Below are 72,089 nucleotides of genomic sequence, written 5' to 3' on the forward strand. Positions count from 1 at the left end.
ACGTAAGAACGATCCCAACTTACACGGGATCACCCGAAAAATAAACATATTATTGTTTTTATTTTTTTATTTGACAATTGTAGTCTGCATGACTTTACGGGCTATTTAACGTGATGCATACTGTAAATATGAGTTAGAAGTTAATGATAAGAAAGCAGATAGCTGCTAAACTGCCGAGAAGCCGTATTCAGCAAGCCGATTGCCCTATTAATGGGTAAATTCTAACTTGCATTTGTACGGCTTCTGGGTATATATAACTGTGCATGAGATTTCGTTCTAGTATAATTATTGGGAACATACAAACTGATCTCTTTCAACAATATTTTGATTTTGTCCAAATTTTTGTAGACAAGAACTGGATTCAACTCCCTGGGGAGTTGTTTATATTAACAGATTACAACAGAGATGAAGAGCTTTTTAGAGAAGGCAATATAAAAGGGCATGTACAGGGCTTAAGACTTGTCTTTGGCTGGTTTAAGTGGCCACTTTATACACTGTGTAACATTTACCATTCTGCCCATATTTGAAAATCTAAATTCCTTCGATTCTTTCATCTTTTGATGTTTGTGAAGTTGTATAAGTTGATAAATTCACCTGGTCCATGAAGAAGTATAGAAATTGAAAAAATAAAAATTTCAGGCTTTGCCTAGTATGTAGGTGAAATAATTCAATTATATGAATTTCACTCGCATAAATAAAGGTTTCAGCTCTTTAACAAAAAAAAATCAAATATGGGCAGAATGGTGAATGTTACACAGTGTGTAAAGTGGCCACTCAAACCAGCCAATGACAGGTCATAAGCCCTGTAGATGCCTAGACTTATATATTACCTTCTTTAAAATGTTCTTCATCTCTGTTGTAATATGTGAGTATTTGCTTGTTTTGGTGTTTTGATGCGGGTGCATTTGAAAATAGTAGGATTTATTTAACTAACATGATATTGCAGTACGTTCGAGAGTATTCAGTCAGTATACTCAGTCCGCGTTTTCCGCTAATGCATTTGACCAACGCTGCCGACAATTTGGTGTAATTTGTAGCTATTTTGGTCCAGCGCACGTCGAGAGTCGAGAGCGCGAGTGCCGAGTAGTAGCTATGTTTTCCGGTGCAAGCACGTACTCACGCTCCGCAATGCTGCAATAACAAAGTCCCACATGCAGATATGCTTTATCTAAGTCTGTCCGCGCTTTGTTCCCGACACGAGCCGATGTACACATTAAGTGCAGCGCTAAATCTCGCCTCGTATAAAGCGGTCGGAATGCCTCGCGTCTTCTCAGTCCACTTTCCTCCACTTCTGGGATACGCGATAGACGCTATCGACGCCGACGGGTGACAGGGAAACGCCGCACTGAGGTTGACTGTTCATTCCACAGCCACTGCGGATGTAATACAGAGCCAGTTCGCGCCGATTTGATCGATCCAATTTGAATATCGCGACCGCTTTATCGGCGAGTTTCCATTCGAGTCAGTTCGTCAGGAGGCGAGGTGCTTTGTGCTGCGAGATCAGACTCCGCAGCGCCGATGTTTCTATACATTTCCTCGAGTGATGAGTGCGTGTGCTGTACAAATACATGCCAGTGTCGTCTGAAGATCTCCGTTGCGTGTAAGCAAGACGCAGCGTCCTCACGCAATTCGGTCCTGTCACGATCTGCTGAGAAGGATTAAGGCGAAGCGGAAGTCTGGTGACCGAGGAAACCGACTGCCACCCGTCGACAGGGACCCGCTGGGAGGAATACAAAGTGTCAGTGGTCCACGGAGGTATGCTGCTAAGCTTACTAGTTTCATTGTGTGTCGACTTAACTGAATGTTTAGTTAAAAGGTCACGTATTGCGTATTGTTTATATTATTCTTTGCCGTGTGTAAGTAAAGAATTGTCGCTTCCCGTTCGGCTGAAATCGACTTTGTGATTGTTTTATTACAACAGGCAAAACATTGACGACGATATCGCTTCCGGATTTTTTGTGATTCGCGTATTCTTGCATACTAATTGTTTTTCTTATCGCGAAATACCAGTTCGAATGTTTATTGTGTTAGCTCGCTCATACAATTACCAAACTCACAATGAGCACTCGGGTAATATCTAGAGAGTAAAATGTTTTTCTCGCGATATCGAAAACTTAATAATGTTATTAGTATTGAAGGAACAAAGGAATAACTTTCTTGAAACAGCATTGTTTCGATTCTAGGTCGCTATTACTGTATGAGCTAAAATACGTACAACTGTATGCAGAGACAATGTATGTGGCGTGTACAATAACAAGTAGACTTTATGTTTTCACGTACTTGTAAGAATAACATAACGCTCTCAATAGACGATAAAACTTGTATTTTACATTACACGTTCCACGTGTAGTGTAGTCAAGCTCTGCTGTGGTAGTTAACACGTAATCGCCATAAAGATTAGTATATCTATCTTGTCCCATCTAATTAGCCGACCACGATAAGAACTCTGAAATCTTATGAACACAATTATTATTGTTGATATCAATAAAGGTCACACGAGGGAGCAGTGACCCTCTTCTGATACACCAAATAATAAATATTTATAAATCTTTCGGTAGAAGACCCGGGCTCCGATTATAATGAGAAGTGAATACGTACAGTTATTTTCATTTGTCTTTAAAGTTAAATCCAATTTTCTGAATATCGGGTTTTCAAAAAAATAAGGTTACTGACGAAGATACTTCTACTTCGAAGACTTTTCTGTTAATCGTTCGGGAAAATTCAATTAAATTTTTTAGGCGATTGAAGATAATTCTGTTAACTACGAAAATGATGTATTTTTTTACTACATATATTAAACTTCAAGTAAGCATAAAAGATGATTCAAATTTTCAAACAAATATTCACATTTTCACAGTATTCAAATCCCTTTCTGAAATGGCTCCAAGATACTTATCGGACCTATGTATTAGGGAAAAAACATGTCAACGAAAATCTACTTTCAGGTCAGCATTCGATTCAAGCAGAGGGAAACTTGTCAGAGTCCTGCTCAAACATTAGGTTCGGAGATCGTACTTTTGCCGTTGTCGGCCCCTCTGCCTGGAACCAATAAGGAACTTCAGAGTTTTTTTATTATTTGTTAATAGACTTTAAAAATAACCAAAAAAAATAGTTTTGAAATTTGTATGTATCGTGTTATCAGTGCTACGATTTCTTAAAGAGTGACGTCTAATGTTCTCTTCCGCGTCTTCTCGGATAGTTTTGCCAATTCCGAGTCCGTTCAACTACCGTAAACCGGTAATCTTACACAACACTCTTATCATTGGTTGATTAATATGAACTAGTAACGTCGGTCAAAGAAGTTAGTTTTTATTAAAATCATTTTTATGATTTTCACCATATGTTTTCAAAAAACTTTGGCGTACAATTAAATACGGCAAAGTTTCACAATTACAATTAAATAAATTTTTGTATCCAATTTCCCGTAGGGCTGAAGTTCCTCATTGCCTTCACACTTGCGAATTATTGACAGTCCCAGTCAATTCAGATCTGAACTGAAATCTCACTTCATTCGATTATCATACCCTAAATTTTATAATCAGAAAATATAATATGTAAGCCTATGTTTTTTTTATTTTTCTTGGTTTAAAATTGTAAAGCGCCTGTTAGGAAATTTTTACAAAAATAGCTAAACATTATTATTATTTTTATTATGACTTCCCATTGAAACGGGCTCATGATACCCATAGCACAATTAAAAGGTTATCTTCGTAATACTCGTATTATCGTTGTATACAATGAATGATTGGTTCAAGGTAAATTTGTAGTGTGTTTATTGTAGTTTAATGTTTTATATTTGAGTTTTATATTATTATTGTACCTACTGCCAACTTAAAGGCGAATGTAATCAAGAGGTAATGAGGTTAGCAAAGAAACTAATCAATGTAGGCCATGAAAACACTATATTTTTAGTATTAAAAATTATTTTGATAAAAGCAGATACAAAATATGCTTACGAATTTATTATCAAATTTATGTAAATTGCAATAACTGTGTTTTTGGAGCAGACAAAAAACGAAAATTCTTACTTACATATTTACAGTACTCAATACATACGTTTTGATTGATAAAAACCACAAACGTGATGTAATTATTTAAATCTTCGATCGATTTTTAGATATTGTTTAACTTATATCTACTTATCGGCCGATTGAACCCTTAATTGCATGGTGTATCTAATTTGATACATAACACAAAAATGACCTAAAATATATCTAAATTTGTTGCAACAGAGAAGGAACACATTTTTGAGAGGGAATATGGAAGTCTAGGCATTTACGGGGCCTTATGAGCAGTCATTGGATGGTTTAAGTAGGCACTTTACACACTGTAAAACATTAAAAATTTTGCTTTATCTCAACTCTTCCATCCGTTAACTTTTGCAGAATAAAAGAGCTAAAACCTATATCATTCACGCCTGAACACAATTTTTCCATTTTTACGATTCTTCCTATGTATACTAGTTTAATCAACAATGTTTTAAGCATGTCCAAATGTTTCTAGATAGGCTGGATTTCCCCCCTGCGGAGTCATTGAGACCTAAATTTCTTGCAACAGAGAGGGGAAATATTTTGACCAACGATGATTTTTCCATTCATTTTGAAATATTATTTTTATTTTAATAAAACACCAAAAATGAGATCGATAAAAACCACACGGCACTACAAAATCACAAAGAGCGGAATGATATTATTGTTTGTATTATATATATATATATATTTATTTAACGGCAGGCCAACGCACTAATGAATTAACCTGCACTCAATAATCCTTTGCGGGATTTTCACCTGAGAGTAGCCACTAAATATATAAAAAATAATATAATCAATAACAATCCACCCTAATTTTACCGTGTCGTGTGGATTTGAACGGTACGTATTAAATTGGGCGTTTTTCTCATTGATTGGAACAAGTACTGTTTTAAATAATGAGGTTAATATTTTTTAGGGAGAAGTCGTAATGAAACTTCATTGTAGTTAGATTTTGAACTAATATTTTTAATACATCCAAAATTTAAAACCATAAAGATAATATTTACTAATACAATAAAATCAATCTGCATCTTAAAACTCATAAATGAAACCATTATTATCGTGAATTATCATAAACTTTATTCAATAAAAAATACTGTCTTAAGTTTAAAAAATTATAAATTAAATAATTTGTAAAATATTCGTAGTTTCGTGTAGGCAAGGGAAATTAAAAATACTGAAATGAATACACCAGGAAATACTTTTTTATGTAAATATTTTAAGTAGACTTTATCGGGAATTCAACTTGGTAACACAAAGCCAGCTATTACACAAGGAAGCGGACAATATTATAATATTTTTCAATGTAATATTTTAACAAGTACAAGTTTTTTTTGAGAACTCTTAAATACCGTCTGCCACATTCCAAAGAATCATTTACAGTGATCAGTCAAAAAAAATTGAAAAAAAAATCTTTATCGTCCTCATAAATATACGTAAATTGTACATACATATTATATGTTCTTCATAGGTCCAAATAGAGCGGCCGCGCAAAAAAAAATTCGGGGAAAACAAAATACCACGTTTCGCAAAAAATGCAAAAAGTAAGGAATATTTGAGTGGTGTAATAAATGTTCTGTGTTCATGAAAGGACTCTTTGCGGAGCGGTTCGTGTGTCACATGGTTTGGTCGCCCGGTGAACCGGTCTGAATAAGAATCTTCAGCCGAGTTCAATAAAACTTCTTGAGCTAGGTACGACAAGGTGATCGGAGTTCGTTATTCGATTGATATTACGCGGGAGTCTGCGTCGAATGGCGGGAAATGTCATGTACATAATATATATGGTTTATCCCTACCTCAGTATGATTTTTCTAAGACGGTCGCCGGGTCGCCCGATAGTATGTTCTATGTAGGGATGTGCCGACTCTCATATTGAAATCGAGAAACATCGATTTTAGTTTCGTAAATCGGCTTTCCACCATAGAACTAAATGTACTAGTTATTTAAATCTATACGTTTAAAGGAAAAATATTGTAAGGTTTGTATTAATGCGCTCCTGTCGATATGATACCGATTCGAATAGTGGATTTAAAAAAAGGTGTAAACTGTGCACCAAAATGTGTTGCATATAAAAATATACATTCTGTCCATTTTGACAAAAACGCAACAGTAAATAATTTTCAATATTTTGAGTTTATCTGAATGTTTGTAGACAAAAGATTGGATTTCACCCCCAAGGGAGTTATTAAGATTAACAAATTACAGCCTAGACTTTTAAATTCCCGCCTCTAAAATGTTCTCCATCTCTGTTGTATATTTTTAATGAATTATTTATTTACGGTTCAATAACCTCTTGAGAAAATTATAAAAACAGCAGTTCAAATTACTACTACAAAGACCATCATATTTTTTTCAAAATAAACTAAAAAGTCTACATTAGTAGATAAAAAAAAAATCTGTAGCAAATATAAACATTTGCTTATATGATAAAAAGGCAAATAAAAAATCTAAGTTTTACTATTATAACCGCTATGAAAAAAATAAATAAGTTTGAAAATTCACATAAAATTAAAAATAATAAGACAATAAGGCAAAAATATTAAAATTATAACTAAGTTTGAACTTATAATAAAATAAATAGAACAACATTGTTTTTAACAACTAATTTTTATTTTTCACCGACCGGTTTCAAAGCAAACAAGCTTCTTTGTCAATGAACATGATAGAAATAAAATAAAAAGGAATCAATTCATTAGTTACGTAAACCTTGACAAAGAAGCTTGTTTGCTTTGAAACCGGTCGGTGAAAAATAAAAATTAGTGGTTACAAACAAAGTTGTTTTATTTATTTTATTATAATGAATAACCACAAAGTTAGTGCTTCAAATATAAACTTTATAAGTTTGAACTTATTTATTTATTTAAATCAAAAACATTTTTCGCTTTGTTGTACGAAATTTAACTCTGTTTGTTTATAAATCTGTATAAACCAGTTTTTTAGTTATACGTCAAATTTTAACTTACCGTGTTTTAACATAACCTTTTTGGTGCAATTGGCGCATGAAGGATAAATGGAAAGATAATTTAATTTATTTTTTAAAAATTTAATACAATTTTTCTTTTAGAGGTAAAAAAATACAATTAAAATGAATGAACTAAATAAGGTTTTATAAAGCGCAGAATCCAAAACGCACCGGTTTATCGGCAAATAAAATATCGAAAATACTAAAATATCGTATACGTATTAGATGCATCCCTAGAGATCAACTAGTTGAGGATGACCATATTAGATATTAATGTTCGAATAAAAAAAAATAAAAAGATTAATAAGTAATTCTAATGCTCTTGCACGTTATCTGTAAGTATATATTTATGTTATTAATTACATTTATATCAGTTACACAGAATAATTACGTCGTAGTAATAAATAATAACAGCAGTGGAATATAATGACTTTTTATCGTAATAAGTCACCACGCGCATTTGTTCTCACTGTTTTTTAACGACGCACACAGGACGTTTTTAAAGAAAACATGGCGTTGAGTAGTTACATTTATTTCTTCAATCAGAAATTATCAAACGCAGTTTCAAGTTCCAACATGTAATTTTGATCATAAAACGTTAAAATATATTTAGATGTAGTTGGATAAAAAATAAATTTATAAAAAACTTACAATTTTATGTGAATTAAATGTGAATAAACAACAATTAAAATGTGAATAAACAAAAAAAAAATTGAGAATTCAAAATGTTAACACTTCGTTTCCCGGAGCCGTGTAAACACGTGATTATATTACCACGCGTTGTGTCCCGGTCCCATGTTTTCACGTGGTTTACCAGCTGTCTAAAAAAGTGCATTTTATTGACACCTAGTGACTTTTATTAGTACTTTTTCGCTGCTGGTAAACCACGTGAAAACACGGAACCAAGACACAACGCGTGGTTATTATGTTCACGTGTTTACACGGCTTCGGGATACAAAGCACAAAAAAAGGAGTGCGGCCCTATATATGTGCAAACATTGCAATGCGCAATGTCGCTCTTCATAAAGGCCAATGTTGGCAAAACTATCATACAAAATTACTTATTTATTTATTTTAAATATATCTGAGAAGTTTCAATTGATTAAACTTAGTATTTTCATAATTATGACACTTTTCAGAAACCCTTCACAAAGCATAAAATTTCACGAAAATGGGCCGGGCACAGGGTGAATTCTATGTGTATTCGGCCGGTGCTCAGTGTTTACAAAAAAAGGTTTTTTTTAATAAATATTATTTATATATCTAACTTGTTTCCGAGGGTTCCTCAGAGTCACTTCATGTGTTCTTATATTCTGATGGAGATCCACCTAATTAGGTGGAATTCAGAATTACGGGGCTGCAACAAATTTAATACCTCACGACTCTCACGAGGCAATGATTTTAATTTTATTTTTGGAAGTTCTCAAATGCTACATATAATTGGGTCGGATGATACACGTAGCACTTTAAAAAAATCTTCTAATCTGTGTTTTCTCGAAATCTTTCAGTTTCAAGCTTCCTGTTCCTCTTCTGACAACTGCCCAATCGATAATAAAGCTGAAGATATCATTTTCGGGCCGTGAATCAATATTCTATGAACAGTAATTGTTGATGGCATGTTGTACAAAGGATATTTATTCGCAGATAACCTGGCTGATTCTAAGCAACACACTCGAATTTTTTTTACGTTATTGTATCAACTTAAAATGGTTTTGAGGATTGCAGCAAATTTTTTTATTCGCATTACTGTATGATTTAAAATACTTCCGCTCTTTTTTGGGTCAATCTGATAAAATCTCATTCAATATAACACACATTTTTTTACCTTCTGAATTATTTCATAAGTTTAAAATATTGCTTGTTTTCTGACAACATTGTATTTGTGCTGTGTCATTTTTACTCCTTATAATCAAGGATAATGCATTATAACCTGTTTTTTTTTTGTTCTTTTACAGTTTTTCTGTATTTTGAAGCCCGTGTAGGAGTAAAAAAGAATATCTTTTACCACCCTTTATGCCTCTAAGTTTCCATCTGCCAATGACAATCCATTTTTTTCCATTCTGATTCTGTACTCGTTTTTGAGCGTTATTTATTTATTTATGTCTGTGTCTTCCTACTTTTTGTTCCCTTACAGCTTTAACCGAAGCCAACAAAAGGGCGACCTATATGTTTAGTAGACATACATAAGAAATGATAGTGTTGTTTTCAACTACACGTTATTATTTAAGAAAAATGTTTTTTTTACTGTATGCAGGTTTCCACTTCACTTTAAACTTGTTTATAAATAGTAAGAATAGTCTTTATTGCACTACATGATTTTTCGTTCAGGCACTTGGTAAAGTTCATAATATATTTATTTTTTGTCGTATTTCCTTATAAGCGTTGATGTTATAAAATTGAATAAACGTCTTCTAGTTACATGCTCATAATATTTTTTTGATCCGCAAAAAAGGTAGGCAATAACAAGTCCTAGTTTTTAAAAAAAAATACTATTTTGTCAGCATAAAGATTGTTAGTTTTTTTGATTTCCGCACCCATAAATATTTTTTTTGTTACCAGGATCGGATGAGTTCGGAAAAGTTTTTAATGAGATTTAGTAAAAAATATTTTATTCTAAAATATGTAGTAGTTTATTAAGGGGAATTCAATACTTTAAGTCTATTTAAAAAAAAAGTTAAACTGTTTCTAGGTGTAACTATATTTAAAAAAATAACACTAAAACTTCTATTAAAAAATATATGAAAACTAAACACAACTTCAGCAATCAATTTGATCTATTTGTTTTTCTTTTTAACTTCTTATAAAATTGTTAACTAAATAAAGTAATACACGTAAAATTCAGAGATATTTTCAACTAAGCGTACATTGTGAAGAGAAAGGTCGAATTCAAACTGTTGCTAGGGAGTGGGTAGTTGTGTGTATTCTGAAAAAAACTTATTATTGGATTTCACGTTCGGGACTTATGGCCGAAAAATAGGCTAAAAAAATCCGTAGTGCGACGCGACGCGACAATCCGTTGAACTCTGAAGATAAAAACATTTTTTCTCACAACGCGTATTTATTCAGCATTAACATACTTTTGTCATCTTAGATTGCTTCCTTGGTTTACACAATTACTTTATTTTTTAAGGCATTTTAATCCTGGTTTTTTATTGACATTTTGTTTTGTACGCAATATTAGCAGTCACAGTGGGGTCCTGGTCTTTTTCTTTTTTCTGTAGATCTTGCGATTTGTTCAGACAGAATATCAATCTCGCCCCTGAGTTGTCCAATTATCTCTTCATCTCTTCGGTGGTCGTTCCGGTGGTCAATGACCCTCTGGAGTCTCGTGCATCGGGAATCCTCGCTGAACCCATCCTCACAACGAAGTTTCTTCAGAATCGTCTTTCTGCACACTCCATCTTACAATATCTTCTATATTGCAGGTTCTGCAAATCTATTCGTTAGGTTCAAATCTCTTAGGGTCTACCAACGAAAGGTCGCAATGTTTTCATATCTGATGTTTAAAGGAGATGTTTCGTTGGAACAGTGTCTGCTCATGCTTCGATTTCGTAATTCATTATGGGTCTGATGAATCTTTTATATATTCTGTTTTCGCTTTCCTCTAGCAAATGCTTATTGTCCCAAACAGTGTCCCTCGGGATCCGGAGATAAGTGCTGTTTTATTCTGTCTGTTCTCTGACTTTATTATTCAGATCGCTGCAACCAAAAATCTCCCCACCTGGATACTTAAACATTTTGACCTGTTCTATGAACGATTAAGGGGTCTCGGTATAGACCCAAATGTATGAAATTATAAAAACAAAGATGAATTAGGCTTCATTCTGTCGATATACGATCTCTGACTAGCGTGTGGTAAAAATTTCTACGATGGTACACAAATGTCAAGATTCGTGCATAATGTAATGCTAAAACCAGCATTATCGACAAGATCAGGAAAAAGGACCCCACGTTAGTTTGGACTTGTTGAACGAATGGACAGTGAAAGAATGGCTAAAAATATTAATGATGCGAATGTTAATGGATGTTGACAACGAGGAAGACCAAGAAAGGCATGGCATGACCAAATGCAACAAATACTTAAAAATAACTTGAAATTCTCTCCGACTACCTCAAAGGTTAACGGCGTGATGGTTTGTTTATTTTACATGATGTGATTTAATTTATTTTTTTACTTCAATTTGGGTAGTAGGTTGACTAATGAATACTTTTAAGTACCAAAGTAAATAACAGTTGATAACTTTTAAAACTGTTTCATTGTTGCCCTTTTTTAATCTTTTTTACCACGCCCAATTTTCCCTTGTTCTTTATTAGACCATTTCAGACATGTCGTACAAATGCATATTGCACGATAAAATTACACAGGGTGGATTGATTTTCATTGCATTATTGTACATATTTATTTCATGGCAGGCAAACACACTAACTAGTACACCATGACGCCGATTAATCTTTACTCATCCTTTGGTCAGATTTTTACACGAAAAAAAAATATCCGCGTATTTTTATCCGACTTTTGAATGATATAGGTTAAGATAAAAATGTTTTACCATCAATTCATGATTGAGATGAGGTTTGCAAGTCTAGGCAATACAGTGACTGTTTAAACCAGTCAATAATAAGTAACAGGTCATTAGGCTTGAAAATACCTAGGCTTCCATAATCTCTTCTTTAAAAGTTTTTCAATCTCTATCTAATATAAGTCAATAAGTAAATGCACTACACCACGTGGCGAACAAGACATAATTGGAAATAATAATAGTTACCATATTCAAAATAATCAAAACATAATGGTTTATTTGTACCTGGGTTCGGTATATGGGTTTTCAGGCTTTGTGAAGATATTCCTGGTACTGACATAATGCAAATAGTAAAATTATCACATTGCCAAATACTTCCTCGAAAACTATTGTGTTTATTTGTCAAAAACTTCTTAGAATTTTATCAAGTTAAAACAAATTTAAAAAATAACGGTTGCTTTATTTTTCCGTGATAGAACTTGCAATTGATAATACTGTCACTTGTCACCATCTACCCCAAATCGAGACTCATCATTATCTATGTATAAGGCAGTAGAAATGATCATTTAAAGAATAACGTTTAATGAGGAAGTTCAGCATTACGGAAAATTGAATATCAAAAAAGCGTTGAACGCGCGGTAAATATAAGAGCATTTAAAAAAATATATGTGTTTCAATATACAAAAATGTACAAAACATAATTGTATTCCCATGAGTTAGCAAACTCATTCTAGATACAATTAAAGATTATTAGATAAAAAAAAATAGTTAGTTGAACATAATCAAAGCAAAAATGGTTAAATTTCGGAAACCTTTTTAAAAACAAATTATTAAACATATATTTTATTTTTTCATTTATTTATTTTTTCCATATTTATTTCAGCAATTTACAAGTAATTCTTTATACAACAAATCAATTAAGTAGTAAAAGTAAACATATATATTTTTTATTTTTGCTGTTGGTTCATCTAAACTGCCTAACTAGGGATAGCTTCCCCGTTCTAAGGCAGTAAATTATGTATTTTATAATAATATTAAAAATTAATTACAGTTTTATCATTATGTGTGCTTAATCAGTCTTAAAAGTAAACAATAAATATCAAGAGAAAACATAAATAATACCAAAATCTCTATATCGTAAGGCATTACTAGTAAAACAAGACACCAGCTTACGTCCTTCTATATCGGACAACAATTTCTCTGACTCCCTCCGACCAAAATGGATTAAAAAAGCAGTCAACACCTTCCTCAGCCTGGCAATCCCACCACATTTCCACGAATCTGGGATAAGGTTATATATTCTCGGACCTATTTAGTATTGCTGCCTTTGAGCCAAAAAAGTATTAACTCCTCTCTGTAGAATCACATCCTTATTGGAGTGTCTAGTATTATGAACATGACAAACCCTTGCGTATTTTTCCCTGTTGAGATGTGTGACCGCTACTGACCTCAATATATATTATTTAACATTAACTTACATTGGTCAAGGGTTATTGAGAAATAATTTAAGGAAATATTTTTTTTGTGAAGTTTGATTTCCATTCGTAGACTGGTAAGAAATTGATTTAAGGTGAATAGGCAGGAGATTGTATTGAGTAGATGCAATGAAGAAGAGTGACCTCAATCCGAATTTAGAGGACTGTACAGGCGTAAATGTTGATTGTTATGAGATGGTTAATTGTACGACGAAGTATCTCAGAAATGCATGAAAAAAATTATCAAATAATTTTAATAAAAAGAACTACTTTAAACGACGTCACTCATCATTATTCCCTTTCCGCACCTAAAGGTCCACAGGCCACTGAATTGGCACACCAATCGAAGGTGAGATATCAGTCTTACGCTTCAGGTGCCAGTCGAGGGACTCTGAAATATTCCAGTTTGAAAACAACCTTTTAAATATTCACACATTATAATATTCACTCACAACACTAGATCTGAGAAAAACTAAAGGATCCCTGTCTGTTCCCCGAATTACAAATTACTTCGGAGAGCGAACATTAAATTGCGTTGTTCTAAGATTGTTCAATGATCTCCCACAAACCATCATTAACATGAAAAATCTTCAAATGAAAAAAAAAGAACTGAAGAAATATCTTCTAGATACTTTATAGTGCCTGTTTATAAATAAATTTGTAAAATACAAATAAAATAAATGTAATATAAACCTGTCATAAAAATAAAAGAAAATGTGTCCCACCGAAAAGTCTTTAGACTTTAGTGGGTAACAAATTCTCATATGTATTTTTTAAATCATAAAATAAACGCTGCTCTGCAGCACTGAAACTGAAATATATATTTCATATCAACCATGTCAGGAATCGAACCCGTGACCTCTTGCGTGGTAGGCAAACGCGCTAACCATTACACCACGAGGCCGACATGAAGGCCGAATGACGTCACCAGTTCTTCTAAATCATCCCATAATAAGCGCTGTGATAGATTTCCTGTTTCCGGAAAGCCAACTGACCAAAGAACTGGAAGCTAAGAACTTAATACGTCACAGCCGGAGTAGTTTCTGGCTAAAAAATCATAGCGCTGATAAAGCGGTATGTTAAAATAAAGTCTTTTTTTGGCTGATTTTGATAGCCTATTGACAATAAAAAAACAGCACTGAAATTCATAATATTTTCACTATATAACGTCTTTTTTGTTAATGCCTAGACATCCATGTTTCCTTCTTAATTCTTATCTGCCTCTGTTGGAATATGTTAATCTTAATAACTCTCTAGAAGGTTAAATTCGGTCTTTTTTTATTTTTTTTAAATAAATATTTGTGTTCTTATGATTTGCATAAATATTTAATTTTGAGGGCCATTTTTAACGAGTTGTAAATAACTCCCTATTAGAAAATGGGAATCAAGTTGAGGTAGAGTAGGATTCGAACCACGGACCTTTGGTCCGTGAGTCCGAGACACTAGCCACAGGACCACAATCCTATTCACATTCCTTGTTTACAAAAATTTGAAAAAGAAAAAAAGTCTTACGAATGTTGAAAGGGAGCAAGACAGTATAAAATAAAACAAAACAAATAACAGATAAATCACATAAAACCTTACAAACAACTAAAGTATATATACCACTGTACCACTTTCGGACAAAGGGATTTTGGGTATTACTCAAATAAAATCTATAACCTACTTCCGCTATCTTTTAAAACAATTAGTAACGAGAAAATGTTTAAAAAGGCTATGAAAAAATGGATAGTGGAGCTAGGTGGAAGTAAAATAGATTGTCTCATTCGCCCAAACAAATATTGAATCAACTGCTTCACAAGTGTATAGCTTATTTTAAGTTTTTGTCATTTTCATTGTGCGTTTTGTAATATAAATAATATATAGGTAGATGTACCTATATACCTAGTTTTTAAAACTCTCTGAATATTTTGTCAATTATCTCTGTTTATTAAGTTAGTCTTCTTTGTTTATTCTCAAATGTAAAAACATTTCAAAAAAGTATATTGTTAAGTGTCGTCGGCACGGGTAACCCTAGTGAGGTCATATTATTTTTATTATTGATCATAGTTTAAAAGAGTAAAGTGTGAATAAATAAATAAATTAATTAATATAAAACTAAAAGAGATACGCGGTGCTAGACATTTGATGAATAAGTATTTGAACATTGTTTTTCTGTCTCTCTCTCGCAAATGCCTTCCCGATACTGTGCAAAAACTGCATGTCGGACTGATTATGCCTAGCGAAAATCGACAAAATCGACGTTTTATTGTCCCGTTTTTTGCACCCCAAAACTGAACCGGTTTTTATTTTAGTATCAGGGCCCTGATTACAATGGGAAGATAACAGAGATATTTTTTTTTTTGCACCACAACAGGCCAGGAGGCCCAATTACAGTGGTGAATTACATCACAGAACACCCAGGCTTGAGAAAAATCACATTTAATTTTTGTGTTCTCACCGGGAATCGAACCCGGAACCTTCCGTCTGTGAGTCGAGCGTCTTGACCACTACACCACGGAGGCCGCCTTCTTCGACTGTCTATGAAGACAACCCGATCCGATGTTTACGTACGAAAATGAGTATATTTGCATGAACATTTAAAGTATCTTCGTCGGTTACTTATAATTGAACATTCTTAGAAGATAAAATTGTATGCATATTCTGCTTTTCATATAGAAAACTTAATTTTACTTTGCTGATAAAATTGAAAATAAAAGTTAACTTCCCATTGTAATCGGGGCCCCGGGGCCTTATGCTGGACTCATTCGTTTTAAAAATGGCATGCGACTTATGAAAATTGACGAGCTACAGTATTCTGGAACCACTCACGCGAATGAAATCGATCAAAAACCAGTCGAATTTATTTTGAGTGCCCCAATGCATTCGACAATGAGAATTGAATGCGACATCGTACTTAAAGCTGTCAAACTTTATTCGTATAAAACGCTCGCCATTCATCTTTGAATGACAAGAATTTCAATTTCATTTTAACTTATATAATTTAAAATTAACGGCAGTGCTGAATGTTTTGATGTTGGCGTATCGAAAAATGTGCGAATAATATATATATATATATATACTTATTTCTAATCGCTTCTGAAACGAAGCATGATTATTGAATTGATTTGATTAAACTGTTTTATCCTTCTTCGATCTCAAAATAGATATTGAAGATACTATAATGCGTATAAAATGAATAATAAGCTTCTAAAATCCATTAAACGAATTGGTATTGCATATTTCGTATTACATGTCGATGTACTTGTATGTTATTTCGAGTTAGATGTTGCTGTGTCTCAGTAAAACATTATATTTTTTTTATATAAAAGTATAACATACACAAAATACTCAAAGGAGCAAATATGACTGTTAAAAAAATATTAGAAACAATATATTGGATTAAAATTTAAGTTTAAAAGTGACACAAAAGCTATGGATAAATACGTAGGTATTTGTAAGTATATTATTTATTGTTTCAGCATTTACTTTTTGGAAAAACCTTTTGAATTTATTTAAAATAAAACACTTTGTAAATTTACCACACAAGAGTTAAATACTTTTAAACACGACTAGTCTCGGGTAATCAGTACAGTATAGGTTTTCTGAATTCGCAAATCATATTATGGATACAAACCATTCTTTTCATTAGCACAAAATTAAACTTTTGCATACGGTCATAAATAAAAGAATCATAATGAACAATTTAAAAAATATTGAAATACTAAAAAAAATAAATTCAGAGAAAACTTTAATTAATAATATTATATTTCAAAATGCATCACCCCTGCTATCAATATTCCCCAAAATGGGGAACCCCCCCCCCTCCACCACACATTGCCTTCCCCCTACCGCCGACCCTATCAGTACCTAAGTATCAATCTGTGTATGTATTTTAGTTTAGTTTATATTTACACCTGAGGATGGGTAATACTGATTACCCGAAACTAGTCATGTTTAAATGTATTAAACTCTTGTGTGGTAAATTTACAAATTGTTTTATTTTAAATAAATTCAGGTATTTGTAAGGGTTGCCACTTTTCCATTAGCTTTATAATTAAATTGTATAAAGTTTTTTAAGAATACTAATTAGACAAAGTAATCGCAATGACCACTCGACTATTGACGAGTTGGTGACAATAGGCCATAAGACATTTAAAGGCCCCAGGTTTCGTTTGTCCACTCTCTGTTATCACGGTGAGTCAGTCTCCCTTTGTTCAAATTATTATCAATGCACTTTTCACTGCGCAGTGTGTGCAACGCAAATTAAAATGCCTTATTGTTCGTGCTATATTTTTATACCACCCACCATTTTGTTCTGTATTGATGATTAAATCGTTGATCGACCAGGTGATCAGCTTAAGAAGTCATAAAGAGCTTATGACTAATGTCGATGTTTTGTTTACTTATAAATAATGACGTGTTCGCTTGTACTCATATATTTTTATTAATGTATACAATTAAGTTTTTGTCCACATTTCTGAGCACGAAAAATGTATGTTTATTTTTTAACATGACTCAATCGCTAATCGGTCAAGCGTCGTCCATAGGTTTAGTGTTGCCGAACAGCGTATATTTTAGTAACATATTATAATCAATTACCCACTTATTTTTTTATTTATTATTTGCATACAATATTAAATTTTTATTATTTTTGAAAACGTTTTTAAATTAATTTTTTTTACAGGACTCACCAAACCAATTACAATGGCTTGTCGGTAAAGATCCTTTACATGAAAACATAAGCTAACACTGCTATTATTATTATTATTATGGATAACTTATATAGCGCCATTTATTATTATATAACTACATAGTTATTGATGTTTATGATGTTTAGGAAGATCATTAAACAACCTTGGAATATCGCAATTTAATTTTCGTTCTACGAAGTAATTTGTCATTCGGAGAATGATCAGGGAAACCTCCGTTTTTAATCTTAGGTTGCGAGTGTGGGAATCTTTTTTTAAATTTGAGATCAAAAAAGTGATCTACAATCGATTTGTGGTCACAAAGTTATTGTACCGGCAGGACATTACAAAATTTAAAATATACACATTCACGCATATGTTTCGCCTCACAGATTATTCTATTCGGTACAATCCCCCTAACAATATCACCTGATGTTTTTTTAGTCTTATTAGTATTTCAATTACATCCTCATCATCATCAAACTATTATCCTCCGCTGGTGGCGAATAGGGCACTGCATTATCAAATCAAATGCAGCGTATCTAGATCATCTGTTACATAAAGGTGATCAGGGTTAAGCTTCAGGTGACAATCCACGGACAATGATATGCTTCAGGGGAAAACCACTTCTAAAATCAAATATTCTATGTCCTTCACGGGAACCTGAGACCTCAAGTATGGTAGGCGAACGCGTCAACTGCTACACTACGAGGCAGACGTGTCTCGACTCAATGTACTTTTTAAAGGTTTTTACCTAAGAGCAGCCATCGAATCAAAAACGCTCGTCCGGTATTCTGTTTCTATTTCACATAGACAACTGTATTCTTCATTCGCCGGTCATAGACAATTTAAATTCATGCAAATATTATTTACCTAATATTTATATACTAATTACATAATTAAGAATTTACGAGCAATGTAGAACAGTGCTTGAAACAATTATAAAAAATCGAAATTTTCTATTTATCTAGAAACTAAAAATAAATACACAACAATGCGTACTTAATTAAACGCAATAAACATTATTTTAGAAAAAAATATCTTCTAAAATGGATACGAAATATTAAAACAAAACAGGAGGCAAATAGCAACTAAAACCATAAATAATATTTATAGAAATAAACTATTGGTATAATACTAAAAACATTATTTTTATAAAATCAAAATCCTGTTCATTCACATAAAAATATAATTTCATACGAAGTCAAATATGGCGGTTGCAAAAAATAGCGCAAGAACAAGATAAAACTTGAAAATTTCATAAATACGAAACACATTCCATGTTTTTAAGGATTCATACTATATGTATTTAATTTTTTTATAGTTGTCACTCACCTTTGCCTATTTATTTTTCACTGATAAATGTAGCACTATTTTGTAGAACTTGTCAAGCCCTACGCGTTGCACATACTGAACAATTATTATTGTTACATTTGACTTGTCATAAACAAAAATATATATTCCGTATAGCAAAGAATCACTTTTACTGATTCGAGTTTTTTTTTCAAAATTTGATAATTTAATACGTTGTGAAAAATCTGAAACTTTAGAAACCATGTATGGCTTGGTATGCGGTAAAGGATTTAAGTATTGTTGATTTCATTTTCTGGAGTTCTGTTGTAAATATTCTCTACCCCTAGAGACTGGTGAACGTGGGGATTTTTATTTTTTGCATGCGTCTACATTTCGCTTCACGTTTGGCCACACTGATGATTAAACATTAAATGATGTTAGAACTACGGAAAACAACTAATACGGTTTAGACAATTCAACCTAATTAAGTATTTTTGGGAAAGCTTAAAGTTGCAATGATGTTCTAAATTAAAATCGTTATTTTTGGTTTCACGCATTTGTGTTTCTTTGATGTTTATGTATCAGTGTGGCCATATATGAAGCTAAATGTAGTCGCATGCAAAAAATAAAAATCCTTAAATTAATACTCTCTAAGGAGGAGATTCAAAATACCACCCCTGCGGCGCAATCACAAATGGTTATCGACGTGCTTAAAAACATGCTAAGCATTTGAGCGATCATAATGAACAAACATGAACATGCTTAAGTTATCGCGGTTATAAGTCAACGCGTGTGTAATCTCTACGTGTCGGTTTGTTTTTTGTTTTCCTCGTAAGTAAATGCAGTTCATTGGCGAAAAATCGGCGTTTACTATAAAAAATAATACAATCTGTTGCTAAAAGTGAAAATTAAATTACAATTACGATAAGGACTGCTTTTCTTGACATTTAATTTGCCAACCGCCGGCTAAATGCAATACATATACATATACAATACATAAATAATAAAATTAACAGTTTTGGAATATTTTCCATATTTACACCGGTGAAATTCAAATATGTGATTGCGCAGCAGGATTATGCGTCGCGAAACGTAAATATTTTAATATTTGAAATTAAGTGTTGCAAAGCATCAGGTTGAAGTGTGACAATATCAAAAAAATATAATAACCCCGATCGATAACTTTCACATTGTGATCGCGAATACGATAAACAACCATGGTGAGCGCGTCGATAGTAATTTGTAATTGATCTACTGGGGTGGTATTCTGAACGCAAAAGCGCGCGTAGAAAACGCATTTTTAGAGCGTATTTACGTGCAAAATACATGATACCAGAGCGATCTCTTCAGAATACTAGTCCCGGGGTTTACCTATATATTCCAAACGCTCTCGCAGCCGTAGAAAAAAAATTCTCTCGTGTATTTACATACAATACACACGATATAAAAATGGTTTCTACGGCCACGAGACCAGTTTAGAATAGCACCCACTCCTGTGGTTTTCTGCCTGAAAAAACGATAATTGAAATACACATTTACAACTCTACAGCTTGAAGTGTGATGTCGGTCGGTACACGATTTACTCATATCCTCATATTATGATTGTTTCAAAAACAAACAGCTTGCTTTGAGTATTTGTGTGTTAAATTATAAATCGTAATATGATTCACAGACTGTTTGCGATGAGACGAATTAGCTGTTTTAAAAGGAATATTTATGATTACGAGTTACAGTCATGTTCTGTGTTGGAAACCAAAATTTTTAAACGATAGTAAATGTGATATGCTAAAATGTTGACAAGGAATTTTGCAGTATGTAAATTAATTATTTTTTCTACGGTATAGATGATTTTCGTAGCGAATAGCTAGAAATTGCATTTTTTTATTATCGTATTTTAAAGTAGCAAGGTAAAATCTCAATACTTGAGGACGGGGGAGATTTAAGGAGGTATTAGTATCTTTTAACATGATGCGTGTTGTCTGGAACTCTAGTCAAAACGAAATGCTGATTATTCAACTCTTATATAATGCCAGTTCTCCTAAATGGGTGTGAATCTTGGCACTATACCAAAGCTCAAAACACCAAACTTCTGAGTTTTGAGAGTAAGAGCTCGAGAAGAATATTAGGTATAAGGTGGTTCGATTTTATAACTAACATTGAAGTCCGAGAACGGACGCAGTAGCCTCTAACGAGCGTCTTGAGGATGCGGCGGTGGACCTGGCTTGGACACGTGCTGCGCATGCCTCAGGAGAACCTAAGCCCTAGTTGCCTCTTCTTTAAACCTGCGGGATCACGCCGTCCTGGAAGGCCGTCAATGACGATCTTTAGACTTTATTCGGCGGAATCAAGGGGCGCTGGATTGACATGGGAAGAAGCGAGAGTGTTGGCTGGTGATAGGGTCTCCCGGAGGCAACTGGTGATGTCCACATGCTCCACTTAAGAGCGGATGTGGAAAATAAGAAGATTAATATCTTTAATGGAATCAGAGAGACCAAAAAGTATCGTCAAGGTCAAACAAACTATAAAGGAGCTGTATAAATCATCCCCCATATGAAAGAGCGAGGGGTCCACTAGACCCGGTACTCTGAAAGCCATGATATACAAGTCAAAGTGGGTAATTATGTGGATCACTTTTAATTTTTACCGAATACAGAAAATAACAAAACACGAAACACTTACTAACAGTTTAAAAAAATTTTTTTTTGGCGTAAATCCGTTTCTGTCTGGGTTTTCGGTCAATTATTGCTAAGTTTACTGGGATATTATCAAATAATTCATAAAACAAGAGATAAAAGGCGTGATTATACTTGTATCAAACTTGTCAATATTTACATCTACATGTGTACACACGATTTACATTTAAGTCGAGATTGAAATGTCACTATCTAAATATTTGAATTGTTCCTTTATCCTTCTTCTTTCCTTCCCATCCCCTCTCCTCTCTTCATAGTAAAGTGTTATTTTTTTTTTTTATACATATATTTATTTTTGTTAATCTTTGCTTTTAATTTTTGTATAATATTGTAAGATTCAATATGTCCATGTATTTATAATTTTCTCAAACTGAACGGTTTGGGTAGGTAGGAAGAAATTGCCTTAAGGCAATATGCCCGCCCTTATATGTATATTTATTGTATATGTATATAAAGTGTCAATAAATAAATGTGAGACCAAATGAAACGATGTTTCGAAAGTAGAGTCGAACCGGTGACCTTTGTATATTATTTCAGAATGACTATAAGTTTAGTACTGACTTCTGGTAAGTTGGAAGCTAAATATATTTTTAAAGTATTTTTGATCTGCAATATTTCATGGTTGCACTGGCACCCGAAGCGTAAGACTGCTTCTACGCTTCAATATAGACTCGCCACATTACCTTCGTGTGACAGATTATCGAACTGGAAGTGCTAAACTGCATAGCTGGGTACAGAAAGAGGGATGGTTATGAAATTGCTACCTGTATTACAATGGGGAGTTAACTGAGTTATTTTCAATTGTCTAAATGTAAAAAGTAAACGATGTGAATCGAATTAAACAATGTTTCGAAAGCATTGTCGAACCCGTGACTTTTGAATATTGTTTCAGATTATTTTCTAAAACGAAACTATAAGTTTTACAACCTAAGGTCAGACTCTTCAGTGTCTGTTTAAAACATACCAATCAGTTCGTTGGATGTCTGACTCGAAGCCTGATCGGCAGCATGGAAGGGATATTAAGGCGAGGAGAAGCATCAGTTCGCTGGACAAACCAGATTAGGACTGTGTCAGGTCCATATGATTGCAACTATCCCCCTAACCGAGTCGAGGGATAACTGGATGGAGGGGTATAAAAAATTAACATCATCATTCCCTTTTCGCACATAATGGTGCATAGAGCACTGAATTGGTACACCAATCGCAGCGTATCTTAATCATTTTTTGTTGCATGAAGATAAGATGATCAGTTTTACGTTTCTGGTACCAGTCCAGCGCCGAAATTATGAACGCTATCTTCATTGGTACATATCGAGACGGAATTTTGTTTTTTTTTATTTTTTTTTATTTATTTAATTTAAGCGCCCAAGCGGGCTTTTGCATTATAAAAAATACGCAGATATGGTAATCATTAACTATAAACTACACAGTGATAGCGAGTATAAAGTTTTTTTTTTTTTTTTTCATAGTCTTTTTTCAATAAAATATACACATTATTACAATATTAATACATTATAATTAAAACAAAGTATTAAAATATATTTTGTTCCGATAAACTATTCAATAATAGTTTGTCATTGGGTGCTCAGACATTAGTTTTAATTAATAATAAAATAAAAAGAGTACAGATATAATACTGTATACGTATAAAATAATTAACATAAAATAAATTAAAATAATGAACAGATAAAAACAGTTTAAGGAAATATATTTTTTTAAAGTAAAAAAATAGAGTAAAATAATACAATTAACATTAAATAATATAAATTTACTAGAATATATTTTAAATAAAAAAGAATACAAATTCAATGGAAAGAAATTGAAATAAATGAAACCATAAAAACAATAGGGACTCGAACACAAAATGGCTAAATGACCCAATAAATTATTCTACCATTGAAAAAAGTATTTCTTTATTTTATTTATTTATTCATGCAAATACATATATATTACAAAAAAATACAATAATAACATATCCCGAACTCTATGAGGCCAAGGGCCCTGTGTTGAGTGGGGATACAACATAATGGAAAGTGGAAGCACGAACATAATTCAATAATAGCAAAAAAGTAAAAATGAAATATTATTACATAAACATACATATATTTTAAAGGGCATCTGGACAACACGCTTCAAAGTATATAAATCTACGCAATATCTCGCAGCAGTCTTCTGCAATGGTCTCTTCCCTTAGACAAACAACCCAGACTTGTACACTCCTCCTGAAAATGGCTATTGTTTTGGAAAACTTAATATGTTGAAATTTGGATATTTAACAGCAAAAGATATCAATAGAGTGAAATTCATCGCCAATGCGGTATAAACTAACATCAATTTATATGTATATGTATTTTGTAATATCCATAAGTGTTGACTAAATGAATAAAAAAAATATTTCTTAGAACCACCGACTTATCTAGGGCGAGAATAATTATTGATCCAGTTTTCTCTTTAATTAATGGGAAACCATTTAAAAATTGCGATGCTCGCTACGTTTTTCTGCGAATTAAACAATTTCCATTTTTAAACTAACTGTTTTAATTATTACTTGACCCACTTTCAGAAAGTTACAAAGGGTCTTGTATTTTTTTAATTATTAAGGACGTCACGAAGGGTTTCAAGTTAAGACCGTTTGATAAAGGTTCTTTGCAAAATAAATTGGAAAGTCCCACTCAATTGATTAAACAAATTATTAACCAACAAGTAAATATCGCGGCGAATACATAATCATTATTGAATAACAAATACGCAATTTTCTTGGAAGGTAAATTATTATGTTGTTACCAGGGGAGCAATCCTAAACGCTCTCGTGGGGGGAAAGAATGCTTTGTTAGCGCGTAATTAGTGTGTAAATTATATGTAAGGGAAAAATACCAGCCCAACAGTTAAAAAAGTAGGGGAAAAGCAGGGCAAATAATATACCCGATCTTGAGACCTTATTTGAGGACTGTTTTATAGCTTTGGAGGATGTGCAGTCTGACTTTTCTTTATCCAAATGTATTCTCTTATTTTCTTCCCGGGCAATTCTAGAGCGACACTAGAGCGATTCTTTTTTACACACTACAGATATCTATTGAATTGCCCTGTCTTTTTTAAATAAATTGTCTTTTGTAGCTAGGACCACCCAAAAACCCTGAAAACCGCCTAGTTTTATTTGCCATACCCAATTTTCCGTAGCACTGAACTTCTTCATTGACAAAAGAATAAGAGTTTAAAGTCAATAGTCATCGAGAACTGAGAAAAGGTTAGGTGATCAGTCGTAATAAAACGTGAGCTGGCCCGTATTACAATGAAAAGTCAACTTGTGTATAATTGGTTTGTTTAAGTAATTCTATGAAGCTCACTGAGGCTCTGATATCCATGGAGAATGTATTAAACAACAAATATAATATGAAAATAAACAGGAGCACAACTAAAATGATGATTGAGGCCCGTAATGAGTAGCAAATAATTGTAGCAATGTTAGGAGCAACTCTAAAAAACACGAAAGGGTTTGTGTACCCTGGAAGCAGGATCACCTGGAATGGCAGAACAAAAAGAGAAGTCGACTGCCGTATACATCGAGCAAGGCTTGTGTTCAACAAAAAATTAAAGATTTTCGGGTCAAATAACATAAACCTATAACTCCGCAGGCAACTTGCCGAGACATATGTATGGAGCATATTGATGTACGGTTTTGAGATATGGTGCCTTACCGAAAGAGATAAAAAAAAGATTAGAGGCCTTTGAGATGTGGAGCTGCAGAAGAATATTAGGAGTTTCCTGGAGAGACCACATCACTAACGACGAGGTTCTCCGCAGAACCGAAGAAGGAAGGCACCTAATCGAAACTATCTCAAAGTGGTGAGTCCGATGGATCGGCCACATTATGCGCCATAAGGGTCTCCCGCCTGACATAATAGAGGGAATGGCTGAGGGGACAAATAACAGAGGGCAACATTGACGGGAGTATTTTAAGCAAGTGTGCGCGGATTTGAACTGCGCCTCATATGTTGAGTTGAAGAGGGCTGCAGATAATAGAGAGCAGTGGAGGACAAGATGCAGTACTTTGCTCTAAACCAATCCCCAGGATTGAGACTGAGAAGAAGTTATTCATGTGTATAATTTGTTGGATTTTTAATTACAGGTTACCGACGAAGATAATTCAAATTTTCATGAACATATGCGCATTTTACTTTACAAATAATTCAATGTTATCATTCCCTCTTCCGCACCCAGTGTTGCATAAGGCATTGCATCGGTAAACCGAATGCAGCGTAGTTCGATATTTTGTTACATTAAGGTATCTTACGCTTCAGGTGCCAGTGGAACTATTGCAGTCTAAACTACCCATAATCCACTTCCGACCTGCCAGGAATCGAACGCAGGACCTGAAGAATAGTGGGTGAAAAAAATATCAATAGATGAGGATAAAATAGTTATGATTTGTGTATTGTAGTTGGTTATTTTATTTTATTTGCGATAATTATGTTTAAAATCTCTAAGATAAAAATATGTAGGTTAATATTTATTATGTATGTATTATATTATGAACATTCTTTCAATAACATGTAATGTAAATGGCAGAAATATCTTGTATTATAATTATGTTGTATAAATAAACAAATAAATTTAAAACGGGTTGTGGTCTCGTGGCTAGTGTCTCGGACTCACGGCTCAAAGGTCCGTGATTAGAATTCTACTCTACCCCAACTAGATTCCCATTTTTTAATTTAATTTAAATTTGTTTAATGTAATTTAATTTAATTTAATATTGTCTATTCAGAAAAACAACAGCAATACAAAAAAATATACACAACATTAAAAAAAAAACACAAAATAAAGCCAAATCGAAGTGCATGTGTGCGAGTTTTTTTTTGTGTGAGGATGCGTGTGTAAAAAAGTGGAGTATGGTTTTGGTAGGTATGTATATATGTATGTGATTGTATATGGGTGTGAGGGTAGGTTTAGGGACAGGGTGAGTGTGTGTTTGATATGAGTTTTCTAATAGGGAGTTATTTACAACTTGTTGAAAATGGCCCATAAAATTGAATGTTTGGGTAAGTCATAAAAACGCAAATATTTATTTTTTCTTAAAAAAAAAACATTGAAAATCCAAGAAATAAAATTACGCCTCGGTTTGAGGTGCTTTTTTTTACACTCAATTCGTTTTCAAAAGTTTTTTTTTCGTAGCCTCTTGTTTTATAATTTACAATAACAACTGAGTTAGAAAATGAAATCGAAAAAGAGCATTATCATTTAAAAAATATGTTTGTTTTGCAGTTTTATTGTGATTTATATTAAACAGTTTTGCTTTGTCAGCTAGGATTGATTCATATGTAGGTATATACTCCGTGACGGTAAAAAGTTACGAAAATAACACCAATAACTATATTTTCTATTGAAATCGGTAGGTTGCGAAATTGACAGTTTGTAAATATAATAAATAATATGTGATAATCGTTTATCGTCCATTGTTCGACACGAGAGCGATAAGGACGGATGTCGATTCGTCTCTAATTACGATTAGCGATTGCTCACCCCTAAGTAATTAACCGGTGCGATTGGCCGGTTTTTGTCCTGCCATTTTGACCGTAAGTTGGCGGACCGAGGGATGGTCGGCTTCAGTTAGAATCAGTTGGCGAATGACAGGGCCCTCGGTCAGTACGGTGCGTGAAATCAAAGGAACAAAAGCGGACGAAAGTACCGACGAGAAGTGAAGTGAAAGTTATCTTCGATAAATAATTCTCTACTTTACCATGCGCGTGTTTCGTAATATGGCGCCATCATTAAAAAGTGTATCAATATCAGCAGCCAGGTATTTATTTGATTTTATTTTATTTGTATCATTACTATTACCATACAGAATGGACCGCCACACTCGTCTATCCTGGCATACATTCCTAGTTTCTTCCACATTCATACATTCCCTTCGGTTCTGTCTGCTTTTGACATGACCAGACATAAGATTTTGGTTTATCTGATCATGCCACGTCTTCTTTGGTCGTCCTCGTCTCACGTTACCTTTCATTTTTGCCATGTATACTTGTTTTCCCATTCTTTCGTTGTCTATTTATTCTACGTGACCAAACCATCTCAGAGACCCTTTCTTAATCTTATCAATTATACTTAACTCAGATTTACACTCTCGCCTGATTTCATCATTCGTAACCCTGTCATACATTGATTTCCCATACATTAGTCTAAGAGATCGCATTTCAACCGCGTTTACTCGGCTTTCATCCTTCCTCTGCCAGTTCCATGGTTCACTTTCATACATAAGTGTTGGGACTAAAACTCCGTTGCGCACTGCCAGTTTAGCTTCGATTGACATATTCTTATTAGCAATTACTGTGGTTAGTGCTTCGTTCATTTTGTTGCCCGCATTCACTCTCTTTTCAACATCTTTTTCTACTCTTTCATCTCTTGAAAACATGGTTCCCAGATACACAAATTCTTCTACTTGTTCGAGACATTCGTTGTTTACATTTATTATGCAGTCAGTAACCTCACTATCCCTTTCAAATACCATCACATTTGACTTACTTTCGTTTATCGCTAATTCGCTCTCCAGGCATACATCATACATTCTAGAGACTATTGGTTGCAAATCATTCTTGCTGCTTGCTAACAGAACTTCATCATCAGCATACAACAAGCAGCTTACTGATTTTTTTAAAAATGTATTATTGTTCACTATAATGTGACTATTAATTTTTTAGTGAGGGCGTCGAAGTCAAGTTATTTGATACAAAATGCTAAAATGGAAATAGACTTTTGTAACTGCATTTAAAACCAGTAACCGCAGCTTTTGCTACCATTAATGTTTGCAATATGGTCATAAGGAAGAATGACAATATCCGACAAAAGCCTTCTATATAATTTGCTAAAATCACAGTGAAAGCGGCAATAAAAGCAGTTATGTTAAATATAATGGAAATCGCCGTTTGTGAAATTGTTTTTTTTAAGGTGTAACTCGTTTGTAGACAAAAAACATAACTCTTTATTATGAGCGAAACCGATAAGAAGACCTACGGTCTTTTAACCGATTTTCTTTTTGTGGAGGGAGTGCTTTTACCGTAGTGTGGCTATAATGGCACACGAGTCTACATAGAATAAAAGATTTGAAATAACATATCTTATTTATAATAAATTTTCATTTATGAAAAACAATCATGTGATTATTTTTATACTACGACTACAATCACAGCATTTCACCGTAGGGGTTGGCAGAGAGGATATACCGCCACACGCGTCTATCCAGCTTCCTAGCTTGTTCCACATACATCTTGTCAAAATGTGTCGCTTTCGATTAATGTAACACAACGTTACATCACTGTTTACAGAGGGATTTTTTAATACAGTCTTTTGAAAGTTAAGCTTCACTAACAAAATTAATTGGACTCGATGGCAATAATTTTCTTGATTTATGAGCAGTATGACTTGTCGAACTGCGTTTCAGCGACTATAATCTGAACCAATGGCAGTCGTTTTTAAAAAAAAACTACAACCGATAAGCGAGAAGTGCTTTAGACCACGCGGCATAACACATTATCTGTATGCCTTGAAATATTTTTTTAATTTACATAAAGTACATAAAATAAATAAATTGAAATTGAAATCAGTACCAGTATCTGAAAGCCAATGAGAATCTAGGAAATGAAAATGAAATCTTTTGGATCAAAGATTATGATCACAGCGTACACTCCGCTTGTTTTTTTCTTTATTAACGTCAAGACAAAACTGAATGCTCTGAGTAATCACGCAAGTTTACCGGGGATGGGGAGGGTGGTGGGAATGAGCAATGCGAAAAAATAGAGCTAAAGTTATTAATTCGTGAACATGTCTCGTTTTCAGTCACCATCACGCATAATAGCTTTTATTTTTTAAGTTTAAGTTCAATAATTTTTATTGGCGCATAAATAAGTTCAACGTCAAAATGATCGATTATTAACTTTAATAAATCGTATTGCAAACTCCAAAATGAACACGCATAACATAATTCGAAATTCAATATAAAGTCGACATTGTCGATCGATAGTGAAGTTTTGCGGTGGAACGTCACTATTGCGGTGTCTCAACAATAATGTACGGCATTTGTTTATTGCACTTAACTGTCAATATTTACAGAACTTCATGAGCGTGCAAACGTCAAAAATCTCTTCTTAAGTTAACTGTATAATAGTTAGTTTTGCTTCGTTTTATTTTCTGTTACGTACTTTTACTATAATTAATTTAACCTGCCACTAGTTATTAACCCTTTTCATGACAATGTATCCTGTAGGATACACGTGACTTTTTTTCTCATGAACCACATTTAGTATAGCATTTAGTTAAAACGGCTTTGCCATATTTTCCATTCTCAACTGGATTATTACAATTCATAATAAACTCCGATTCAGACAAAAAAAATCTGTAGACTTTTCAACCATTAAATACGTAAAAAAAAATTTTTGTTCTGCCAAGATAAGAGTTCATTACCTGTCATAATTCTGTTTTTTTTTCTGTTTCGCAAACAATAAATAATGCACAAGGCATTGGGATAATAATTACAATTTTGATAAGTTTAGATATTGTTCATAAATTATTATAATATGTGAACACAACGTTTACAAATAATTTTAAAAAAAGTTCATAATATTTTTTTTTACTGAGCAATTTTAAAAGGTTATTTCTGCTTTGTAATTTACTTATAACAATAGCATAAGGGACTATTTAATTTTATGCATTCAGCAACTTTTTCATTTGAATTTTTTTGAACTTATTTTCTTTCTTGTATGTAAGTTTAAAAAACAAAAAAATATTTGTATTTATATAACTGATATTTCCAGCTGTACATGAATTGTTTTTGAAAATTTTTGTTATATTATAAAAGTTAGTATTAGTATAAATCTCCACCAACAAGCCACAGAAAGCGGCTTAGTGGGATACTTGTAAAAGTAAATAAAAAATAATTTGAAGTGTGTTAAAACGTATATTAATGTTAATAAATAAAATAAAAACATGTCTTTAGATCAGAGACCATGAAATAAAATTTTTGATGACGTTTGTTTTTTGCTATTCAATATAGGTATGCAATCAAACAAATCAGTATTATTTAAACTATTAAAAAATGTAATTAAAATACCTATGGAGATTTTTCTTATTTCCTTTTTTTGGTAAGTTTTAAAATTTCTTGGTCGAAACAATGTGATGATATATGGCAGTAAAAATATTAATATGATAATTTAAATACGTTTTTTTATATGACATGCGAGTGACGCGATTGTTACTATTTTACTGGTCCTATAAAATTAACACAACAATAATTTATTGCCTTCAAAAACTAAGATTTTATGACATCAAAGAAAAATAACAAATATACATTTATGTTAATTCATTTCTAATTAAATAGTGAAATTAAAATTTAATATCTTTTCCGCACCTATTGATGCATATGGCACTGCATTGGTACACTTATCGCAAAGTATCCGAAGTTTTTGTTACATGAAGGTACGGTGATCATGAGATTGATAATATGAATTGGTTTCGATTTAAAATTTTGTTGAAATTATCGATAAAAAAACAGATTTAAATAGCTTATTTTTTAAAAGACTAAAATATACCTTTATTATAATTTTAGCGACAAAAAACTTGTGTTCTAATATTAGCACTCATTTTTAAACTTTTTGGTATCTATCGTATTCTTCCAGTAGACTTAATTTCGATTTGAAAATAAAATGTATAACCACACAGGCCATGCCTTTGTGGGTTTTTTTTGTATTAATGAATTTTTTAAATGTATTTGTAACTCATATGTACCTACTGTAAAATGCAAAGAAAAAAACATAATACATAAAAAACTCTTATTTTTCAGATGGCTATGAAATATTCTCATTTATTTTTATTTTGTTTATTGAGAAAAAAAACAGCTTTTACTAATGAAATACATATATACTACATACGATGGCATATAAAGACAGTAAAGTGTTCCTCAGAAATTCTTTTTTTTTTAAACCAGCTAAATAAGGAAAAGAAAAGAAAAATTAATAAAAAATTTGAAAAAATATTTAATTTCAACCATGTCGCGAATCGAACCCGAGACCTCTTGAATGGTAGGGAAACGCGCTGACCATTACATAACGAGGCGGACAAATAATATTCCAACGAACGAATTATTACTCACAGATTTTTAACTAACCTACATACAAAATTCGTCCGAAGTTTACCTTTGGGAATCACATGGCCGTTTTACTTCGAAATACTTCGGCCAGTTTTCAGAATTACATTGCGTGACGTCAGACACATCCGATTGAGCGGTCCGGGAAATACACCTTTATTGGGTCGTATTGCCCGCAAATCGTCATCATATTTCTTTACTTGTCTACTCATCGTCTGTTTCTCTCGGTACGCGTGCTCTGATTGTTGTTAATTATTGTGTATCCAGACATAAACTGTCCCGAGTGATTTAAAAATAAAGCCGGATGATGTCACATCACGAATTAACAAGAAACAAAAACCCGCTAACTTAGTGTACGGAATACAGCGCTGACGTGTGCCATAATTCCCACTATTTGGCATATTAGTCATGATATTTTCACTTTGTTCTTCGCTCGTTGATAATGAAACATTTTGCTACCACACGATCAATCGTGAGCCAACCGTCTCGTAATTAACTAACTATTAGCGATCTCGATTTCTGTGATTCGAATCAACAGATAAATGTGTATTTCTTGAGTGTGCTTCTGTAGAATATGAAGAAAAAAGCTGTGTTGTGTTTTTGCGCTTTAGTTGCAGTTCCCGCGCGATCTCTCATTGGATCAATTTCCGGACAAAATGATGAAACAAGTAAATATCTTTTTCGTTATCTTTTCTGTCTATTTACCCGTGATCTCGGTGGAACGCATATTATGATTTGTTATTTTGATTTTCCGTATTGTACTCATCGGAAAAGCGACGCGGCGCCCGGCGGCCGTATGTACTATCTTTATTATCGCGATCTTATTCGTTGCCCTCTCCTGCTGCGGCCGCGATGGTGGGGCTACAGAGAGAAGTCTGGTCTGCGCCAGCCGCTCGAGCTCGTCTAGTCCAGTGTGCGACGATCAGCAGTCCGGCGCGTCAGATACAGGAAGGCAGAAGGCGGAGCACGAGAGATCGCAGCTAGGAAAGTGCATACACCGGTAGAATGAAGGCTAGCGGCGACCGAACTTGCGCCTCCGCTCGATGTCTGTTTTTGCCGTTCCCGCCATTAAAGAGAGCTACGTGTTCCAGCCGCTACGGTCGCTGCAGTCGGCCAATCTCGAGCGAGTGAATCAGTGCGCCGTGCGCAGGATCAGTTGCAACGCGTTACGCGAACGTGTTTTGTCGTGGGCTCGTGTCAGACTCGCGTCCAAAATGGAAAACACCGGTGTCGGGAACGTAACATGGACTTATTATATTGTAGTGACTATTATAGTGGCAGTGTTTATCCGGGTGGTATTATACATATTGGATTTATGCAAGGTTAAAGAGCCGCGAAAGGATACCACCGTTAAAAGTAAGATGTCAACAGAATATTATTTTTGTTTATCTAGGGGACCGGCCTATCACGATGTTTTGTTTTGAAAATAGTGTTCTAGCTTTTAAATCACAACTCGCGCATAAATTCCCGCTACACCGTCGAACGTTTGATCTGTCACCTTTGAAAAGAAACAAGATGCGCCGTTACACGTCTTTCTGACCTATAATCACCGCAGGTTATGTCGCGACGGAGCATTCGTCAGATCTCTCCGATGGTCCGCGGCAGCCGCTGCCGAGGTGCATCCCACGCGTTAATCCCTTTCTAAATAAATTCCCATCTCTCAGATCGTAAATACTTAAGGTAAAATTACAATTTGACATTTCTCGGCGCACATGACCGAGAGCACGTGTTCGTACCACAATAGCAACGCGGAGCGGGGAGCGGCGCGACGTCGTAATTATTAATAATGGCTCCAGGATCGTATCAATTAAAAGTGTCAATGTTCGAGTGAGTGTTTTGTGACGTTATTACAGTAGCGATATTCCGTGTTGAGATTGATATTTTATGACGGAATGTCTGTCTCGCGTTGTGAAAGTTCTAACGGCATTTTTTTACGGTACCTCCGGACAAATAAACTATCGTTAACGAGTATTGCGTTGATTTTCTTTTCGAAGGAAAAGAATTGTCCCCGGCACACGATTTTCACAACAATAAAAGTTCCATAAATGACGCAATTATCGGAGTTCTAACAGTGAGTGTATTATTTTGTTCGTTTGTTTGCAGATGAAGCTTCACTTGCCTCAGTGAAAGAGAAGACTTCGCCCGCCGCTCCCGCTGGCAAGCAAAGCAAGAAGAAGCAGGCCGCTAGCTGGAAGACCAAGGAAGCCTTTAGCCATCCTTACCTCGCCACCAACCTCATGGGTCACACCGGCAAGATCCTCAACATGGACTGTTCCAGCAATGGAAAATATTTAATCAGCTGTGACGAAGGTATGTTTACAAAACAAAAAGCCATCCAAACACATTTACTTTGTAACCGCAAATCAACAGTTTTTTTTTAAGTTTCATAAACATAAGTAGACTCGTTTTATTTTCTCGCAAGAATCATACGAAAAGTAAATATTTTGATTTACTCTTCACAGAATAGATGTTTTTAAAATAGTATTTGTAATCATTATAACGGTAACATAAAAATAATCGCAAGGCCCACCAATATAATTATAAATTTATACAATAACAACACAATAAAATGTAATATTTCTAATCTAATATTGTAATCATTCTGTATTGTTTAATAACAATTATTAATACACTTTTTCTTCTTAAAACAACTGCATGAATAATTTTCTGTGTTCTAAGTTTTAAAAACAAATTAACCAGGTGAAATGATGTATAAATATTTATTAATCGTAAAAAAAAAAAGAACTTCTACCTGTATATAACAAAATAAACATGACCTAGTGCCTAGTATCTAATCATATCTATCCATAAACATAAGTTTAATTAATTATGTTAATCACAATACAAACACTATATAGTTCCATGTTCGAATTCAGGAATTTATGATGATTTTGTTGTTTCAACAATATCAAAATAATTGTTGAATGTAGTATAATTGACATAATGTATTTTTGCATTTTACTACAAGTACATACGTATATTATATTGATATAGCTTTCTCTTGATCGTACATAAAATAATTAAATAATATCTGTACCTGCCTTAGAGGATAAAACGCGATAGTCCACTGTTTGCCATTTCGAAGTTTAAAATGCGGTAATTATTGCCATGAGCTATTTTATACGTGAAGTCTATTATCGTCTTAAAAATGCATTTGTAAGTTAAAATAGAATCAATCATCACTCATCTCTTGTCCATTTTCGCTAATAGCGTGGTTAATGCGAGCTGGCCTAGATCAGTGAAATTAATCGTAATGTACATGACGTATTAATGTGGGCGTGTCGTAGGTTGCAGGAGATTCGCTTGAACTCTGAACTCATAAACATACATATTCATAAACGTAGTAAAAATACTATTTTGCATGTCCGGTCTGAGGAATCGCTCCGCGAATATTTTGCATAAAATAAACGTGTTTACTGTTTGTTAAAATACATTATTATTTAAATTAGCATATTACACACAGATGATACTTATGGAGAATATTTTAGACAGGAAAATATGGAATTCTGGGCCTTTGATTTAATCTCTCGATTTTAAAAAGCTATTATTATCTATTTTAAATATTTCTCTTTTGGAATTTCATTATAACATACATAGTTGCAGCGTATCTCGATCATCTGTTGCTTGAATTTAAGGTGATCAGTCTATATTGCAATGTAAAACCGCCGTATGAACAAATAGTTTATGTAGACCTTGCCAGGAATGAACCCGGGACTTCGAGCATTGTAGTCGAACTACTCTATGGTGCGGACTTTTCTTCACTCGATTTACTTTTCAGAATTTTTACCCGAGAGTAATCATCATAAAACACTCGTTTAGGGTTCTAATTCTATTTTGCTTTAACTTTTGTAAATTAAATTCAGAAATTGCGTCCGAGTGTTATTATATATTTTTTTGACAATTGTTTCGCATTTGAGGGCATTTTCTAACAAATAACTGTTTCTCTATCTACATTGTTTTGTTCTTAGAATATTCTCAATATAGTTGTTTAGCGCTTTCTTGATTGAAATAATCTAAACCTGCCTTATTTAGCAATAATCTTAATCGTAAGCTTATTATTCATCTTATAATTGGATTTTTATATTCAGAAACCATATGAGTCAACGGAAGTATGTACCAATTTTTAAGAGGTACAAACGTTGTATTAAGCATCAGATCTTCTTTTTTATTACGATTTCATAAAAAGGAATGAGCATTATTATTTTATCAAAAATTTTGACGGCCGAGGAAATTTCATATTTTAAAAATAAATTTATCGTGGCTTGCTTGCCTTATGGCACTTAGATGATGACTTATGGGGTTTCTGAAAATTACAATGAGGAAGTTCAGAGTTTTTTTAATTATTTGTTAATAGACTATTCAACTAAGTCAAAATTTTTATTTTTATGTATCGTTTTATCAGCGGTATGATTTTTTAAAGTTTTGTATTTCTGAAATAACTCCGCGTGTGACGTCATAGGTTCTTCTCTGTCAGTTCTCCCGATTGGTTCGTTTAAGGTAAGCAAACCGGATATCCTTCACGGCTCTCATATCATTTGTTGGTTCATATGAACCAGTGACGTCGTTCATAGTAGTGCGTTTTTATTAAAATAATTTTTATTATTTTTTTCGTATATTTTCAAGAGACTTTTCCTTACAATTGAATGCTCAAATTTTTACCGCGCGCAAGAAAACATTTTTGTATCCAATTTCCCATAGGGTTCAAGTTCCTCATTTGATTTCTCTCAACCGTAGTTTATTTTTATGATTTCACCAACGCACGGTTTACTTCTTTCATGGTAAATAAATATGTACCCATATTAATTAATTTCAATCACGTGTTATTCGCTTTTTGATTGATCTATTTTATAGTTGTTACTCTCGGCTTAATTTTAATATTATTTTCACTAACTGATGTTTGTGCCTTGCACGATTTCTTAACATTATGACTGTTAAATCTATTTCACGATTAATCAGTGAAAACTAATTATTCTTTAACACCCTGGAATCACGCGTTCGCTCTTTTTATTTATGCATATTAGGAAAATGTTTTGTCGAATTATATATTTTTGAATGTAGGTTATGTTGATACCTTATCAATAAAATGGTTTACCATTGGCAGTGACCTCATTCTGTACATCATATCATAATAAACATATAGTAATTCGCTCGTTAGATTACATTTGTTTTCTTTTTTTACGTGTTATTAACCGCTAAACACAAATGCCGCTTTCAAAACATAAAAATAAAATGAATCAAAAAGTTATGATTTTATTTTGGAATTCAGTACAAACATTTCGAACACAAACAAACAACAAACTTGTAATCTTAAAGAATATAAAAGTAGATTGTGTAAAAAAAAAACACTCTTCAATTATGTAATTATATATGCTTTATGATGTATATTTGATTATTTAAGGGTTTTTTATAGCTATTTCACAACAATATGTAAACAATACAAGAGCCAATAAAAAAAACACTGTTTTACTATACATACACTTATAAACTTGTGCGTGTTACGTTTGTGTTCATGTGTGTGTATTTTAATATGTATTGTGTTTGTGCGTAGTAAAAAAAAATATATTTTATAGGGAAGAGGGCTTGATAATGAGTTTGGTTGTTTAACAATATATAAATATGTACAATTAAAACATTTAAAAAATTTGTTTAGTTAAATAATGTGATTATTCTTTGATATAAATAATATACAGTTTTATTAATAGGAAATTGATTTGAACATAGTAGTATGTAGGCATTTTATTATTTAATAGATTTGACATTACGGGCTGTAGTAATAAATAGGTATCTAACATTTATCTTTAGTTCATTCGCTTATTTTTCTAAGGTTGAACCGTTGTTTTTAAACCGAGTTGATTGTCGAATCGAGTTGATTGACGTATCGATCATTTCCTTGCATCAATTTATTTTATGAAATATATTCTGGTGAAATTAGACAAGAAAATTAGCAACTTGTATATTCAAGCGTAGTCGATTAACAATTAATCCTAATAGCGTTGAAACTAGCAGGTATGATTCTGGTAATAAATATTCAGTTTATGATATATATTTGGTATTGCGTGTTCGTTTTTTCCAGAAGGGCGCAAAAAAAATTACAACAAATTATTAAATAATGTATTCTCATTTTTTCCCTCGATTGAATGCGAAAAGAAGGGTGCCGAAAATGCTCACTTTCGTCTCCTTGACATTTTATTTTGAAGGCTTGTAATAAAATAAAATAATACATTCTTTCGAATGACGTATAACTTTTAATGCTTATGTTCAAATTACCTACAACTTACATTAATATCTAATAGTATACGTATCATTTTCAGTAAACGCACATTACTAAATTGACTGTTGGGCCTGTGTACATATTTATATTACAACGAATAATTATTTGCTAATTGACTATCGTAATTTGTCAAAAGTATTGCATTACTTTGACTTTATTTATCGTTAAATAATACTCACCGCACACTTATCGAGGTGAAACAATATTAGTATTTTTTTTATATAGAGGTTCTCTAAAACCAACAAATCCTTAAGTGAATGCGATTCCATTACATTAAGCGTATCTATTTTTAATTCTTAATGTTTATCTGTTGGATAAATTAAACGTAGTTATGCAGAAAGCAGCCAGCCGTAGAAAAGTGCAACTGAGATAATAGCACTTTTATGAAAAAAGTATATAATCGAATCTACACAAGAGTTCGAATGTTTTTGCCTTTGGCAAATGATAAACAATAAATATATGAGTTTTTTTTATACTATAAGCAAGCATCTAATTGTGTATCTGACCAGTTTTAAGGACTTTTCTAGTATAGTGAATGTTTTTTGCAAATTAAGAAATACTGTTTTTGTGATCGACATTATTTTCAGTAGGTGATTTTTACAGTTTTTTTTTATATAAAAGTGGTCTAGCTGTTTTTAGCTGAACATAGAATCGACCTTATTGCACCCGATAACACCAATATCATTTTTTTTTCAAAATTGTGGACTGGCTGCTTTCTGCATAACTGCGTTCAATTTTAGTCTATTTTCATGTACGTACATGTATATGAGGGTATTGTAGCAAACTTAGAAATCTCCACCAAAAACGGTAACTTAGTTATTGATGCCAAAATAAAGTATATATTAAAACCTACCTACCTAAACAGCGTAATTCAAAATCGTCTTTAAGTCTTGCAAAAACAGATTTTAATTACCTATATACTACTTGAAACCACAAACTAATACCCGTATAAAGAGACAAAACTTGATGTAAGGAAAGTACGTTCTAATTTCAAATGCAGAGAATAACCCGAAGGTGAAGACAATAGAATGTGCTTTCCTCACCTTAAGGTTTGTCTCTGCATACGGGTATAAGCGTTCTCCGTTAAGTTAGTCAAGCATAAATCTCACAATTCTTTTTTCAAAGTTTTTCGCAAATATCTCAGCAACTCCTTCAATGGAGATTTCAAAGTTTGCTTCTAATTACCTCATATATCCAACATAACAATAATTTTAATCCGACGTATCTATCAAATACGGTTTACGAAAAAAATATTTAACTAAACCTGGAAGTTTGATCAATGGTTTGCTTCAAAATTAAACTATGCAGCTTTATCGAAAAATATCTACACGAAACATCAATAATATTGGCATGCACGTTGATATTGATAGGTATCAATCCGCGAATTCCTGAATAATAAAAAGTTTCAACGAAAAAAGTATGTTTTTAACATTAAAACAATCGAGGGATACAGTATAAAATCATACGCCAACTGAAACACCTGTGTTTACATTTTTGCGGTGTACCTACATAGCATCGAACAGAAATAACTTAAATTCTAATGTCAATGATAATTAATTTATAGTTATAAACATTTACTCACGGAGCTTTAGTTTTATATGGCTAATTAGTATAATTTGTCACCCTTGTGGTGTAATGGTCAGCGCGTTTGCCTGCCATGCAAAAGGTCTCGGGTTCGATTCCCGACATAGTAAACAGTAGACATGAAATATTTATTTAAAACAGTGTTTAATAAACACTAGAATATTTCAAAGTCCCTGGACTCGCACCTAAGCTAAAGACTGATCATATTTCACATAGCAAAAATGATCAAGGTACGCTGCTATTGGTGTACCAATGCAGTGCCCTATGCATCATTAGTTGCGGAAAGGGAATAAGGAAGAATGAAGAAGAATAGTAAAATGTTAACTGTAACATTTTTCGATTTTTTGCAAAAATAATAGCATCATAACAAAATGGTAGCACACACATTTTAAATTCCAGTTGACAAATATTTAATGTTTAAAAGGAGTAAAGTTGTGGTCCCGTGGCTAGTGTTGCGGACTAACGGATCAGAGGTCCGAGGTTCGAACCCCACTCTACGCCATCTTGATTTCTATTTTCTAATAGTGAGTTATTTACAACTCTTTCGTCACCAAAATTGAAATATTTGGGTATATTATAAGATCGCTAATATTTACATTAAAAAAACATATGTTAAGTATTTCAAATAGTGTAATTAGATTCATGGTAGCGAAAGGCCCTAGCTGAAGTTTTAGAAAACGTTTTGTGAAGCCAAAGAATTAATATGTATTCATAGAAATAAAATACATAATAGAACCCTTTTTTACCATTCTTTTGACATTTCTTTAATTTATTTTATTTTGAATTTTACATTCTTATAACAGTGGGGTCCTAAATACGAAAATGAATGTCCGTTCTATGGGCCACACTTTACAAATGTATCTTCGCATCCAATTAACGAATGCCAATGGTATGAAAAGGCCTAACAAGTACAGGGTACGTATTCTGAAAATTAAATTTTATCTTCAATTTTATCTACAAAGTAATAATAAGTTTTCTGAATGAAAAATATATTATGTTTACAATACTTTTTTTCTAAACATGTTCAATTACCGGTAACCGACGAAGATACTTTAAAATTGTTATACAAATATACACACTTTCGTACATAAATATCTTTATTAGTTTATACCGTCTCAGAATATACCGATCAAGATAGCCGTTCATAATCGCGGCCCTTAGCTTATGAATTGAAGAAATGTTTTTTCTATTTTTCGTTATGTTATTAAAGTTAATCAAAACAACGTAATTGATATGTACTTATCTGCGAATGAAAACCTGTTCATTTGAAATATTACTACACATTTTTTCATTTATTCCGTTTTTGTGAATTGTTAATACTTAAACTGATGATAAATGTTGTAATATGCCTGCCTCCAAATGAGTTTTTATCCAAAACTTAGATAATATTATATAATTTTTTTTATAATATGTTCTTAAATTAATAAATAATTGGATGTGATTTTTTGTCGCTTTAAATATTAGAATGTCAAAAACCAAAATTATAGGAATCATTCCAAAGGGCTGTAAACAATCATGGCAAGCATTGATTAAAAAACTCGATTTTCTTACGTTTATTGAACTTCAAATGATTAATTTTGAATGTAGGTTTTGTTGTAACCAATCACTGGGCAGCGGAATTGTATATAGAATAGGATAAATCATTGAACGTAAAAATGAATTCATCATCATCATTCTATTTCCACACCTAATTGAAATAGGGCACTGCATTGATTCTCCAGTGTATCTTGATCATTTTTTTTTTACATGGAGGTAAGATGATACGTCTTACGGGACTGAAATATTCTAGTGTAAAAACACATTTTTAACTAACTAACCATCACGCCATATCCCCGGAGGGGTAGGCAGAGAGGATAGAACGCCACACCACTCTGTCCTGGCACACTTCCTTTGCTTCCTTCACATTCATACATTTTCTCATGCACGCACGTCGATTATTCCGACTTAACACATGACCTCTTTCAAGAATTTGTTGTACCATTTTTAAACAAATATTTCATGTTAACCAGGTCGGGAACCGAACCCTAGACCTCTTGTATGGTAGGCAAACGCGCTGATCACTACACCACAAGGCCGACTAATTCATTAAAAAAATATATTCACTTGACTTTATTCATTAGCCTTTTATTAAACTTTGATTATAGATTAATCGATTTAATCATGCGAATAATGATAAAATTCTTTATCGTTTCTACGAATTATAAAAAAAACTTTTATTTGATTCTTGATTAGGCAGGCAATTGAAATTATCTGTAACATATTTTTAATAAAAGGATTCGCACTTCACATGAACGATTTCTTTTGTATGGATATATTAGAAACGTATTTTTACACATTTAACATTTTCAATCAGCCGTAGCTCGATTTGTGGTATATTTTATACATAAATCATCTGTGGTGATCTACACGTTATTTTATAAATGATATGTTTTTTTTATACTTTGTTTCATTGATCGGTGCATGGGAATGCTCATGGCAAACGATTTACACACCCAATGTAGGACAGGACTATTACAACTCAAAAAATGCCATTCCTAAATTGCTACAAATTATTACAACTTAAAATAATTCAATTATCATTAAAGTAATTTGAATAAATAAAGATATTTTTTTATTCATAATAGTTAGTGAAAAAATGTTAATTTGTCATATTTATTTACCAGGTAAATGCGATTTTTTAAATCTTTATTTACTAACCAAAAACTGCCATTTTTGAGTTACAATAGTCTTGAACTCTTTATCATTTCATTTTTAATGTTAAAAGAGGGTACTAATAAACAAAATATTAGGAGGGCGAATTATTGTAGTGCCATTCTTTCAATTTTCAGGTATGCATAAGATGATTTAATTATGTTATACTGTTAGAAAATTCTATGAAATACAATAATAATTAATAAAATAAATAGAACAACTTTGTTTTTAACCACTAATTTTTATTTTTTACCGACCGGTTTCAAAGCAAACAAGCTTCTTTGTCAAGGTTTACGTAATTCAATCTACATTGGAAAAACTAAAAGAAACTTTAATATTAGAGTAAAAGAACACCTAAGATGCTTAAATAATAATAATTTTTCTGAATTCGCAAATCATCTCATAGAAAATAATCATAACTTCAATAAAGACACTGGATTAGAAGTACTTCATGTTGAAAATAAAATATTAAAATTAGACAACTTAGAAATTAAAAAAGCTATTTATAATAAGAAAACAATAATTAGTAACCAAATTAACAATATTTCTTTTAGTCCTCTCCTGGCTTACTTCGAAAATAAAGATATCAAATTACCACCCATGTAAGAAAAAACCACTTGATTTATTGGGTCCACGTGTAGTATTTAGTGAACATGATAGAAAAAAATAAAAAGGAATCAATTCATTAGTTACGTAAACCTTGACAAAGAAGCTAGTTTGCTTTGAAACCGGTCGGTGAAAAATAAAAATTAGTGGTTAAAAACAAAGTTGTTCTATTTTTTTTATTATAATGAATAACCACAAAGTTAGTGCTTCAAATATAAACTTTATACAATAATAATTATTCATTTTCGATCAGCTCTGTACGGGCATTGAAATTATCATTAAACGATTAACTTTTCTCTTGGTTATTTCCAATCCATCATTGCCTTTTTGTACCACAATCCACACCCAATTAACAGTGCAACGGGTATCATTGGTACATTTATCGGATCGTATAATATTTATACTTTGTTTTACACGAAAGCAATTTATGAACTGTCAGATATCACTCCGCAGACAGAAATATTGTGGTGAAAATAATAAATTGAAAGTTTGTGGAAACGAATCCCGGACCCCGAAAAAATTACAGTTCGCAACGTAGTCCTAGTGCCGACCCTTAAGTATGGGAGTGAAATGGGGAATTGTAAAAACAAGGATGGAAGTATGCTGAATGTTGTCGAAATGCGATCTCTCTGCCGAACGTTTGGTAGAAGTATGTATGATAGGTGCACAAATGTCGAGATACATGCATTATGTAGGGCTGAGACAAGCATTATCGACTAAGAAAGGTGTGCTGCGTTGGATGGATGGATGAATGGACACCAAAAGAACTGCTAAAAGGATTAATGGTGCGAATGTTGATGGACGCAAAAACGGTGGAAGACTGAAAGAGATATGGCATGAACAAATTCAACAAATACTTGAAGATGGACATGCCAAAATTCTGAATAATCGTCGTGCTTGCATGATAAGATATATGAATGTATAAAAAGCGAGATCTGTATGCAAATACATACTAATTTGGAGTTATATCCTCTCTGCCTCATCCTTATAATCAAAAGCGTTAATTACTACACCTCTCGGCTTTTCTCGCAACGAGGGATAAGAACTATCTATGGAACATCTGCTAGTCGTCATTTCTTACACTCGTTGAATATTGATATGTTTTCAATGTCGACCAGTTCGCTGTGTTGCAAAGTTGTTACTTAAGGGATTTGTAGTACTAAATTATATACGTAAACACACTCGTACATTGTATAATAGCGACTGTATAGATACGTACATACTTCGGCGTGCTTCTTTATTTCAAAATAGCAGACCGGCTTGTGCGATCCGCTGGCTAATTATTAATAAATACTAATGCAACTATTCAATTATATCGCATACATTGAATATAATATATTATTTAAATAATAAACTTGTCGTGCAGATAAGTAATGCTTTGAAAATTTGCGTTTCAACTGCTGTAAAACTCGATGGGTGTGTTATTATTAGCATACATTGTATATATGGTGTTACAATAATCCAATTTTATGTTGATCTATTCTTTATAAGAATTTTATTTTCCCGTATTTTCAGTTCAGTTCTGTGCCGAAATATGGCGTTTTTTGGCAAAACACAGTATATATATATTTTCAATACAAAATAAAACAAAATAAGTTTTTGACATGTAAAAATTGCAAGAAAATATTCCAACTTTAGTAGTTGTACGACTACGAATGTTTTCTTCGTCAATTTTAATTTTTTATTTTATGAATACGTACGTTACAACATTAATTTTCAATTATATATAGGGCAATTCCATGTAAGGTGAGAGAATTACGTTAATTTATAATTTCTATTTATTTCCTCCAATTTAAAAGTCTAAAAGTCTGTTTTATAAATCAATACAAAAATATTTTTCTAAATAATAAAACAGTAAAAAACATAATGTTATCAATATTTCATGCCATACAACACAAATCAATATCTCATTGATGTATTTTTCGGACCATATGGCGCAATCGTTTGCTCCTTAAATTCAACCAAATTTTTGGGTGCGTCTTATGGTCCGATGCGTCTTATCGTCCGCAAAATACGGTAATGTTGAGTAGTTTGGCATAAATTCATCTTTAATTGTAAAAAGGTGGAAAGTGGGATTTCCAGGGTCTTACCAGTCACATTCGTTCAAAGATTAATTGCACAGAACATATTGACTGTATGGCTTCTTCTTGAAAACGGTGTAATAAAATGGTTCTTTATCTTTAAAAGATTTGACAATTGGATGAATTCTGACGAAAAAGTAAAAACTCAAAAGTTGGTCAAATTCTGGAATTAAATGTCCCACCAGTTACAATGAAATGCCCCTATAATACACATTCATGTTTCCTAGTAAAATATTCGTGATGAAAATTCATTGTAATTTATTTTAGAAATAAAATACGAGAGATACTTAAATCCAAAAATTAAAATTCAATGTACCCAAAATACCCAAAAATAAATGATAGACAATTAAACAATGCATAATAGTAATATGTATTAAATCTCCCTTTTATTTGTTTAAACTCATGAAAATAACATTACATAAACTCTTGTATTTACCCCGTTATTTTTAATTCTCTATCTTAACTGTTTTTGTATAAACACATGGAATTTTATAACAAAGATACCAGTTTCAAAGATGTCGCGAAAGCGGTGAAACCGGTCACTGGTTATTCCAAATTTGTGGGTTTAAGTATCACTCGTCTTTTATTTCCATAATGAAAGTAAATAATTCACACCGCATTATTTTGAATAAATTTAAAAGATCAAGAGAAACTCGCTCCAAAGATATAAAATTATTTTCTTTAACATAAAAAAAGTATTATTCATTTTAATTTTTAAGATAATTATGTCCATGCATCTAAATATATTCATTTAGATCTTATCTTCCGGATTTTAGTGATAATGCGGTTGTGTTTCAACTTCTAAAGCCTAAAATCTGAGTGATTCCCGAAAGAGGCCGTGGGTTCGATTTCCATTGAATATTGGTCTAAAATGTGATCTGAAGCGTACAGTTAATAGATAATCTTACCTTTAAGTAAGACTAGCTGCAATAATTGATTTACCAGTACAGTTCTTTGGAACTTACAGCGCGGATAGCATTACGGTTTTATTTGTGTTGTGCCGGTCGCCTGATTTCACCTGTATGTACAAGTACATATATTTATATAGATTGTGTAGGTGTGTTTTGCATTCATGTAGTCATTTGTTAATCGTCGCTAAATTTTATTGTTTGTTCTTTAGTTTGTTTGTTGTTATGTTAGAAATTATTACTCGAATCTACGCGACACCATATTACAGCATACCTTCGATGTTAATTATATTTAACTCAAATCCATTCAGAAATGTTAAATAACAATTGGTGGACATTTCTTATACTATTTTGTATTTTTTCAAATTTATATAGGGCTACTCTAAAAAAAACTTGCAAAAGGAAATCGAATGAAGATTAATCGGTCTCACGGTGTTTTGGTTTATGCGTTTGCCCGCTCTTGAATAAATAAGAAATATTAACAATAATTGCAGTACAATTAACGTCAATCCACCCTATATTATTTTACCGTGCCGTGTGGATTTTTACGTTCGTGTGAAAATAGTCTTACTCAAAAGTGGTAGGCTCTTTTCACACACGCCACGCAAATCCACCCGGCCTGGTAACTTTACCGCGTTCATCTTACAAACGCATACACAACGTACCACCTTTTGATTGGCGTGGCGTGTGTGAAAAGAGCCATAGACCTATTTCATACCATTGTGAAAATCCACAAGACACGAGAAAATAACAAGGTGGATTAATTTTTATTGCACTAAACGCACTAACCATTACACCAATCTCCACTCGATTCCCTATTGCAGGATTTTTATCGAAATAGCCTCTGAATAAATTATAAATATGTAAATACTAAAGAATATAATAAATATCAATCCACCCTTATTTTCTCATGCCGTGTAAATTTGGACGATATGTGTAAAATGAGCCATTGTGTTTCTATAATTCGTGGCCATTGAGTACCACCACTGCGTATAAATACGTGTCACATATTCACGGCAGGTATTCGCATTGTGAAATAAATCATTTCAGAAGTGGGTCATCTTTATTGTACATTGGAGTTAATATATTCAAAAATTCATGCATCATAACACAGTAATGTGGAACACCACTGGTTACTGGTATACGTGGTATTCCGACATTCGGCAGGCGACACGATTTTTGGTACAATATATACCAAGCCTCGGACTAATCGGATGGAGAATTGATTTAATTTGAAATATCTACACCATTATGTTTTTTTTTACATTTCGGTAATTCTTTTTAAAAAAAAATTCATACTATAAACAGATGTACAAGGTCACACAATACATAATACAGAAATAAAAAAATAATAAGGTTCGCCGTGTTATTTGAGTGTTGAAAAGAACGATTTAAACAATATGAAATATAAAAAAATATGTAGTTAAAATAATATTATTAATAACAAATAAAAAGTAAAGACATACCGACAAAACAAGAAAGTAGTGGGAATGAAGAATAAGGAAGGTGATGAGGATTGGTAAAGGAAGACCGAAGAAAAGTGGGAGTGTAAAATACTAAAAGTAATGATGGATAATAAACTGTACTTAATAAATCTAGACAATGAGGAAGTTCAGTAGTTTTTTTAATTTTTTTTATTTGTAATAGACTGTTAAACTAAGTCAATTTTTTTTTTAAAAAATTTTATATATCGTATTATCGGCGCTACGATTTTTCAAAGTTTTGTATTTCTGAAATAATTCCGCGTGTAACGTCAGAGGTTCATTTCCGCTTATTCTCATTCAGTTCTTCCCATTGGTCCAGAAGCGACAAGCAGACCGGAAATCTCCCATAGCTCTCAGATCATAGGTTGATTCACATGAACCAGTGACGTCATTTAAAGTAGTGCGTTTTTATCAAAATATTTTTTTTTTCTGTACATTTTCAAGAAACTTTGTTTTACAATTGAATGCTCTAATTTTTACCCCGCGTGAAAAAACATTTTTTGTATCCAATTTCCCGTAGGGCTGAAGTTCCTCATTGAAATTATTGTTAAATGTTTTACAAATACGAGGGATGGTAGAATTTTACATTTTTTAAAATAAGTGTACAGACACTAGTTTAATTTTACTATATTTGTCCGTCTCGTGGTGTAGTGGTGAAAATAACCCGAATGTGAAGACAATAGAATGTACTTTCCTCACCTTAAGGTTTGTCTCTGCATACGGGTATTAATCTTGAAATGCCCATTATTTGGATATGAGTTTTCTTTACGAGATTTTGCATAATCTAATTGACTGCCGGATTATTCTTGAAAACGTCAATATAGAGTACCCGTTCACAGAAATCGTAACGCTGTTCTTTTTTACGTAAGTACTTTTCTACCAAGAATTACATGTAAAATTGTGTTCTTAGAGGATTTCTGAGCGTTTACTATAGCGGTTTTATTTACATTTATGTAGTTTGTTATGGTTTTGGCCACTTTCTTAACTGCATCGGTGTTTTGTTGTATTTTTGGACGGCTGGTTAGTTCGGAAACCTTTTTGGCACCCTATTCATAATATTATGAATGTGGAAAGAGTAGAGTAAGTGTTAAGAAGTATATATATAAATATGTATATATATATATATATTATTTTGCTGTTTGCAATTGGTAGATGGTTTAGTTGTTGTTATTGCGGCGGAGTATGTCGGTGATTCAAAATCCGTTCTTCTGTACCAATTAACATTGCTGTTATTTTGTTTTTATTTTATTATTTTATGTTTTTGGTGCCATAGATTTGAGAAAAGCTATTGGCTACTGGTTTAGATTTTTACATGATGTATTATTAATATTATTTATTGTAAAGGTGTATGTTCTCTCCTGAAATTGGTAAATGTATAAAAATCTCGGGTTCGATTCCCAACAAGGCCGACATTAATCATTTATTTTAAACATTTTTATGCACTGCAATATTTCACTGACTTTGGATTGACACCTGAAGCGAAGTACTTATCGCATTCGAAAACACATCAGTTGGCGAATATTTTTATTTCTTGGTTTTGCCAGTGCCAAGATGAAGTAGGACTGCCTTACCTATGCAGTCGCTTATGCACTATTACTATTAGGGGTAGATAAGGGAAGAAGTAATTATATGCAGTCAGTAATTTACACTGAATGACATAATTAAATAATAATTAACTTATTAATCAAATTGTACACGACAACTTTATTAAAAAATGTCCATTCTCTACTTATTTAACATATCATATTTTTCTTTATATATATATATATATATATATATATATATATATAAGCTAAAGATGCATGTGTGGTGTAGTTTGTTGTGATTAAAAATACACCTGACCTTTTTATTGTGTTCATGTTTTTCAATTTAATTTAAAAATAAGGTGTGTAAACAAATTGTCCTTGATTATTTATTTATACCTCAAGATCCTCCATTGCTATATTAATCATTGTAGAACTTAGGTAGGTACTACGTACTACTCTAATAATAAATGTTTTTCTTTTTTGAAATACAAAATATATTACTTGTAATATATTTATGATGGGCGAACATATTAATATAACTGCATTTTTGTTCATTTTGCGATGTATGTGGGGAAATGTGAATTGTGTATACCTGCATAAATGCTAAAACAGTACACTTTTACAATTACTCAAAACTTAAATGAACGTGCCTATTAAATTTTCGTTTTAATAAAATAAGTGTGCGCATTTTATATTTTATCGTTTTATTTTCGGTTCGCAAACAAGATGGTCTCAGTAATACAAGCAGACAAGTTTTACAAATAGTATAAGTTAGTTCTAGTAGTATAATTAGACTCATTTTTGTCCCATCTTCAATCTTTCTGGTTGCATTCTGTATCATCACATTTTCTGAGTTGTTAAGTACAAGTATTCTGCATTTTTAAAATAGCTCTGTCAAGACTTATTAAATATAAATATGACGATATTAAACTCACAATGACTCCATATTTTTGTGCATTTTTCATCACGGAAATTTCTATCTATTTTATAGTCGATGTGGGTGTTAAAACCGATTAATTTGATATATATTTATCCGTATTACCTGGGCCTAGGCGCCACCGAAATAGTCTATGGATCAGTAATGGTTTACCAACACGAAATATAAATCACTTTTAGAGTGGGCCATCTCTTGTTGAATCGGCTTTTTTGTGCAGTATTTTTTTTTCAAATGTCACTGAAGCCTAAATAATTGTTTTCCGAGAATCTTCTAAAGTAAAATCCCACCTCTTAAAAATATTTAATTTTTTTAAGTAAGAAAATATATGTCACTAGAGTAGTTTTATTTAATTTACTCATTTTGAATAGATTTTTCTAACTTTTAATTGGGTTACACAATATGAAATTCGGTGACACCTGTTTTCAAGGTTCCGATTATCATTTTAATATGGATGTTTATTTAGATACGAATTCGACAGAAAGTGGTTTTTTCGTATTCAATATTATTGATGAATCGACCTTTGCGGATTTTACGAGGAAAAACGACACTATTGAATCAATAAGCCCCACTGTTGTAGCAACAAGGAAACCATCGCATTTATTGCTATGAGGAAGTGTTCTGTTTTGTTTTTTCTGCTTGCGATTGTTCTAATGAGAACCTCTCGCTCGACATGATTGGTTATTCTAGACCTAGGCTTCGCGTAATATATACTATACACTTTGTTCGCGGACTCCGCAATTACCAGCTTTTAACTATCATAATAGGTATATTTTTTATAGCTACAAGACCTCGAATGATGCTACGTAGACTGGTCATTACCAAGGTCCGAAGTGGTTTGAAGATGTGCTCTCGTATGCACAGTTTTCAATCTATGATTACTGAAAATATTATCTCATTAGAATACCAAATAAGTATTATCGGAGTGTTAAAAAAACCGGGGCCGAGTTCGGTTCGTGTACCGCTAGGATAATTAAACACCTAGACCTTATTCGCTCTGAGGCTTCGCGGTAAGATCATTATCCTCTGACTTTTTTGTTTGGTGAAGCCTCACAGTCTCCGTGCTAATATTGCGAGACATCTCGGCGGATGGTTCATTCACACAAGATTGTGCTGCGCGTAATTGCCATTTTTTTTTTTAAAAGAATAATCTGCTTAGCCTCTATTTTGGAGGTTTGTGCGCAGGTGCGAAAGAGGGGACATCGAAGGAAGTTATGATATAAACCAAATGCGGCGTATTTCGATCATTTGTTAAATGAAGATAAGGTGAACAGTATTATGTTTCAGGCGCCAGTCCAGGAACAATAAAATATTTCAGTTTAAGCAAAAAATAAAAATTTCACGTCTACCCACCTCGACCTCAAGCAGACCGCTTCACAACGAAGCGGATTTATCTCCGCTCGATTTCCTTGTTCAGGATTGTTAACCGAGATCAGCTATCGAGTCGAAAACACTCGTCCAGGGTTCTGGTTCTATTTCACACACATAGCTGTAAACTGATAAATCAGACAACTCCATTAGAAAAAAAACATTCGGTCTTATTTTTGTTTCCAAAAGGAGGCCTATAAAGTTCTATACTTATCACGTCATTTTTGGTCGAGTTGCTGTTTTATTTTACACATTTTGGCGTTTGCATGTTTGCGTATCCCGATACATAATGCGGCTGTAGAAAAATATATAACGGAACAATCTGTATCTAGCTTGATCTATATTCCCGTTGCATCTAGTTGCTAGTAATTTCTGGGAAATTGCGGTCAAGATTATCAATTTTCAGCTTTTGTATTCGTTCGTTATTCCAAATTAACCGGTAGATTCTCCGCCTCCGTTATCCGAAGTAGCTGGGAGCAACTGTTATGCCGAGAGAAAATTACATATCGCAATACCGGCGATGATCACCTTACGGTCCGAGATAGTAGCCGGCGGTCCGCGGTGTAAGGGAGGGCAAAGTGGAAGACTTAACTTTAGGCCAACTTTTTTTATAGGATCTTTATTGAATTAGCAAAGAAAACTTGTATATTTGCACACATTATAAATAGTTTTTTATTTAACTGCACACAAAATGAAAATAAACAAGCTTAATGAATAGCTTTGATATTTTCCACGTTGCCCTACCATGGAGGCAATGCTGGAAAGTAAAGTGGAATGTAGATAATTTTACCACCAAATACCATTTTTTGCATTGAAATCACTTGAACCGTGTGTTTGGAAATCTGATAAACCATCAGTATTGAAAAGAATAACAGTTTGGTTCACAGACATTGGAAGTGAGGAATCTGAGAATTTATTGAGGATAGTAATCTAAATATTATGCTATCCCATTGAATCATTTATAAATTTATTGTATTTTTGTATGTGCATATGTATGTATGTAGTATGTATGCGTGTATGTGTATATACTTATATATTTAATTTTATTTTTACATTTACGTAAACTGTACTTTTTTTTTTGTTTTCTTCTCTTTTGGGCTATAACTGTTTTTCTATTTCTTCGATATTATTTTTGTTTATAGGAAATATATTTGAAACCATATTTGCCGCAACAAATCGGTTTCTTACAACAGGCATTTGCCCATATAGGAACCGATTGCAACATTAGGCACACTAATATTTCTGGCTTGCCGACCCTTCATATACTGAGCCTTCTCCTAGTACAAACAGAATTTGCCAGAGTGTTTTTTGTGCTATTTGTGTAACAATGTATGTATAAACTAATAAATAAATAAATAAAATAAATAAACTCCTTCCACATCAACGAACAGCTCGTACGCCCATTACAAAAATAATTGTATTTGTTGATGGTTCTGTGTATGGCTCAACACAAAGATGAAACTCACCTACAGGGTTGTCTCTGAGATAATCGTTGTGTCTTAGAATATTTTGTTATGTAATTTTCAATATGTAACTTAATGTCCTTTTGAACATACTGTTTGTATCTTAAATTAATGAACCGTTTAGATAATCTGTTGATTGGTATAAATAAATAAAAAATACACAAAGGAGACATCAAAATTATAATTATGTCTTGATATTTTAGATTAAGAGCTAATAACTGCTAGATTGTTTTGTTTTGCTTTATTTTTTTTTTCTTGTTTTCATCCATTTTTTTTATTTTTCTTTCTTCTACTTTGCCCTCAATCGATGTTTTCCCAAAAAAAATACGCTTCAGTGTGACGTGGTCACATGCCGCAGCCAGACCAAACTAAAGTAGGCAGTGTGGTTAAGGGTGCTGCATTCGGAACGTTCATCGGGACGGCTTTGCGAGCATGTGGTGTAAAAAATATACTCCGGTTTGCCCTCTCATTCCACTTTTTCCCCCTCTCCACTACTCAGTTAGTTAGTCCCATGGCCAACAAACCGTTTACGCGACATTCAGATATCTCGCACTAGCTAAAAATGTAAGGTGGAGTTAGAAAAAATATCCGAGGTAATATCCGGATTCAGTTGTAACTCCCTCTCCTCTCGCCTCTAAGTCACTACTTCCTCTCTCTCTAGCATTAATGTATTATCGGATATGCCGGTATACATTTTACCGTAGAATTATAATATACCAGAAGGCGCGTAAAACCTTCATACATCGCACTGTGTCCAATAAGTTCCAAATGCCCCCACCTTGCGCGACATCTCACCTACGCGCATGCGTGAAGTGGCCGCGTAATGTCGCTAGGCCGCAAACAATAAACTGTTAATAACTCCAAAAAAAATATATACATTAGTTAATTTTGTGTTGTTATATTTTACCACATAAAATATTTTACTGAATGGAATATAAAAAAAAACAGGTACTTTAATTAGGCAAACGTTAAAAAAAAACTTTAAAAACTAATTTAGTAATTAAAGCCGTTTAATTATTTTACTGAGACTTATTAATAGAAATCAGGGTAAAAAATTCGACAACCCTGGCAATACCAGCAAAATGTTCGCCTTGTTTTTTTTTTTAACAATCTGGCAGACGGTAATAATCGAATTCTTAAATAGTATTAATTGTGAATTCGTTACTTGCACATGAGATGTAATTATTCTTTTTTAAAAAAATAAATATTTGCGTTCTTAAGATTTACCCAAATATTTAATTTTGAGGGCCATTTTCAACGAGTTGTAAATAACTCACTATTAGAAAATGGAATCAAGTTGGGGTAAAGTGGGATTCGAACCACGGAACTTTGGTCCCTGAGTCTGAGACACTAGCCACAGGACCACAACCCGATCCCACCTTAAAACTTATTGGTAACGACGGCGGTCCATTCTCTCTGCCTACCCTTACGGGGAAAAAACCGCATACGCGCATCAAACAGAAGGCGACAACATGCATGGTGTAACACTAAAAAAAAACGGCTTCAGGTTTTTTTTTCAGTTCAGACTGCTTTCACGAACGTCATTTAAAAAAAAGATTTTTTTTGTACATACTTACTAACATACTTTTTTAAAAATCGTTTTTATAAAATAAGTCAATTAAAAATACACGACTTGTTGTTTTAATATTTTGGGTTTTGATCAAAACGGCACAACAGATATAATTTTTACCGCGCGCATGAAAACATTCTTTTTAATCCCAGCAGTATTTTGACACGTAAAAACGACACAACACGGCGTAATTAAATTTAAATCGGTAGTTGCGTATCAAGCGACGTCTACAGAGGGACTAATGGCCACAACGTAAAACTACTCATTAATGAGTAGTAAAACATTGTCGGCTTCAGTTTGACGTGGGTACGCGGTTTCTGGACTATCGAATTTCTAGGCATTTTACTTACGTTATGATATTTATCGCGGCGAGTAATATCTGAATATGAATCACTGGTGATATCATTTCTGCTTTAATTCTCATCGTTTAGTAGTTTGCTACATCTCTGATTAATTGTATGACTAATGTTACGTTCTCCGCATAAAAAGTATTTTTTTTATTTTATATTGTTTATTTATTATACGGCACAAGTACCTTTTACAATATTAAAACATGGGTGTATAAAAAAAATAAAAAAATATACATATATGTATGTCAGCATACAAAAGATATAAAAAACTCGGTATGTTTTGAACATAAATTAGTTAACAGCCGATCATTAGCATAAGTAGCTTTTGCAAATTAATCGTTAATCGTTACTTTACAACATCATAAAATATTTATAAAAAGATGATTTGAATTCACAGAGACTCGAGTTAGAAAAAAATTCGAAATGACAGGTACATTTCCTAGTCTGTGTATATGCGGTACAGGAGAGTGACAAAGATAGTTGGTTTGGAAAGGGTTACAATAATATAGAGTGTTTTGTCTAGTTCTACGTGTTGACATGTCAATATTTATGAAATTCAAGAGTTCGCAATAATCGAATTTAGAATAAATATTTGGCTATCGTTATATTTTGGTAATAAAGTTTTTATTTACAGTTTCAAGCGTCCGGCAAGTATAAAATCAAGCCATTAACTCGTTGGTATATTATTTGTTTATTTACGCATGTCATAATTTATTTTTCATTTTTTAATTCTATATTTTTTGCACCATAACAAGCGAGGTTCATTCCATTACTGGAACACCCAGGTTTCAGAAAAATCACATTACATGTTTGTGTTCTCTCCGGAAATCGAACCCGGAACCTTCTGCGCGTGAGTTATACGTCTACCCATCACACTTAAGAGGCCGCCTTTTATTGGTTAGAAACAAATAACAGCTTACGTTTTCTTATTTATAATGTATTTTTCCACAATAGGCCCGGCCTATTGAGGAAGTTCAGTGCTATGAAAAATTGGCCATTAAAGTTTTATTACGCGCGGTAAAAATTAGATCGTTAAATTGTCCCGCGAAGTTTCTTGAATATTATGGAAAAAATAAATAAGAACGAACTACTTTGAATGACTTCACAAGTTCTTCCGAATCAACCAATGAGAGTGTTGTAATAGATTTCTGGTTTGCGGTATGCTAACTAATCAGAAAAAAAACTATAAGAAGAGAACTTGTAATGTCACACGCGGAGTAATTTTAAAATTACAAAACTTTAAAAAAATCAAAGCACTTATAGGTACTAAAAAATATAAATATTTTGGTTTTGTCCATAAAACCTACGCATGATAAAAATAACATTCAATTTTTGTATTAATCTCATCTGAAATTAAACTTTTTTTTTGTAAAACGGCGCGGCGGTTAGTCATTGTCACGTTTCAGTTTCATACAAATTAGACTCTAAAGAAAAGCATTGGCTGTTTGAGAGGTTAGACGATTTTGGTCGTGCTAAAACTAAAAGTCCTGTAGCTCAATCACAAATAACTATCGACATAGTTAAAAAACATGCTAAATATTTGAACGATCACAATGAACGAAAATGAACATGCTTAAGTTATCGCAGTCATTAGTCGACGCGTGTGTAATCTTTAAGTCAACGCTCGTGTCGGTTTGTTTCTTTGTTTTCCTCGTAAATAAATGCAGTTCTTTGGCGAAAAATCGGCGTTTACTATAAAAAATTATTCAATATATTGCATTTGCAAAATAGTAAAGAGTATATAATACAAAAAAGTAAAAATTACAATTACTATGGAGACTGCTTTTCTTGACATTTGGTTTGCCAACTGCCGGCTAAATGCAATAAATAGCATGATAAAATATAAATAGCAGTTTCGGAATATTTTTCATATTTACATTGGTGAAATTCAAATATGTGATAGCGCAGCAGGATGATACATCGCGAAACGTAAATATTTGGACATATTTATTTTATTTTATTTATAAATTTATTGCAAAAAAAATAATATACATACTTAATAACAGGGAATCTATATAAAACCAATTAATGTAAAATGAAAACGGAGTGTTCTCTGTTTATGATAGTATCCATCTAACATGGCACAGCCTGTTCTAAGATGGAGATTTTTTATCTTTAGAGCGTAAGTAGTCCTATACTAATAAAACAATAACATAAAAATGAAAAACTAAAACTGCTTAATTATAAATGCCTAGCTAATCAAATGTAAGAAATTAAAAATCATTATTATACAAATATAAAGTATCTATATGTGCCAAGAATACATGTTACTTAAACATAAATAATATAGTATAATATATAATAAAACAAATATAAAGCAATGAAATACGTAAAAATATAAATAATATGTGTTCCAATTGTATAAAGTACTACGTTTATTGATTTACATATATTTTTCAAAAAAATCTCTCGCTACACTATTTATATGTGCAGTTATTTTTATTTTAAAATTTGTTTTACATTTTGAGTCTTTTATATTTGGCAATAAATCATTAAATATTTTTGGAGCAATTACATTGTACTGCTTTTTACTAAAGGCGGTTGATACAAATGGGACAATACAGTTAATTTGTGTTACTGAACGAGTGTTTATATTCTGTTGGGTTCTTTTGACCTCACTTAATTTACTTTAAAACTTTGTGTTTTTTTGCCATGTGGTTACAGTCTCTTTCATTGATAACGCGGTAGTAAAATATTAGCTAGCCCCGTGTTGGTTAGCACTTTTCTTTTTGGCTCAGAACAATATTTCCAAATAGTTGGGCTCTCCCATTCATGATTCGATCCTTGGCCACTACAAGATCAGATACAGAATTATTTATTTTGGCAGGTGGCCACTGTCGCCTCCCCACCGGAACTAGACACACTATGCTGACGTATTTTCATCTTGTATGTAAATAATAACGAATCGTCATGAACTAATCCGTTGTGGGCATTCCGAGAACACTAATTTTGTCATTTACGTTTTAGAACGCAATACATTTTTTTTATGTAAGAAGTTTAAGGTTAATTTCACCTTCGATGTTTTAAGAATAAATTATGAAATTGTTTTTGATTAATGTACGTGTCCACATAAAAATTGTGTTACATACATTATTTTTAAGAAAATGAATGCATTTTGATATGCATATAATATTATATTAAAAACTATAATATCTGGGTTTTCTGGGAATCTTTTTTTATCTAGGCATAATATTTATGCCTGAAAATTTTATCTTTAATTGTTTTATTTTCGTTTCCTTGTTATTATCTTCTGCCATTCATGTCGTACGATTATTTAGCCGTATCCTTATTGACTTTATTATATGTATTATTTACCTTCCCATTTTCTGTATTTTCATTCCTTAACCTCAAATAACTAATAATATCATTCGAATATATTTGCATAATAATAATAATAATAATAAGTAGTTATCCGTTCTGAAACAATATCTTTCTTACACTTTGGACATTGATCATAAGACCTGTCTCGTCTCGCGCGAGTATAGTCATGTCCGAGTGCGGGTATCCCATGCGGAGGATATTGCGTCAGCGGGTGTGGTGGTGGGAGCGATAACTTAACCACATGCTAATAGAGTGATCGTTTATTTTGCAAAGACGAACCTCCTCCTGATCCCGGCGACAGCGGCGGCGCCAGCTCCAGCGGCTCCGACGGCGGCTCCGAGGGTGGCTCCGAGGGCGGCTCCGAGGGCGGCTCCGAGGGCGGCTCCGAGGTGGCGCGTGGCGACTCCCCCTTCGGAGACAGCGAGCCCGGCAGTCCGCGCCGAGTGCGCCGAGCGCCGCGCTCCAAGCGGCGCCGCCAGAAGCCGAGACCTACCAGAGATCCAGTTCCCGCGCCACCGCCCGGCCCCATCTCGGTCCCGGCACTCGCTCCGACATTTCCAGCGCCGCTACAGCGATACATCGACCTCCGGTTGACGGACAAGGACTTGTCGCGCATGCTGACACACTACTTGCTCACTAAAGAACAAATGAGCGCTCTCGGGTATCCGAGAGAGAGTTCCACGAATCCGCATAGGGTGCACGTGTTCTCGGTAGACTTCTCGAGACCCCCGCGCACATTCGACGTGAACGCTCGAGAGTTCGTGCCGGGAAGTGGATCGTGGGATGTGGTGCCCAGTGCCATGTTCGACAACTGGTCTCCGGAGGACGACAGCGGTCGCGGTTCCGATAGCTCTAGCCCGCGATCCGGGGAAAGCGATCCGGATAGCGAAGAAGAGAGGGCGTCAGCCGCAGTCGAACGACGGTGCGTCCGCTGCTCGCACTATTTCCACCTCAGCCCTTCCGGGGAGTACCTCACGAAAGAGGTTTGCCGTTACCATTGGGGCAAGCAAGTACGCTGTACCGGTCCGTCCGACAGCCCCGTCAAGATGTTTACCTGCTGTGGCTCGACACGCCGGACGCAGGGATGCGCGCGCGCTCCGGTGCACGTTTGGAGCGGGACGAACGTCGGTATGAACGGCCCCCTCCGAGGGTTCGTGCGCACCAAACCGCGCGTGCCGGGAGTCCCCCGCCGCCGGGTGCTGGCGCTGGACTGCGAGATGTGCTACACGGCGGGAGGTCTGCAGATGGCGCGCGTGGAGGTCATAGCGGCCGACGGTCGCCCGGTATACAGCACCTTCGTGAGGCCCGAAGAACCAGTCGTGGACTACAATACCCGCTTCTCCGGCATCTCCCCCCACGACCTGCGAACCGCCACTAAGACCATCCGCGACGTGCAGCGTGACGTGCTCGCCCTGGTGGACGCGGATACTATCCTCGTGGGCCACGGAGTAGAGAACGATCTGCGGGCGCTGCGCATGCTGCACGAGAAGGTCGTGGACACGTCCGTAGTGTTCCAGCACCCGTTCGGGCTGCCCTACCGGAGCTCCCTGCGGGTGGTGGTGGAAGAGACGCTCCGCCGGACGGTTCAGGAGGCTCGCCACTGCCCGCTGGAGGACGCCCGCGCCTCCCTAGACCTAATGCTGTTCCGAATACAGATGGACCGCTTTGCGCACCGCGCGCACCCGACTGACACAGTGTGATCTAGAGTTAGTAAAATACGTTCCTCGAGTGACTGAAGTGTCTTAGTAGTTATATTGCTCGCTGTACAAATTCATGAGAAATCTCAAAAGTGTGAAATTGGAAAGAAAGAATAATTGCGCTCCCCGAAAAGACGAAGTGGAGTGTTACGACTGAAAGTTTATAATTGTGATGTCCATTCGATAAGTTTTTTTTTCATTTACTTCGTTCGTCGTTTATTTTGTAAAATGAATATTTTCGAATATAAAATCTAAGTAATTTTCTGGTTTTATTTATATTCAACCCAACATACATTTTAACCACGACTCACAAAACTTGTTTTTTCATGACATTACTGAAAGTGATTATGAAATGTTGAAAACACTTTCTTTAAATTATTTTTGTTTTCTTTGAAATTATTTATTCATCAAAAGAAAACAACAGCCATTGTAACAAAAAAAATAATCATGCGTAGTGAAAAAATCTACGCATTTTTGCAGTAGCAATTAATTATTCGTGACTTTCCAGGCGAAATGTAGGATTCTGGCGTTCACATTCGTTAGCGCTGGCGATTGTGGATTTCTAGATTCATATATTTCTTTCTTGCGAAACGATGGCATGATTGTAATGTGCTTGGCTTACAGTAAAATCCAAACCTAACAAAAAATCAACTGACTCGGAAAAACTTTCTACGTGCATAAAATAAGGCAAGATGAAGTATTTTCAAAGATTTTATTAATCAGTTTTTAATGAATGACATTTGGATCCCAATGGGAAAAACAGAAAAAAAACTAGTGTTGCATATTTAACAATTATTATGCTATTGATTGACCAATATGTAAGATAGGCTTTAAATTGAAAAAAAATGAATATTCCCAAAGTTTTTTTCACTTCACCGTAATCCGCTAAATACAGGATACATTGATTAAAAAGGCAATCCAGGAAAAGCTATAGGTTAGTATTTAATTATTAAGTAATGTAATAAACACCAATTTGCTGCATGCCTTTTTTTTTAAAACGATTTCTACAGATGTCGACGAGGGAGGCGTCGAAAGGAACAGTAGGTAAATAGTGTAAATGGGAACATGATTATTAGGACTACTAAAACAAATCGTGTGCTGGTTGTAAAAACATCTTTGTGAGTGTTAAGAGTTTTAGAGCAATTTTTAAGGGTTGGTTGTTATTTATTTGAAAGGGAAACGAATTGCAATAAAATTAAAATAAAGCTTAATAAAAAAAACTGTATATCCCATACTGGGATGAGGTAGATCAACAATTTTTAAAATAGCAACAATAAAAAAGACAATTTAAAGCACATTAGATCAACTTCTTTAAATGCATATTTATTTTTTGGTGTTTATGGCAGTCTTAATCTACCTTGAAATTGCTGCAATTGGGACCGTAAAGTCAGTGGTGCATGTTTTGATAATATGTTTATAATACTTATACGACCATTAATTGGCATGTTTTCACGCTTTGATTTTATTTTATTTTTGAAATACAAACAGATATGTTACATAAGAAGTATAAAAACAGTGAGTTCATAATAGGGCCTGCTATCCAATTATATGTAGGTATTCATTTCAATTTTGCGACGGTTAAAACAATGTAAATAATAAAATAGTAAGTAATTTAAACAAAGATTAGTCCAACCGTGTATACAATATTTTCTATATATTTTATAGTTTATCGTATTTTTTTCCGCAAATTATGAAGAGATGGATTCAAGCGAAAACTGGTTTGAAGCAAAAATACCTTGATTAAATTCTAGTTGCCAAAACACAAAAAGTTACCACCTAGAAACTTTTTTTTTACATCACAAAGGGCCAGGAGGCCCAATAACAGTGGTGAATAACATCATGGAACACCTAGGCTTGAAAAAATCACGTTTTAATTTTTGTATTTTCACCGGGAATCGAACCTGAAACCTTCCGCGTGTAAGTCAACTTTACAGAAGAGCTAATTTAAGTTCTTTTGTTTTTTTTTTAATTGATAAAAACATCTCATACATACGTATTATTTTGGCGTGATTGCTACATTAGTTAAATTAAAAAATAAAACCCGGGATTCTTTTTTTAAATAAAAAAAAAAAAAACTTTGGCTCTTCTGTAAAGTCGCTACATGTCGGTTGGTACATGTTTTCCTTTCCAGCGTCGATGTGTGCGTTCAATTGTAATACCAAGTGAAATTATCACGTTGTCGTGCCCTTTCCCATGCACAATCATGCATAAGGCACCACATTGGTCCAACTGTGCGTTTATTACATCAAGGCAAAGTAGTCAGTCACGCTTTAAATGCCAACCTACGAACTTCGAAATATTTTGAAAAAAACACCTTAAAAATAAATATTCAATGTTGAATTCAAGAATCTCGTGCACATTGATAAGCCAAACACGCTAATCACTCCACTACGAGGCGGATAAAAAATAGTCCAAATTAAAAATACACATTTTTGTCTGTGGCAATGCCTCTGACTTACGCACATTAATGCCTACTAAATCGTAACGTCACGTCACACCAATCACGTAACTTTTCATAGAGTCAACCCAAGCTATATCTACGTATAACTGTAAATGCGTTTGTTCATATGTTATACCACGTGTATGTGTTGAAATAATTAGCATTAGCAATGATAGATTTACAATAGCATTAGCTACTGCTAAAGTACTCGTCAATTTTTTCATTGAAAATTTTATGAAATTAAACACTAAACATACAGTCCTCTTAAAGAAACATATTACATCCTAGTAAAGCGGGCTTTTATGTAAAATAACAACTCTTTTTCATGTTCTTTATAGTTTAAAATATGTATACTAAATACTTTTTTTACATTGTGGATATGTTCCACACAGTACCGTGTAAAAATAACAATTCTGGATAGGTTTCCTTGTACAAAAATCAATTTGGGATTTAAAATGACTAAATTTTTACTATTAATTGTATCCCAATTTTTATTCGTAATTATGTCATAATACGCAAAAACGATTATTCACTATATTGAACATAATCATATTTATATAATATCTAAAGTGAAGGTCTTAAGCTAGGGTTTACTAGGACAGCGGTCCTCGTATCTTAACGGCCGTAGTGAACGGTGATGCGGTGGACAGCCGTCGTAACGATGACTAGAGAGTGGTTTCCTAGGAAAACGGTGTTGATAGTATTGTTAAAAAATAAAACCACTCTCTAGTCACCGTTACGACGGCTGTCCACCGCATCACCGTTCTCTACGGCCGTTAAGATACGGGCACCGCTGTCCTAGGAAACCCTAGCTTAAAGGACCTTTACTGGAAAAACGGTCAGAGACCGTATCCGTAATACTATAATTAGAGATACGTTTGGAATAGAAGATATCGTACGATGGAGCAGATCCAGACGAAGATACTCGAGGGACCATGTGGACAGAATAAGCAGTGACAGACGTGTGTACACTGCAGCTAATGAAATTCCATCAGGATAATGTCCGCCTGGAAGACCACCTAAAAGATGGAGGAACAATTTTACCTTATCATCTCAGGAGTACTAGTTTTCTGTAACACAGACCCTAGCATCTCTTAAAAGATGAAGAAGAATTATTTTATTTACACGCTTAGTAAGTAAAAAAGCGATGTAGCGCATTCCAATAACGAATAATATAATTACTAAGCATTGTTAAATTAATGTTCCATTTTTTTTTTAAAGTTCCAGTGTCAACTTCTAAAAATTCTGGAAAATCCAGATGGGGGGATAAAATCTGAAAAAAACTGCCTGAACGGGCGATGAAAGAAATTTTGAAATACTCTGAAATAAATTGAGATTCTTCCTAAAAAGTATGTACTCAACACTCGAGGCATGTAAAATCTGAAAGATTCTGAAGAGTCCTGAATAACTGAAGGATCTTTAAACTTACTGTTTCTGTGAAAAGCAATTGACATACTTAGCAATGTAATTCATGCTAACCTCATAAATTTCGCATGTTAATGAAATTAAATTAGCAATAATTTCCATGACTAGTGTGTAATAGAAAGTAAGCTCAGCCTCAGTATTCTGAGTTCGTGGTAGGCTGGTCGGCTCGGGTTACGATGTATTTTTCTGCATTCTTGGCTGAAAGTGACGTTCCAAAACAGCGGTGTGAGTTTTAAACTTGTCATCGGAGTAAGGCACTGCCTCTAGAAACTCAAACGTGCGGCTCAAATGTCGCAATTTCTGCTTTCTTATTCAAATTTATAAACGCGAATTGGGTAATAATGGTATACTTAATTAAAAATAAAAATAATCTTTAAATTGTTATGTTTTTCTCGTTTTGTAAAATATGTGTAAGGAAACAAATATTCACGTTATGTGCGAATCTGGGTTAATTTTATCGATCAGTTCAATAAAGGTTAATATTTACAATACATAGTATTATATTAAATTAATATTAAAAGTTCAAACTACACCTCCATATTAGCATTAAAACATTTTTTATACATGCAGAAACATTTTATCTGCATACTTGAAAACAATATTTAATGCATTTGTGATCGCGTTAACCTATTGAAATATTAAAAATTAAAATTGTACGCACAATAAATTAAAATCAGGAGTATCAACCATTACATTTTTTTTACATATTTTTAAAAAAAGTATACATAAAAGGCTCTTTTAAAAGCTTATAAAAATGTATAAACTTTAGACGTGAAAAAAGGAAAACGTTACAAAAAATATTTAGAATAGAATTATAACATTAAAATTAATGTCCTGCTGAATTGCAAGGCTTGAGGCTTGTCAGCAGGTGGGATAGAGGTGATATGGAAGGAGGTAATGAAAAATACACCACAACACCCAGACCAATTGAGGAAAAAATATTTCTTGGTTTTTTTTTTTTGAAACTGGCGGGAATCGAACCCGGGACGCCAGTTTCACAGATAGCCTTCTAACCAACTGCGACACGGCGCCTGTCGTTAACAGGTTCTTAGACATTTCTTTAATCATATACGAGGTACACTTAACCTACATGAATAATCTCAACCCTATACTGTCCATGTAGACGATCTGCTACATAACGATAATCCGAGCATAAAAGTGATTTCTGATATAAATTACAAATCGCCACCAGAGTAAAACTTTTTGATAAAATTTTAAACAAAAAGTCAGGTGCACTTGTTCAAATGGTGATTTTTGTTATTTTTTAGATTTGAAATTGTTTCCGCAACTGTCATTGTTAGATAAAAAGTTATTCATAAAAAAATGATATTTCTTGGTTTCCTTATATTCATGTATTTTCGAACCTTTTATGCCCGATGTAGCATATTATCTACATACCCAAAATTAAAAAAAAAAGATGCCAAAAAAATATTATTTTTCATCTCATACACCTATATAAATAGATTTTTCTATTTAGAATTTAAAAAATTAGGCTGTGAAGAGTTAATTAAATATTACGGTTAACCTGAATATATTTAAAAGATCTTTAGTACAAAAAATTCCGTAAACTCTAATTTAACCATATCTCGGAGCCACTATTCGTGATATTGTTTCGTAACATTTTATTTATTTCTTATACGGCACTTGTGCCATGTTCCATATTTTAGGTACGTATTCTCTATTGCACTGCCCTTTTCACATATTGATTTTAATATAGGAACAGTTAGAGCCGTCATATAAGTAAACCTGGTATCGTAAACATGTATTAATTTGTGTTTATATCTTAGACCTTAATATATGAAATGTTAAACGGACTACATAAGTCCGTAGATAAAATAAATAAATATACCCATAGAGTTTATATTCGGAGTATGACGCACGTTGACAAGCCCCAACTGATAATTCATTTAAAAACAGAATAAAAACAATGCGATATAGATAAAAAAGATTTGACCGCAAACATTCGTAATCAACAAAAATGTTTAACTACAAATTATTACATAAATGCGACCATTTGATCTTTTGATTGATCCGCTGACGATAACACGTTACTGTGCAAGATATTTGGTTACAAAAAAATATTTTTTATTCTGCGTACTTAAGGTTGAATTTTTTTTCGTATTTTTAATGTTTTTTTATCTTTTATACCTTAGAAGTTCTTGAACGTTCATTTTTATTAACAATGGGTCTCAAACTGATAACCAACCGACAAAATCTCTGTATATTAATACCCGTATGCAGAGACAAAACTTAGAGTGAGGAAATTACATTCTAATCTCAAATGCGGAGAATAACCCGAAGGTGAAGACAATAGAATGTTCTTTCCTCACCTTAAGTTTTGTCTCTGCATACGGGTATAAGTCTTCTTTTCACTTGTAAAATATTTAAAAAAAGTATATTGTTTGGTGTCCTCGGCACGGGTGAGATATTATTACGTGATTACGTGAGATATTATTATTTTTATTATTAATCATTGTTTACAATGGAAAAAAAGGAATAAATAAAATTAATTAAGTAATTTAAAATGTGTTATTATTGTCTTGCAGTGTATGATTATGAAATCAGATTAATTTTATTTTTCAGAAAAATGTTTAAAACTTGCCTTACACAACATTATTTATAAAAACGACAGGAATCCGCTCCAAAACAAACAATCCAGCCAGAACCAGCTGTCTTGAAAATGATTTTTTTCTGTGTAATGGTGATTACTGACGCATAAAAAAATTTAGACGTACTCAGGAGTTCTAGGAATTAAATATTAAACTCGCCGCTTTTGAATTTTGGTAGGTACGAGTGTAAACTAATCTTAAAATTCGTGCACATTTGAACACCCGGGCTGAAAGCGTTAACCGACAGGCTCTTATAATCGTTGTCGTGGATGCTTATGGTAAATTTAGACAACATGCCGACTGTAAACATTTGCACCCCGCGAATATTAAAAAAAAATATGTATACGTTATTATTACTTACTTAAGTAAATAATCATTTTGAATCCATACAATATACCAAACAATATTCTTTAATTTGTTGAAATGTGAAACACGCATTTAACAGTATGAAAGATGTCTCGATATTGGATATTTACTCCGTGAAAACCACATTCCGCTTATTTACTTATTTTTTATATATACGGCCTATACCAATTACAACAGTTACATGAAGAAACATAAATACAAGAAACTGAACAAAAAGAACATAAAACTATGTAGCATAGACAAACAAGGGCAAAACAAAAGCCGTACACAATATATTCATAAAAACGAAAAACATAAGACTTCGAGTTAAACCATGCCAATCCAACTTCATCTCATACTGATCAGTCGCGAAGAGATCTACGAAAAGACGGAAGATTTATCCCAAAGAATTCCAAGTCGTCTGATGAATTGATTAATCTACATATTCTGGACATTGGGGCATAAAAACAAAAGTTGCCCTTAGAAGATTTAATAAAAAGCAGATTTTGACTTCTGGTGACATGGTTGGGAACATGTAAAGAAATTGATTGCAACAGAGATGGGATATCACTTATAGCGTTAAGTATTTTGAAAATGCATATAAGGTCCATCTCAGTTCTACGTCTCTCCATTGAAGACATATTAAGATATTGCTCTATTTCAAAATAAGAAAAATTACCCCTTTGTAATCCGAGCAACCATGCCACTTTTCTTAGAAAACGGTGTTGGAAAGACTCGATAAGGTCAACATGAGTCCTGTAGAATGGAGACCAAATAGGAGAAGCGTATTCTAGATGGGGTCGAACTAGTGAGCAATAAAGAGTTTTGATTGTATTAATATTTTTTAAGTCCATCGTCATTCTATTGATAAAACCGAGAAGTTTGAGAGATTTTTTTACAATATTATCAATGTGTTCACGATAGGAGAGTTTACTATCTAAAGTAATGCCAAGATCCTTTATTGACGAAACCATTAAAAGTACTTATACGAGTATAACGCCTGCCTAACACCTATTATTCTCGTGTACGGATGCGAATCGTAGATCGTAGCACAGCAAAGCTGCAAAGTACCGAGGCTTTGAGGATAAGTGTCTAAAAATAAGTTTTCTTGTGCGGTGGTTTGACTTTGTAAGGAGTTAAGAAATAAGAAAACGGACACAGAAAATTACGATGGAAACTGTCGTCAAGCGCAGGCGATACGTTTGGCTTGGCAATATACTGCGGATGCCTCTCGAGAGCCTTAGCCACGCTTGCCTACTTTACAAGATAACTTTTTTATGTAATCAAAATATTCGTATGTATGTATTATAAGAACAAGCGTTTCCCAATAAAGGAACCGATTGCAACTTTAGTTATAGAATTCTTTCTGGCTCGCCAAACCTTATGCTAATTGGGCTTATTCCTATAACAAATTTTTTTGTCAGAGCGTTTTTTATGCCAATTTGTCCGATTAATATATATTACGAGCTGAACCCGGCAATCCTTTGCTTTTGCTAGATTTGAGTACTTTCTCGTATATATGTTTATTAAATGAACAAAATTGAATGTTTAATATCAATTATTGTACTCAGTTAAAATTAGATACATACATTTTTATTTTTGTGTTCCGGATCACATAAATTGTGAAGATATGTGATGACAGTGAATTTCGATAAATACTTATTTGAATTTCTTTCTGTCACTGTCTTGCATATGCCTGCCCGATACTGTGCGAAAAAAACAACTGCGTGTCGTTAGTTAAAAGGTGCGTAACTAAAATACACAATATCGACGTTTCGTTGTCCCGTTTTCCGCCCCTCAAAAGTGAACTGATTTTATTATTTTTTTCGACAGAGTATCAGAATATTTTTTTGTAACAGTACTTTTGCGTGTTTCAAATATAGGTTTCATATTTGTAAGATAAAACTGTGCGCTTTTATTGTTTTTTTATGGTTCTAGTTCCCATGATAAATGGCTTATATTTTTTTTAAAAAAACAACCGGGACACGCCAATGGTTAATATCTGTAAAAAAACAATACTCTAGTGCCATAATCCTGGAAGAAGATACGGGAATAGACTTGTATGAAGAACATTTAGACTGCGCTTCCTCCTAAGATATATTTTTGTGTACTTACAAAACTTTGCTTTATAATGCGTTTACGTTATCCCAGAAACAGGTTCGGTTTACGTAAACAAAACCATTAGCCTATTAATACACATAGTGCACTTATATGCACATAGCTTTCTACAATCAGTTACATTTAACTCATGCCCAAACGCGAACCTGACTTGAAAGGAGTCACAGGATCTGCCAGCCGACAGAGACACCTGAAGCCTATTCACGTAAACCATATGCTTCAACCAGGTAGCGGAGATGGAATAATAATTATAATAAAAATAGAAATTTTTAGAAATATGTATGTTTTAAATGTGTTAAGAATAGTATAAAAGCTGTAAACGTAAACTATTCACCAGTCTTGAAGATGCCTACTTAGGCGAAAGCGCTCGTTATTCAAAATAATAAAAAAAGTAAAACTAAACCAAGAAGTTTCATTGGTAATTTTATTTATAATTTTATCAAAATCATTAACTACGGAGTGGAGTTATCAAGATATATTAACAAAAAACATCAAAATGCAGTTGTCTGATACTGTTTTCACACAGTATCGGGGAGGCATCTGCAAGACAGTGCCAGCAAAACAATGTTCGAATACCTATTTATCAACAGGCGGCCTCCGTGGTGTAGCGGTCAAGACGCTTGATTCACACACGGAAGGTTCCGGGTTCGATTCCCGGTGAGAACACAAAAAAATAAGATGTGATTTTTCTCAAGCCTGGGTGATGTAATTCACCACTGTAATTGGGCCTCCTGGCCTGTTGTGGTGCAAAAAAAAATAAAAAATAGTAAAAACATTCTGTCCTCACAATTTATGTTAACCGAAACACAAAAATAATCATGTATATGTGTACACATCTAATTGAGAGCGAATACATACAATAATGGATATAAATTTTTTGATTGTGTTTATTTAATCTATATACGAGTATGTACTCAAATCTAGCAATAGCAAAGCATGGCCGGGTTCAGCTTGTATTATATTAAAAATAGACTCCTGTCCGTAAATTTATTAAAATAAAATAAAATGGTGATGCTATGATGAATAACCGTTTACATAATATAGTTTTAGGAGAAATCAACAAATTATGTGTAATATTTTCATGAAACTTCATACATAAGTTTCGTGCCTAGTAAAATACTGCAGTGAACACGTAAACTTTCAAATGTCTGCAAATGATCATTACCAATGAACAAAACGCGAAATTCTCGCGTATATCTTGTATCAGTAAATTATCCCGCGTGTCATAAAGTCAACACAACTTTCTCTCATTCTGTTTTCAACTTCTACGGATATACGGGAGAATGTAGATTATCTAGATATCAGATACTGACAATAAAATAACTACGCTCGTTTTGTGACAGGGCGTAACTTACTTTTATTCAAATTTATTTTGAAATACGCTTGTGAATGTATTTTTTTGGGAACGAATACAAGACATGCCGTTCTCTAACACTGTCATTTTCAAACCATTTTCATCGAGGACGTCGAGATTTTATTTAAAAAATGTTTTCAACATAGCTTTGAAGGGGGAAAGAAAAACATTAAGTCATCGAAAAATACAAGGTGACGTTTAACGAAAAAACAAGAGGTGTTAATGAAGTTTTTTTGCTTTCATGGAAATATCAGATGTGCGATATAACGAAAGTATTTTGAAATAAATGTAATTTAGCTACGCCCCCTTTCATAACCATGGCAGTGTTTTGGGATAAGTGATTGTTTTGCCCTTTCTTAAGATATCGTCAGTATTATGTAAATAATAAGTGTTATAATTATAATTACGCCCTTTTTTACGAAAGCTTTTTTTGGCAAAATGGAAGATAAGTTCTTTTTTCATAAGACAAAAATATTGGAAAAATAAAAAATTCGCCCCTTTTCGTGAGAACTGTGATTTATAAGCCTATGTTAGTGTTAGTGCCTGTTTGTGAAGCAAGTAAACATACAGCTGTTGCTTTTGTAAGCACGCACATACGAATGATTTATATGAAAACTTTTTGTTACGCACACATAAGCAAAGTTTTTAAAGATTTGAATGGAATGTAATGTTTTGTTATGACAGTGTTTTGAAAAAATTATCCGTTTCTATTTTTTTTTTTGCAAATGACGTCAGTGATCCGGCAAAAAGGAAGTAACGCCTTTGTGCGATTGATATCTTTATATAAACTCACATCAAATAATGAATAATATTTTGAGTTTGTCCAAATTTTTGTGGACAAGGACTGGATTCAACTCCCTGGGGAGCTGTTTGTATTAACATATTACAACAGAGATGAAGAACATTTAAGAGAAGGTCATATAGAAGTCTAGGCATCTACAGTGCTTATGACCTGTCAATGGCTGGTTTAAGTGGCCACTTTACACACTGTGTAACATTCACCATTCTGCCCATATTTAAACAAACAAACATCAACAGATGAAAGAATTGAAGGAATATAGATGTTTAAATATGGGCAGATGGTGAATGTTGCACAGTGTATAAAGTGGCCACTTAAACCAGCCATTGACAGGTCATAAGCCCTGTAGATGCCTATACTTCTACATGTATGTTCACTACACGTGCCGCTAGTGCCATGTATGTGTGAAACCCGGAAACTAAGTAGCGCACCTCGCGCAATGCATAAAATCCCTGGATCGACTAGATTGACATGAATGATTATTTATTGAAAAATATGTTTTATAACATTATTTAATCATTTTCCCGGCGCAGGACTAAGCCTTTTGTCTTTAAATAACACGATCGAGATATGCTGAGATTTATGTATTAATACAGTGCCCTATGAACCATTATGTCTAGATAAAGCTAAGCGGTAGAAGGGAAAGTTTCAACACAGCGGCCTCCGTGGCGTAGTGGTCAAGACGCTTGACTCACGCACGGAAGGTTCCGGGTTCGATTCCCGGTGAGAACACAAAAATTAAAAATGTGATTTTTCTCAAGCCTGGTTGTTCTGTAATGTAATTCACCACTGTTATTGGGCCTCCTGGCCTGTTGTGGTGCAAAAAAAAAATGAAAATGAAAAAACACTTTGTTTCAATAAGCAGTAATGCAATAAACAGATAAAATGTACCAGGGTTGTGCAGGTAAATTTTGCAATGTTTTTCCGGTCACTTCCGGGAGATAAACTCTGATCGTCGAATGATGTATTTTATTTGGGATTTTTTCAGTTGAAATATGAAATTGTTTTGTTGAGCTGCAATAAATAAATCATGTTTTTTCTTATAATATCAAAATCGATGAAAAATTAAAGTGTACTTTATTTTTAACCACTAACTACCACGTACTTTATTGTTCGTTCGTGTTTCGTGTATATAAAAAAAGTTACTTCCATTAATACTCGTAATATTATCAGTATCAACAATATTTTGAGTTTGTTTGAATTGAGTTTTTTTATTTTTTTATTTTAATAGTATAATTATACATTTTTACAATTTAAAAAAAAATCTCACTTGTTATATTTTTACTAAAACTAAAATCCCACCAAGCCACTTTTTGTAGCTTGTTGGTGAAGATTATATTTATACTAACTTAATAATATTATT

The 72,089-nt window shown here is 33.4% G+C and overlaps 1 protein-coding gene across 6 annotated transcripts; it reads left to right on the plus strand.

Annotated features, from left to right (window-relative positions):
• The first annotated feature begins 1,270 nt into the window (after positions 1-1,270).
• Positions 1,271-59,895, plus strand: LOC148272287 (RNA exonuclease 1 homolog). 6 transcript variants are annotated; one of them, XM_088240245.1, is made up of 5 exons: positions 1,271-1,755; positions 2,946-3,000; positions 25,943-27,441; positions 33,886-34,092; positions 58,213-59,895. In XM_088240245.1, the coding sequence occupies exons 4-5, from the start codon at positions 34,020-34,022 to the stop codon at positions 59,637-59,639; spliced, it is 1,500 nt and encodes a 499-aa protein (XP_088096371.1). In that variant the 5' UTR covers positions 1,271-1,755; positions 2,946-3,000; positions 25,943-27,441; positions 33,886-34,019; the 3' UTR covers positions 59,640-59,895. The 6 variants fall into 6 exon arrangements, with proteins under 6 accessions (XP_088096371.1, XP_088096370.1, XP_088096369.1 ...); XM_088240244.1 differs by lacking the exon at positions 2,946-3,000; XM_088240243.1 differs by lacking the exons at positions 2,946-3,000; positions 25,943-27,441.
• Positions 59,896-72,089: the final 12,194 nt, after the last annotated feature.

Source organism: Micrasema longulum, unplaced genomic scaffold, assembly GCF_059751315.1.
Source record: "Micrasema longulum isolate JH-2025_06_02 unplaced genomic scaffold, ASM5975131v1 h1tg002396l, whole genome shotgun sequence".
NCBI lineage: Eukaryota > Metazoa > Arthropoda > Insecta > Trichoptera > Brachycentridae > Micrasema > Micrasema longulum.

What these genes read in the sequence shown, in the direction of transcription:
- LOC148272287 (XM_088240240.1), top strand. Translation starts at nt 32,826, where the DNA reads ATGTCTGTTTTTGCCGTTCCCGCCATTAAAGAGAGCTACGTGTTCCAG. An exon ending in AAAGGATACCACCGTTAAAA is followed by an intron (nt 33,139 to 33,885) that starts GTAAGATGTCAA and finishes GTTTGTTTGCAG; the next exon opens with ATGAAGCTTCACTTGCCTCA. An exon ending in TTTAATCAGCTGTGACGAAG is followed by an intron (nt 34,093 to 58,212) that starts GTATGTTTACAA and finishes TATTTTGCAAAG; the next exon opens with ACGAACCTCCTCCTGATCCC.